At 30.7% G+C, this 70,354-nt stretch overlaps 10 protein-coding genes and 1 long non-coding RNA gene across 14 annotated transcripts in view; 6 read left to right on the top strand and 5 right to left on the bottom strand.

The window, feature by feature from the left end:
* The window catches only part of LOC119611802, a 4,428-nt gene extending 2,811 nt beyond the window's left edge, over positions 1-1,617 (top strand). Inside the window, exon 2 of the long non-coding RNA XR_005232098.1 lies at positions 129-1,617. This is a non-coding gene — a long non-coding RNA (uncharacterized LOC119611802). The remainder of the gene's footprint in view (positions 1-128) is intronic.
* A 1,541-nt stretch (positions 1,618-3,158) lies between these two features.
* LOC119611801 (alpha-methylacyl-CoA racemase) lies at positions 3,159-4,757 on the bottom strand. The gene is made up of 2 exons (XM_037967498.1): positions 4,447-4,757; positions 3,159-4,380 (listed from the first exon to the last, which is right to left on the bottom strand). Exons 1-2 carry the CDS (start codon positions 4,552-4,554, stop codon positions 3,334-3,336), a joined length of 1,155 nt encoding a protein of 384 aa, XP_037823426.1. The 5' UTR covers positions 4,555-4,757; the 3' UTR covers positions 3,159-3,333.
* A 348-nt stretch (positions 4,758-5,105) lies between these two features.
* Positions 5,106-7,113, bottom strand: LOC119611803 (2-oxoglutarate and iron-dependent oxygenase JMJD4 homolog). The gene is made up of 2 exons (XM_037967499.1): positions 6,258-7,113; positions 5,106-6,201 (listed from the first exon to the last, which is right to left on the bottom strand). The coding sequence occupies exons 1-2, from the start codon at positions 6,911-6,913 to the stop codon at positions 5,430-5,432; spliced, it is 1,428 nt and encodes a 475-aa protein (XP_037823427.1). The 5' UTR covers positions 6,914-7,113; the 3' UTR covers positions 5,106-5,429.
* Positions 7,114-13,231: 6,118 nt separating this feature from the next.
* On the top strand, positions 13,232-19,361 carry LOC119611796 (serine protease inhibitor 28Dc). The gene is made up of 2 exons (XM_037967490.1): positions 13,232-14,195; positions 17,731-19,361. Exons 1-2 carry the CDS (start codon positions 13,546-13,548, stop codon positions 18,992-18,994), a joined length of 1,914 nt encoding a protein of 637 aa, XP_037823418.1. The 5' UTR covers positions 13,232-13,545; the 3' UTR covers positions 18,995-19,361.
* A 1,879-nt stretch (positions 19,362-21,240) lies between these two features.
* Positions 21,241-23,463, top strand: LOC119611794 (glucosidase 2 subunit beta). The gene is made up of 2 exons (XM_037967488.1): positions 21,241-22,494; positions 22,548-23,463. The coding sequence occupies exons 1-2, from the start codon at positions 21,465-21,467 to the stop codon at positions 23,183-23,185; spliced, it is 1,668 nt and encodes a 555-aa protein (XP_037823416.1). The 5' UTR covers positions 21,241-21,464; the 3' UTR covers positions 23,186-23,463.
* A 45-nt stretch (positions 23,464-23,508) lies between these two features.
* LOC119611795 (ragulator complex protein LAMTOR3 homolog) lies at positions 23,509-24,439 on the bottom strand. The gene is made up of 3 exons (XM_037967489.1): positions 24,268-24,439; positions 24,016-24,208; positions 23,509-23,806 (listed from the first exon to the last, which is right to left on the bottom strand). The coding sequence occupies exons 1-3, from the start codon at positions 24,309-24,311 to the stop codon at positions 23,666-23,668; spliced, it is 378 nt and encodes a 125-aa protein (XP_037823417.1). The 5' UTR covers positions 24,312-24,439; the 3' UTR covers positions 23,509-23,665.
* Positions 24,440-24,930: 491 nt separating this feature from the next.
* Positions 24,931-27,733, bottom strand: LOC119611799 (syntaxin-5). Its single transcript, XM_037967495.1, has 2 exons — positions 26,477-27,733; positions 24,931-25,979 (listed from the first exon to the last, which is right to left on the bottom strand). Exons 1-2 carry the CDS (start codon positions 27,234-27,236, stop codon positions 25,231-25,233), a joined length of 1,509 nt encoding a protein of 502 aa, XP_037823423.1. The 5' UTR covers positions 27,237-27,733; the 3' UTR covers positions 24,931-25,230.
* A 322-nt stretch (positions 27,734-28,055) lies between these two features.
* Positions 28,056-29,282, top strand: LOC119611804 (transmembrane protein 147). The gene is made up of 4 exons (XM_037967500.1): positions 28,056-28,346; positions 28,418-28,559; positions 28,666-28,887; positions 28,957-29,282. The coding sequence occupies exons 1-4, from the start codon at positions 28,270-28,272 to the stop codon at positions 29,203-29,205; spliced, it is 690 nt and encodes a 229-aa protein (XP_037823428.1). The 5' UTR covers positions 28,056-28,269; the 3' UTR covers positions 29,206-29,282.
* A 717-nt stretch (positions 29,283-29,999) lies between these two features.
* On the bottom strand, positions 30,000-36,038 carry LOC119611797. 4 transcript variants are annotated; one of them, XM_037967491.1, is made up of 13 exons: positions 35,886-36,010; positions 35,679-35,830; positions 35,438-35,619; positions 35,041-35,116; positions 34,844-34,988; positions 31,857-32,025; positions 31,756-31,799; positions 31,617-31,665; positions 31,480-31,558; positions 31,053-31,421; positions 30,576-30,933; positions 30,355-30,511; positions 30,000-30,287 (listed from the first exon to the last, which is right to left on the bottom strand). In XM_037967491.1, the coding sequence occupies exons 2-13, from the start codon at positions 35,822-35,824 to the stop codon at positions 30,187-30,189; spliced, it is 1,875 nt and encodes a 624-aa protein (XP_037823419.1). In that variant the 5' UTR covers positions 35,825-35,830; positions 35,886-36,010; the 3' UTR covers positions 30,000-30,186. The 4 variants fall into 4 exon arrangements, with proteins under 4 accessions (XP_037823419.1, XP_037823422.1, XP_037823421.1 ...); XM_037967492.1 differs by having other exon boundaries at positions 30,035-30,287; positions 35,679-35,827; positions 35,886-36,038; XM_037967494.1 differs by lacking the exon at positions 35,886-36,010 and having other exon boundaries at positions 30,034-30,287; positions 35,041-35,238; positions 35,679-35,820.
* Positions 36,039-36,990: 952 nt separating this feature from the next.
* On the top strand, positions 36,991-38,921 carry LOC119611805 (glia maturation factor beta). The gene is made up of 3 exons (XM_037967502.1): positions 36,991-37,197; positions 37,523-37,616; positions 38,494-38,921. The coding sequence occupies exons 1-3, from the start codon at positions 37,195-37,197 to the stop codon at positions 38,811-38,813; spliced, it is 417 nt and encodes a 138-aa protein (XP_037823430.1). The 5' UTR covers positions 36,991-37,194; the 3' UTR covers positions 38,814-38,921.
* Positions 38,922-40,814: 1,893 nt separating this feature from the next.
* LOC119611792 (E3 ubiquitin-protein ligase Su(dx)) lies at positions 40,815-52,509 on the top strand. Its single transcript, XM_037967486.1, has 6 exons — positions 40,815-41,302; positions 45,663-45,929; positions 46,007-46,149; positions 49,062-51,220; positions 51,298-51,496; positions 51,560-52,509. Exons 2-6 carry the CDS (start codon positions 45,755-45,757, stop codon positions 51,827-51,829), a joined length of 2,946 nt encoding a protein of 981 aa, XP_037823414.1. The 5' UTR covers positions 40,815-41,302; positions 45,663-45,754; the 3' UTR covers positions 51,830-52,509.
* The last annotated feature ends 17,845 nt before the right edge of the window (positions 52,510-70,354 follow it).

Raw genomic sequence — 70,354 nt, forward strand, 5'->3', positions numbered from 1 at the left:
GGTGAAGGGTATAATTAAGTTCTCAAACTTCAGAGTTGCAAAATAAGTAACATTTTATTATTATTACCTTGACACAACTTAAAAAAACTATTTGCAAAAATGACTTATTAAACTTTTACATTTTGCAGGTGTCTGAAAGAATGTTGTATTCATTTTTCATTAATGTGAGTGTGACGAATGTGATTTTGATGAATTTGAAACTCATTATAAAAAAAAAACTATTCTTTCTTAAAATTAAAAGTTGAATGAATGAAGGGGCTGAATGATGATGATAATGGTAATATATTGGTGATTGGTTTCATTCATCTAAAACTTTAAAACACAAAAATTAAAAAAAAAATAAATAAAAACAAAAATGATGTACCTATACACTTATGCAAAACTGAACGTGTGAGAGATTGTGCAAATTATAATTTAATTTTCAATTAAAATTAAGTATAAATGATGATAATGATATTGATGAGTAATGATGCTTGTTAAAAAATCATAAGTGCGGGTGCTGATCATTCCATGTGTGTAGTATTACTAAAAAGAATTTAAAAAAAAAACGTATGAGTATTTTATGAATCTTCTAAAACATAACTGATAATAATATGAATGATTTTATGAATCTTCTTATTAATATTAATATAGTATATAATACGAATCTATAGTATGTTTGTATGTGTGTGTTATGTATGTGTGCGTACGTATGTATGTGTGTTAACATGACAGCAGACATAACAAATACAATAAAAATACGAAAGACTTAAATAATTGCAAAACAAAAAAAATAATAATTAAAATTACAACTTAACGGACCAAAACAATGGTTAAAAACTTGACATTTAAATGACTGAATATAAAATTACAAAACAAAAAACAACAATAGCAACGAATTAACTAACTAACTACCAATAAATAATAAAGGACTAACTTAAACATAAAAAAACAACAATTTTATATAAAGAAATTGTTTACATATTTCATTTTGCATTTGACAGCGTCTTCAACTAAAAATTCTTAAAGTCTATTTCAAATTTTAGATAAATAAACTAACTTTCCTTCAGTTTATCATTAGTAGTTAGAATATTAGAAAAAAATCATAGTTCGTATGAATTCGCGTGTATTTTGTTTTCATTGTAGCTCAACTACATAGTTTTGTATGACTCTGTGTGTGTTTTTAGTTGTGATTGTTTTATCATAATTAATTTTTAATCTAACAAAAAAAGACAGTGTTTAAATCTTAAAAAATATATATAAATTTCTATATTCCTTAATTAACCATTGGATTCATTAAATTTCTAACTTTAACTCTATCTCTCTCCCTGTCTAACACTCTCCCTCCCACATATCTTTCTCTTGTAGTAGTTGTATTAAAATTAGTAAAAGTAAATATTCAATTTTTTATTATATCTATAAAATTACAAACAAATAAAAACTCATCCTGTTTTTTCAGTACTTGTTAAAGTGATTTAATTTTCAGAAACTTAAACTAATATTAAAAAGAAAAATAAACATTTATTAAATTTAAGATAAAAAAAAAACATTGTAATTTGTATGACTGATAGTTTGTACGTTTAAAATTTATGTGTGTGAAAATAAAGATTCTTATTGTTTTCTTTCGACGCAAAAAAATCAAATGTGTTTTATTTTTAAAGAAAAATATAAAACGTTCCCAATTATACATATTATTTATTCGATTTCAATGTTGTTGCTTAATATACATACATACATAGTCTGAAATCGATTCCAAAAGAAAGAATTGTGAAAGAATCCGAGTCTCCCTATAGAAGCCAGTCGAAGAAATTACTAATTCCCCTGATATAAGCTTGTAGACTCCGAGTGCCGAGTTTTGCAATTTTCACCAGTTTGTCATGGGATCTATTTTTCAGCCATTTCAACCTGAGATTTTATATTCTAGGACAGTCAAATTATGCGCACAATCGTCTATAGTTTCTCTGCATTGTCGCATATCGCGCAATAGTCCGGTAAATTAATGTCACACTTACTGACAAAGGCCCTAATTGAGCAATGTCTCGTTAAGATCCCAGTCAGAATTCCTAGACTACGCATATTCAGTCCTATAAGTGTCTTGGTAGGCCTCACATCAAGTGTTAGCCATAACGCCCCTGATAATTTGCAATCCATTTTACTATTCCAGGACTTGTTAATGATGTCACGGATTCTCTTTAAAATCAACCTATAATAGTGACAGAAGGGTGGTTTCGCTTTTCTTTCCTTATCGTCTATGAGAAAGTTCAAACCTAATCTAGCAAGTTCGCAATTTCATTACCATACACATTGCAGTGCTCCGGTACCCAAAACAGTCTTATAGTAAAAAGTCTAATAATGACACTAAGAGCATTTCTACAATCTACAACTAGGCGCAAATGTACCGCTACAAGAGCAGCTTGACTATCGACATAAATTGGCCCAACCGAGCCTTCGTTTTCAATATCGCTAGGATCTCTGCTTGGAAGACACTACATTCTTTAGGGAGTCTGAAGGACCTTTCTATATCGTAATGGAAGCTACCATGATCAAGTAGCACTGCTTCGTACAGAATTGGTGTGTTATTGTCGCGCCAATGCCAGAAGAAGCACATCTTTGAGCATCTTTCATTTCCCTAGAGACTTTTCCAGGGACAATTTTCCAGAAGAGATTTACGTCAAAAGCGTCAATTCCAGTACTTCCTTGCGAGTTCATATTGCAAAAGTAAGTGCCTGTCCGTTGTTACCAATAAAAAGTTTGTTATCTATTATAAAGTCCATTAAGGCGAGGCCGTATTTGTTTGTATTCGTGCATCTCCGTAGGTGGTGTTGAGCATTTGCATATTAAGAAATCTACATTGATTTGTTCCGAATAATTTGTCAATTGTCAAATAATTTCGGGTGGAGGTTCAGAAACATCATGAGCAAAGTACTATAAAGACACCATCAGTCTCCTACTACCACTACACATTGAACACGGCATTCAAAATATATTAAAGATTCTGGATAAATCAAAAGTTTTTATTTCCTCTCCATTATTTCTAGATCGTTTTGCTGAGCATATGTCTCGAACATTTTTGTAAATTTGGAGTGGGGCGTCTTAAGAAAATGAATTCCAAAAAACCTACAAACATCCCAGAAGGGTACGTATAACGAATGAAACTAGCGAGAATAATACCAAATATATGCGTTTTTTATATATGCATTTATGTATATGTATGTATATTTGTAAGAATAAACATCCTAATCTAAATTATTGCCTTGTTATAAAGATTAGTATTTCTCATTAATCGTATCAAAAATTTATTTAATTACATTTTTTTTAATCAAAAGTTATATCTTTTTCCCTTAAATAATAAATTCACAACTTCGCTGTTGCATTTGGTAAAATTAAAACTTTGTCTCTTAATAGTTTTTCCAATGCAGCTGGACTTAGTTTTAAATCTCCCAAAACATTAGCCGCTTCTTCTATAGCTTCCGGTGATTTGCTTGAACGCATACTCAATTTACCCGGAGTACGACTAAGACGTGGTGCCGGTTGTGGTGCTATAGTATTATCCTCTAATTTAACAAAAGAATTACGCTCATTGTTATGATCATGTTGCATAACGTCATGCCAGTCTAAAATCGGATACACACAAGCATCTATATCTTCAAATATGGCTGCCCATTCGGATTGAGTCTTTTGTAGAAATGCTGCGGTGATGGCAGCCTTTGCTGCTTCTTTTTCACTGTCTTGCGTAGCAAACTGTGAAAGTTCGGGTAGACCTAAGTGTTGTTTAAAAAGTTCGAAAAATTGTGGCTCTAACGCTCCCACCGACATATATTTGCCATCTTTTGTTTCGTAGGTGTCATAGTAGAAAGCGCCACCATCTAGCCAATTATTGCCACGTTCTCCACCCTCCCATATGGGCGGTATATTACGCGACATATACAACCAACTGGCTACATAGGCAGCACCATCCACCATAGCAGAATCGACAATCTGACCACGTCCAGAACGATGACGTTCGAGCAAAGCTAAACAAATGCCAAAAGCACACATTAAACCGCCACCAGCAAAATCGGCTAAAATGTTAACTGGTGGCAAAGGTTTTTCACCCCTGCGACCCAACATAGATAAAACACCCGATATGGCAGCATAATTAATATCATGACCAGCACGCAATGCCAAACGGCCGTTTTGACCAAAACCCGTTAAACGGGCGTAAATAAGTCGTGGATTATCTTTACATAAAAGTTCAGGTCCTAAGTTCATTTTTTCCATAACACCAGGACGAAAAGGTTCAATTAGTACATCCTGTTTTTTACACAATTCTCTAGCCAATGTCTGTCCCTGTGGCTTTTTAAGATCTATAGCAAGTACATGTTTGCCACGATTCAAGCAATTGAATTGATTGTCCAATACCTGTTTTCAAAAAAAAAGAGTAATTTTGGTTTCAAAAGAAATACTGCATAAAGCATTTTTACTTACCCTATCTATAACTGTGACCTTTGCACCAAAATCAGCTAAAATTTTCCCACAAAATGGTGCTGGTGCCAAACCAGCAAATTCCAAAACTTTTATCCCCTTCAAAGGCATGTTATGTTGGATAAAGTATTTCTTTTTTTCGCCTAATTAATATGCTGTGTAGTATTCTCTACGGCAGAATACATCGCTTTTTAGGTTTTTTAAACTTTGATTTTTAATTATTGATAAGTTTCATTTTATTCCAAAGCTCATAGTCTCTTTTTTATTTATTTTTGTAATCTCTATACAATTTTTAGCTTAACGAATGGCGTAGCAAAATAAAACAAACATGTAAATAAACACCAGTAATTTAGAGGAGAGAGAGAGATAAAAGCAAGTGTTGCCAATTAGAAATCATAATAATGACCGTTTCGAGTTTAAGAACCGTTAAAAAAACAAGTTGTATTTATTATAACGGTACCTTTTAGGTACATTTTTTAAAAATGTCTAGTTGAAAACATAAAAATTAGAAATGTTGAACTAAATCTATAAATTTGTTTTTATTTGGGGAATTAACCTTTAAATAAACAAATATAGCAATTGCTTTTGAGTTGAGATTTGAATTTAGACTTATGCCAAACAAATTGTGGACTTGGGGTAAAGAATAGAACAAAAACATTTCGTTGGTATAAAAATATTTCAATTTTTATTAATATTATATTATTTTTACCTTATTTTTAACTTAAAAATTTAACCCAAAGCTAAAAGCATAATAAAATAAGTGGACTTATGCAGTACTTGTTATAATTGCACATTTAAGGCAAAACTAATCAAAATAACAACAAATTATATTTAGATTTTGACTATTATTCGGCATAGAAATAATTTTTGTATAATTGCCACACAAAATTATTTAATTAAACTTTTAGCAATGAGTTCAATTTCCTCCCAAATAAATTAATTATTAAAAAAGGAAAATATAAAATCAGCTTAAGTCTAAGCATTCCCTATGATGATGACGATGATGTTGATATTTTTTCGTTCAGACTTAATGATAATGCCGTTGTTGATAATAATTCCCTTAAATGTATACATTTACGATATAAAACAGTACGATCTTCACATACAATTGAATCCTGTAACATTAATTCAATCACTTGTAAAATACGCTCTAGATCATGACGAACATGATATTCGTTGGGTATAAATTGATCAAAAAATATAAGAGGGGTAGATGTTGTTAAATCGAATGAACACAGTCCTTGAGATGGCGGTGATAGAATTGCGGAGGCAGTATTGTTATTGAATTGTCTTAAACGTCTGTTTGCTATACATTCCAATAGTTGTAAAAAATCGAGGTAGTTAAGACCGAAACTAGCACGCAGCATTGTTTGACAATGTTCCATAAAATTGTCCATTTGTCGACAATCGTCAATTTCCTTAATAACCTTTTCCATTTGATTGTTGAGGTTGTACCAAATACGCTGAAGATTACAGGCATTGAACCAATTATGATTTACGGATATGGTATCGGTTATATTCCATACTTGATGATACCAGCCACTAGGTACAAATATAGATTCGTTTTCCTTTTGCATTATAGTAAAATATTTGATATATTTTTTATCCAACATTTCTTCGTTAATGCAAAATGGTAAATTGCCCAAATTATCGCCGAGTTTTATTTCTTCTCCGGGCGGCAGGAGAAGCCATTTCTTAATGCCCATTATATTAGTAGACCAGCTAAATGAGCCAAAAACATCCGAATGAAAGGGTGTCCTAAAAAATTAAATTGAATTAAAATCATATTCGTTATGCTTTAATTGCCCAATTACCAGGTATCTTTTGGTCCCATATAAACAAAACGATAATCATCACTTTTTGTCGCCACCAAATGTTCATTTAACCAATCGGAGGCAAAATATTTAGGAACTTTATAAAAATCATAGTCAGCATTTTGAGCCTTCAAATGCCAATCCTTGAGGTAGAGTAAATCTCCGGTGGTTATAGTTTTATTATCATTATTACTTAAATCTGTCGTCGTTGTTCCAGCAGCCAACAAATCTTCTTGCTTTTTCTGCCAGTAGCGTAGAAAATCATAAAATAACATTTCACACTTGGCATGGCTATTATAGTATTCCATATTGCAATTAGCCACGGGTACTTGACAATTGCCTATTTTTTCCCTGAGGTAGTCATAATTAATAGTTTTGCCGTTTACTCTAGTCTTTACAAATGTATTATCGGTATTTTCAGTTAGTGTTAAGTCTTGTGTTTGGGGTTTAATCCAATTAAGCCGACATTCCCATTGTGTCGATACATCTCTTAATATTACCGGATAATTTCTTTCCATATATTGCCAATAGAAATCATTGTAAGATAATTCTGTTATGCTTAAACGTGTAATTTCATTATTATTTGAATTGGTTATTGTAAAGCAATTTGCTGTTGGTGGCTTTAACTCGAGCACTTCCAAATCCCTATTGGCCATAACACACAAACTCACCCACCCTCACTCTATACACAACAAGTTAACTTTTCAGCCAAAAAAATATTTTCTATTTTCTTATCATTTGTTTGCCAAATATGTAGATTTTAAAATTACATAAATAAATTAATGCAAAATTAAGAAAAGAAAAAATAACTAAATCGAACAACACAATCTAAGCAAAATTTTTTGTGTAAACAAAGGATCTTATTGGATACACTGAACGTACTCTTACTTGTATTAAACGTACTCTTTATTTATAAAACAGCTGTTGCATTTTTTAAGAACTGGGTATTTCAAATATATTTTTATAGGTTGAGTTGAATGAAAATAGACCGTTAAAATTACTTAAAAAACTATGACGAACTAAGATTTCCAAAAGGATATCGTGTATCCCAAGGTGTATTATTCAGTTCTAGCTTAGGTCTAATTCAGTATATAATTTTATATAATTTATTATATTTTAGTTAAGAAAAAATATGAAATATTTTATTAAATTTTTTTACCAAAAAATTCCTCCAAAATAAACTATTCGGCAGACTTTAAAGTGGCGGATATATTGTAGAATTTATACTTGTAATTTCAACGAAAATGCATGGTTAACTTTACCATAAGTAAAGATTTTAAATGAATGTCAAATTACATACCTATCTAGTCAGTTCCAGTTCAGTTTAAGTTCAGTTCTAGTTCAATACTAGTACAGTTGTAGTTCAGTTCTACATAGTTTAATCAATTCTAGTTCAGTTCTAATTCAGTTCTAGTTCAGTGCTAGTTCAATCAGTTTTAGTTCAGTTTAAGTTTCATTCTAGTTCTTCATTGCTTTGTGCAACACTGTTGCAACTTCATTTACGAATTTATAAATGTAAAGATTGATAAACTTATAAACACTCAATAAATAAATCGATCGACTGATAATATCTGCCAATAGATAGTATCGTCATATGAAATCCAAAAGGCCCTAAGTTACAAAAAGATCAAAATCGACTTTTTGATTGATTATGATACACCGTATCAAAATACATGTTCCTGCTAAATTTTACACTCCTACAATTAAAATCAACGTCCCTATCAAAGAAATTCTAAAAGATATTGTTCTAAAATTACCTTAAAATTCATAAAAATTTTAAAATTCTTTTGAATTTTTAACTTCGAAATTGTAAAATGTTGTAAGTTGGCATTAAATAAAACAAAAATGACACCTTTAGCGAATCCTTGCGATTTAGAGATTTTTTCAAAGAAAAATTCCTATTTTCGAAAATCTTTACGAAAACAAAGAAGCCTTATGCCTTCCATGTTTCGGCTTATTTGACCAAAAAAAACCGATTGAAATTTAGTTAAAAATGTTGAACCTTACTATTTTTATAGCCTCCACCACCATCAGTGGTGATAGAGGGTATATATAACTTTGTCATTCCGTGTGTAACACCAAGAAATATTCATCTGAGACCCAACAAAGTATATATATTCTGGGTCCTTATGAAATTCTGAGTCGATTTAGTTATGTCCGTCTGTTCGTCCGTCTGTCTGTCTGTGTAAAACACGCTCACGTTAAAACGAAGCAATATAATTTAACCAAATTCACCCAAAATATTCATTATTATCCGGTACAGTTTGGTATTGAAAATGAGCTAAATCGGTTCACATCGGGAAAAGTTATGAATCAAAATTTAAAACAACCTCGAAAAAATAAGCATTTTTTACATATTCTAATGTAATTTTCATTCGTTACATTCGTTTCTATACAAGATCTTGATCCCTGCAGAAAATTGCCAGAATCGGTCCACAATTTCATATACCTCCCATACAAAAGTACATATTTTTCCGATCGGTCCATAATTGGTCATAGCTCCCATACAAGGTCCCCTCCCGAAAATCACTTAAACGCGCATAACTCATTACTAAATATAAAGTTTGGCAGAAGTATTGCTCATATATAGAGAAATATTACTGTGAAATTGTTTTCCTATCGGTCCATAATTGATCATAGCTGCTATACAAGGTGCCTTTCAGAAAACACTTAAAGGCACATAACTCATTACCAAATAGTGATACCCATAAAATATTTGGCATTAATACTATTTTTGTACACATAAATGTTATTTCAAAATTTTTTCACGATTAGTCCAACCTTGGTCATAGCTTCCATACAAGGTTCCCTCCCGAAAATCACTTAAACGCACATAATTCATTACCAAATATTGATATCCATACATTTAGCAAAATTATTGTTCTTATATACATAAATTACACTATAAAATTGTTTTACGATCGGTCCATATTTGGTCATAGCTCTCATACTAGGTCCCCTTCAGAAAATCACTAAAATGCACAATATTCATTACCAAATAATGATATAGATACAGAATTTTGAAATTTTGTCTTTATATACATAATTCGTCATAGCTCCCATATAAGGTCCTTTTACGAAAATGTCTTAAACGCACATTACTCATTACCAAATAAAGCTATTGATACAAAATTTGCCACAAACATTAGTTTTGTATACAAAAATTCTATTTCAAGATTTTTCACGATCGGCTCACAACATGGGTGCGGTCGGTCCCATACAAGGTTCCCTTCCGAAAATCACTTAAACACACATTACTTATTACTAAATTACGATATAGATATAAAATTTTACTGAAATATAGCTTTTATGTACAGAAATTTAGCTTAAAAATTTTTTTACGATCGGACTATAATTGGTCATATCTAGGTCCAGCCCCTGAAAGCACTTTAACCGTATTTAACTACTTGCATTATCAATTAGTGTAGATTATATATATGTATTTTGAAAATCCTTTAATTTTTCACACACATGCATACATGCAAATTACTAAATATCGCTAAGCGCTATAAAAATTTAAAGAAAATTGCGTTTGTAATGTTCAATAAATCTTGGAATTGTAATAGATTTAAGCTGTTTAAATCTTGGGATTTTTCTATTTAAGACATGAGATAACTTATTTCTACAAATATTTGACCAATTAGAAAAGTCTTAATATAAAAGTAGCTGGTGGAGGGTATTTAAGATTCGGCTCAGCCGAATTTAGCAATGTAACTTACGCCCTTTTGGTTTTCAGAAAAAACTAATTCTCAAGCGCGTAAGTTTCATATCTCCGTAAGTAAAACGAAAACCGCAAATTTTTCTTCAAGAGAAAATGTTGAACATTTTTGTTTTATTTATCATTTTAGAAGGTTTTTTGCTTCTCCTGAAAAATTTGTTCAATATAACTTAGGGCTGTTTGGATTTCATATGACGGTATGTACTATTGAACTATAAAATAAATTGGTTTTACCCACAGAATAAGGAACCGGTTTAATTATTTTTAAATCTATTTTTAAAATATGTCACTAAAGAACATTGTACGTATGAATAAAGACAACAAAAACACCAGCAGATAATTTAAAATTATAATCACGTGTGAAAAAATATCATAGAAGAACAAAAACAACCAACTCTTTGTTGAACCGAAGTCAAAGCTTGGAAATATTACATACATACATAAAAATACTCGTAATATTTATATTTATGTAGGTACTATGTGTGTATATTGGAAAAGCCAAACTTTGTAGCAGATAAACAAAATACTGAATAATTAAGTGCTGAGTACATGATACATCATAATGAAATGTAATTCAAAAACTTTTTTGCAAAAATAATACAAATAAAACCGTTTTTAAAAAAAATTATTGATAAACACTTTGACGTCATGGTCAGGCATATTCATTATCACATCGAGTCCTATATGAACGTAATAATTTTGTTTAGTTTTGAGTATATGATACATACATACATATGTACATATATATTTTTTGTAAAGGGAATAACTTTTTGTTATTAAACATAACTGTTAGGGGCTATTTTTTCGTTTTGATTTCAAATAAGGGGATTTATTTTTTGATTATCGATGATATTGAAAACAATAATGGAGTATGAGTAAAGAAGAGATTTTTTGCATGTAAACTGGTTCAATAGTGTTGCCATCATTTTAGTTAAGAAAAAAATATAAAATATTTTATTTAATTTTTTTACAAAAAAAATTATGTGCATTATTGGTTAATATACAGCTGTGTTCAAAAAAATAGGAGTGAGACTTAAAAATAATTTGCAGCTTAATTAAAAAAAAAATTTACAGAAATCCAACATTTTTTCACGATATTTGTTTGTTAAGTCTTTAAAATATAAAACGAATGAAATTTTTTATATAGGTTCATTAGTTTTTTTGGTATTCACTTTTTTCGAAATCCATATCAGATTTCGGCTGCTCAAAAAAATAGGAGTACCGTATATTATATAACCTAAGTTAGATTAATTTCCATTATTCGTAGTAAATATTAAAAATATAATATACAAGTGTTATATTTAGATGATTTTAAGTAATTTTAAGCTCAGTTCACAATTATTTCATTTAAAATCCTGAAAGAAAATGTCAGAATTGACAAAAATAAAATCTGTTCAAATATCTTGAAAATTATGAAAATATCGCGAAAAAAAATATGAAAAATCTCATGCTAATTTCATTAAAAGATTTTTTGAATACTTTAGGAAGTCAAATGTTTTAAAATTTCTTATAAAAAATAAAAATTTTAATCAAATATGAAAAGCGCTTATCATTTTTTTAAAATTAATCGGATTAGAGCGTCCCAAATTAGTGAAACTAAGCCAAATTGTAGTTATTAAACATCGTGATCAATATTCAGTTAGTTCAGATCAATTTTTAAACAAATCTTTTTTGAAAAAATTTAATTTCAGACCATAAAGCATATAGTAAAACCCATAAAGTTTACTAAGTAACGCATTTAGAGGTGGTTTCATACATGGATGAATTTTTAATGCATGAACACGACAACAAATTACATTTTTTAATCTAAATGAATTCAGAAAATATATTGGAAATCCATTAATCGAAAAATATTAAGCTCTAACCAACTTTCAAAGAAGTCGTATAATAGGAATGATTCACGATGGGTCTTGACAAAAAGGGTATGGTCGTAAAAATTGTAAAATGGTATCGTAGACCAAATGTTGCAGGTAAACATATTACCCCAAGATATGTTCTCATATTCCCAATAAACAAATTTGATAAAATGGCGGTGTTGTGGTATGAAAACATTATTGATTCCATATTGGTGGGAGGTCGTTCCATAGGAAGTAGGCCATTACATGGTTGTCGACATACTGATTCTAAAACAAAACGTTAAAAGACTTTGCATATAACGTCTTTTAAGGTTTTCTGAATAAATAACTGCATATTTGTGGATAATCGGCCACGACATGTGTCATCAAGCCTCTCAAAACCGTTGTAGGAAAGACATTATGATCCGGAGGCTCATATACCCAAATTCTAAATAAAATCTTGACAAAAATGACTGATGCTGTACTGCCACACATTAATTAATAATATTTTAGATGAAATTCCCTTGGTTTTTGTTTTTATTTTAAAAATATTTGAACTTAAATCGAATACTCCTATTATTTTGAACAACAGATTTTGTATATAAATTTAAAAATATATATATATTTTTTTAATAAATTTCTTAAATATTTAAAATAACGATTATAAAAATTAGAGAACAAGTTATATAAATAAAATATAAAAATATTTAATTAAAAATCTAAATCTTTCACTAAAAGGTTTATATTTAAAATTTTTGAAATTTTCACTCCTATTATTTTGAAAGCAACTGTATGTATGAGTAAAATCCCAAAAAAAAAAAATCCGGTAGACTTTAGCGTGGCGGATATATTGTAAAATTTATGCCTGTAATTTCAACGAAAATGAACGAATTAATAAATTAAGGTCAAATTTCATACTTGTCTGGAAAAGTTATGATCATACGTTAAAAAAAATACCTAATTTCGAGTTATGACCATGATTCTTGAAAGTATTCTTGAAGAATTTATACGGGGCTTGGAGTCAAGTATCGATCTTCATAAAAATTTTAATGAGATTGAGTTTTAAATTTAGCAACACTTCCTCTCCAGATAATCAGACTAATTAAATACCGATTTTTAAAATCCTATCAGAGGGTTCTATTGCAAAATGCCACTAAAAATCCTTAAAGTTGCTTTAACAAATCCACTACATTCTGATAAAATATTTTCCTCTGGCAATCCAAACAAAATAGATATAAACTTGTATTGCAACTTGCAAATTACCCATGTAGAGACTAAATAATAAAACTCTGAGTTAATACAAATTCAAAGAATATGCTCAATTTGTAATCTTTGTTCAAGTATTTTAAAGATCTAGTATTAGTAACGGTTCTCATTCATAAAAAGCTTAGCAAAAACACTGACTTTAAATACACAAAGCTAGAATTGAAATACGATCAGTTGGGTGAATCGTTTGATGAGTTTCGGTTCGATTGTGCGAGTTAATAAGCGTAGAGAAAATGTATTGAATCGGCAACCGGTGAAACAACAATAAAAACAAGAGCATCGCCAAAAACAAATAAAATAAATAATTATACTACTAAAAAAAATATAAACAGAACTAGTCAAAACAAGTCCAAATTTTATTTTAGTAGTTTATAAACATTGTGCGAGTTGGAGCTGTGCATACGGGTTTAATTAAGTACAAGTTTAATTCCTTGTATTTTAGCTTATTCGTGAAATTTAAAAAAAAGTGATGAGAATTTTTATTAATTTAACACTGGCATTTTTGGCCGTTGTTATACACACATCATGGGCCGGCGATATCAAGACAACAGAAAATTTACTCAGGGATATGCTACAAAATAATAATCAAGGTTGGAAATTCCCAACAGCAGCGGGCGTGAGTCATCTAAATCCTTCTTCATGGAAATCACGCTCTTCAAAACAAGTCGATGAGAGGATTTCTGATATTATTGCCGAGAATGTTTTACATTTTGGCCATAATTTAGGTTTGGAATTAGCTGCTTTAGATCCTTACGCTGAGAGAAGTGAAATATTCTCACCTCTTAGTATAATGGCGGCATTATCTATGTTAACATTGGGGGCTAAGGGCAGAAGTTATCAGGAATTGAAACAGTTGCTTGGCCTTGATTCTGATAGTGAACTTATTGAAAATCCCAGCAAATACCATGAAGAATTCGGTTTAATGTTAAATGACTTGCAGCATATAAATGTGAATGCAGGCGGTCTTAATAAACGATCAAACGCCAATTGGCGTTTTACTACATTAAAAACGGCACCGATACGTTCGACAAGTCGTACAAAAACTCCAGTGGAACATATTATCAATGTGGCCAATGGTTTATTTGTGCAAAGTGGTTATACGTTAAATCCAGATTATAGGTAAGTAGTGAGAGAACAGTTTTTGGCTTATGTTTAAACTTAGAATCTAACTAAATCTTTGTTTTTGGTTCTTTCAAAAATTTGTGGATGGATAATTTGTTTAACATTTTTTTCTGGTTCGCCTTCATTGGCCGAAAGAATACCTTAAATCTGAAATTGAATTATCTTTCAATGAGTCATCAATTCTACAAACGCATTACCTGGAAATTAAGTCCGAAAATTAAGTTATAAATCTTTCGAAGTTGAACTACGTCTTTGATGATTTAACTCATTTGGAAGGCTAAATTCGTTCAGGAATTGAATTAAAAAATTTTTTAATTATTCCTAAGAAATTTAAAATTTTCTCTAAATTATAAAATTTTAAATAAAAAATCTATTACAGATTAAATTTGTAGAATTTTGAACTATTTAATTTGGAATAGACGGAATTAATATGTCAAATTATCATTCGGTTGGAATTAATAAAGTTAAATTATAGAACAGAGAGTTAAACTTTTAAATTAAAAACCAGATATTGATTATAAATAAATATTATTGTCGAATTCCTGTTATATGTACATATACAGTGAATCAATTAAGTAATTTGCCTATGTAAAATTTTATAAATTTTAAAAAAAAACTTTATCTGAACAATTATTTTTAGCAAAATAAAGCAATTTGTTTGTTGTATTTTTTTAAAGAATATCTTATATTTTAATTTTCTACCATAAAAAGTAAAATCCTGATATTAATTAACGAGATTTTTGATAAAATCTGAATGTATTGTTAATTTTTAAGGTCAATAAAGTATTTTGCTTTTTTAGGTTTTTTGTTAATTTTTTAATATTTCATATTTTTATTACTCCTATATATTAGAATAACATTTTTTAGATATTTTAGTAGTGGAACGACTAAGTTTGTACATTTCTTAGCCGATTTATTATCCTATATACCTATAAGAATTTTTCAATATTTGACTTAACATGAAATCTATCGTTTCTTTGATTAAATTTCGAAAATAATAAGTAATTTTGAATTGGATACATGATATATTAGGAAATCAATGGATTTGGATCTAGAAAAAAAATATTAGTGGGGTATAAATCTATAGATTATAACAAAAAAAATCTGGGTTTTTGGTCATTTTGTATTGATAAACAAAAACTACATTACGGAAACCCCATCTATTTGGGGAGTACTGTGTGAATTTTATTTAGAATTGTATAATATTGATTCTTATTCAATAAAGCTAACACTAAGTACTACCCTAGCCACTCAAAGTATGGGGATATCACCGTATACCACTATAGAACTATTACATGCTAGAATTTTGATATTCTACCTCATATTTTGAATGCATTATTTTATGAATAACATACAGTAGGCGTAGCTGGATTTGGATAGTTATTCTTGATTTGGGTTCTAACTATATATAAGTGTATGTATTAGCTGAAAAATATTGCTTTTGTGGATCTTAGGTGATGAGAACCGCCTCTATTTGTAAATACCTAAATTAAGTATTTTTCCCGTACCACACGATAGTTCACTTTATATTGTTTCCAAGCAACCTAAGGTCTGTTTAGAGGTCTAAATTTAAACATAGTGTTCTTTTAAGTTCGTATACGGACTTTGGAGAAGATAAATGAGGACTTCAATGGTTTTTGCTTGGATACAAGTCGCTCTCCTTTGGCAGTTAAAGATTTTGAAAGACAACTCAGTGCGTTTTTTTTTATAATTCTTTTTGTTAATTCATCAATTTCTATATTTTATATTTTTTAATGATTGATTAAACATTTCATAATTGAATTCCATTGATTTATACTTGTTCTAAAAATCTAAACTAATTTTTTATATTTGAATTGCCTCATTATTTCCTTTTAAACATTTTTAACGCAATAAGGATATGATTTTTGAAAATTACGATTGAAAAATACTTAACACGTGTCCTTCTAACAATAAAACAATAAATTTCAAAAAGCAATTAAAAAATAATTTTAAAAACCCAACGAAATTAACTGGAAATTTCAATATGCAAAATACTTTATTGACGTGCAAATTCTGATGAAAAATAATAAAATGCAACAACAAATGCACCAACATTTTCATTTTAATATTTTTTTCTTTTTCCCATTCTACACAATATCTATTTTCAATTGGAAAACATAAATTTACTTTTTACCTGTTTTTTTTTAATTTTATTTATGAACAAAAAACAAAATTCTCTTAAAAAAAGGTAGGCAAAAAACTTAGTTGATTCACTGTATGTATGCATGTATGTATGTAGATCCATTTGAGGGACATTTTGTTTCTTCTTGACTGAATATTACGAAATTTTTGTAATTATCAGATAAAAAGTTTTGAAAAATTAGATCTCATTAAGTCCTCTTCTATAGAGTAATGGAGTAAAAATTATAAAAACCACTTTTGAAACAACCTGCCGAGTTTTTAAAAAACAATAAAAAAATTTCATAAATAAATTAATTAATATTGTTTTTATATGTCACTCTAAAAATAATTAAAATAATCATTTGTCTGTCATGTTATCAAAAAATATATTTGTAAACAAAAAACCTAACGGAAATTCATTGTTAATTCACATTTAAATGAAGATTTTAAAATTATGTTTAAATTTTTTAGCACGAAATTCAAGTTTTGTTAATCATTATTATATTTATATTATGTTTGTTTTAGCATAAAAAGTTTATAATAAATAAAAAACTTTCACAAGTTTTTATACAAATATAAATATTAACGCTGATAATTGAATCGGTGAGAAAATAAAATACGTACATATGTTATACTACACCAGAAATACATAAAAAGAAAGGAGGCGCAGAAAGGAGAATGGGGAGGAGAGTTATTAGGGAGAGAGGATAGAGGGACAAGTAGAGGGGGGGGAGGGGGACAAAAGAGGAGAAGGGGGGAGGAGCGGGAGAGAAAAAGAAGAAATCAAGCCGAGCGAGAGAGCGAGCGAGCAAGGCGAGCAGCGAGCCGAGCGAGCGCGCAGCAGCAGCGCGAGCGAGGAGCTAGCAGCGAGCGAGGAGCGAGCGAGCGAGCGAGCGAGCGAGCGAGCGAGCGAGCGAGCGAGCGAGCGAGGAGCGAGCGAGCGAGCGAGCGAGCGAGCGAGCGAGCGAGCGAGAGCGAGCGAGCGAGCGAGCGAGCGAGCGAGGAGCGAGCGAGCGAGCGAGGAGCGAGCGAGGCGAGCGAGGGAGCGAGCGAGCGAGCGAGCGAGCGAGCGAGCGAGAGAGCGAGCGAGCGAGCGAGGAGCGAGCGAGCGAGCGAGCGAGCGAGCGAGGAGGGAGCGATCGAGCTAGCGAGCTAGCGAGCGAGCGAGCGAGCGAGCGAGCGAGCGATCGATCGAGCTAGCGAGGGAGCGAGCGAGCGAGCGATCTATCTATCTATCTATCTATCATCTATCTATCTATCTAGCTATCTATCGATCTCATTAGCTATCTATCTATATATCTATCATCTATACTATCTATCTATCTATCTATCTATCTATCTATCTATTTTATATCTTACACTTACATACATACATATTTTATTTTTTTAGGCAAGTACTCAAGTCCATTTATGAAACGGAATTACAACAATTGGATTTCCAGGCGAAAAACCGAGAATCTCGTGATCATATTAACGCCTGGGTCGATAAAGCTACTTTTGGAAAGATACCTAAAGTTATTGATGGCGACATAGATAAATCCACAAACATCATTCTAGCCTCTGTTTTGTACTTTAAAGCATTTTGGGAGACTTCGTTCTTTCCCAGATCCACAATCGAAGATAATTTCTATCCAGATGGTGCAAACAATCCACCCATTAAAGTACAAATGATGCCGACTGGAGGTATATTTCCATTTTATAATGCCAAAGAATATGATTGTCGGATTATAGGTCTTCCATATAAGGGCAATGAAACTACCATGTATGTAATTCAACCAAATAATTCCAGTCGTCAAAAATTACGCGAATTGCAAAACATTTTAAATGCTCATAAAATAAATGCCATGATCGATAATATGGAACGCAAGACTACGGTTATGGTATTTCCAAAAATGCATTTTACCCGCAGTATGAACATGAAAGAAATACTGAAAAAAATGGATGTACGTGATATATTCATAAATGGTTATAGCGACTTGTCATTGATTGGTGGAAAATCAAGTTATGTAACACCAAATTTTGTACCAGCTCCAGCTTCAACATATGCCCCTGTACCAGCTACTGCACAGGTACCTGTACAGGCTCCATCGAACGCTTTTGCTCCGATAAGATCTACTGTGTCTTTTGAATCCATTGATCGTAAAATGCCATTTTATCCTAAGGGCCATATATTAGATAGATATGCTGAACCGGCCTTAGTATTCTCCTCCAGATTTGGTGAAACTAAAGAATCTGGTAATAACACTATGTTGTCAACACATAATAAAACCATGGACTCAATGCAAATGTCCTCCACAACCGAAAAGCCTTCAACTACTGTTGGTACTAAATCAGCAAATAATAAACGAGGAAAACGTCAAGTTTCTACGAATAATGTGGATCCTGTAGTTGAAGCACTACATAATATAGAAGCGAATCGCTTAATAACCGATACATATCCCTCTTCTGATCTTTTCGTAGATGATATAATACATAAAGTTGTTTTTTCTGTTGATGAACAGGGCACTGAAGCAGCGGCTGCCACTCTTACCTATTTACATCGTTCAGGTACCGATGTTGTTTTCCGTGGTGACACACCATTCCTAATACTCATTCGTCATGATCCCACAAAATTACCTCTATTTTATGGTATAATTAATAAACCGGAATTGTAAATGGGTAATATAACGAATGTGCGGTAAAACACACATTTAGAAGACTTGATGATTGATTTTTTAATTTGTGATGCAGAGATGCAATTTGTATTTTTGTTGTATCTATTGTTGATGACTATATTAGTAACATTTATTATATTAATTTAAGTGTAAGTAATATATATACAAACATATTGCTTTTTTATATTACAAATATATATTGTGTAACTACTTTTTTTTTAAATAAATTTAAGTATTTTTCAATTGAATTTTTTTTAACTAAAAATATAATTAACATGTATTAAAAACAACAACAATTTGTGTATTTTAATAATTATTAAAGAACAATAACTGGATGTTCAGTTAATAACTGGCCAAACTGAATGCTATAAAACGAAATTTTTATAAAACCAAAGATAATTAAAAAACGAGATTTTAAATTTTTTATAACGAATATTTAAACATTTTATAAGTTTATCTAAACCTTTTTATTAAAAATATTTGAATAAGAATCTAATTTAGGAATCATTTGCATCAATATTGTTTTAAATTTATTTTGAACTCTTATCTCTCTTATCAAAGATCTATGTTTCCCGATATACATACATATTTTGAAGTTTTTATGTCAAGGATTTAGATGTAATTAATTCACTGGTAACTACTGATTACAATTATCCAATGACAGTTTAGTTAGTTCGTTAGTTAGTTAGCTAGTTAGTTAGTTAGTTAGTTAGTTAGTTAGTTAGTTTGTTAGTAAGTTAGTTAGTTAGTTAGTTAGTTAGTTAGTTAGGTAGTTAGTTAGTTAGTTAGTTAGTTAGTTAGTTAGTTAGTTAGTTAGTTAGTTAGTTAGTTAGTTAGTTAGTTAGTTAGTTAGTTAGTTAGTTAGTTAGTTAGTAGTTAGTTAGTTAGTTAGTTAGTTAGTTAGTTAGTTAGTTAGTTAGTTAGTTAGTTAGTTAGTTAGTTAGTTAGTTAGTTAGTTAGTTAGTTAGTTAGTTAGTTAGTTAGTTAGTTAGTTAGTTAGTTAGTTAGTTAGTTAGTTAGTTAGTTAGTTAGTTAGTTAGTTAGTTAGTTAGTTAGTTAGTTAGTTAGTTAGTTAGTTAGTTAGTTAGTTAGTTAGTTAGTTAGTTAGTTAGTTAGTTAGTTAGTTAGTTAGTTAGTAGTTAGTTAGTTAGTTAGTTAGTTAGTTAGTTAGTTAGTTAGTTAGTTAGTTAGTTAGTTAGTTAGTAGTTAGTTAGTTAGTTAGTTAGGTTAGTTAGTTAGTTAGTTAGTTAGTTAGTTAGTTAGTTAGTTAGTTAGTTAGTTAGTTAGTTAGTTAGTTAGTTAGTTAGTTAGTTAGTTAGTTAGTTAGTTAGTTAGTTAGTTAGTTAGTTAGTTAGTTAGTTAGTTAGTTAGTTAGTTAGTTAGTTAGTTAGTTAGTTAGTTAGTTAGTAGTTAGTTAGTTAGTTAGTTAGTTAGTTAGTTAGTTAGTTAGTTAGTTAGTTAGTTAGTTAGTTAGTTAGTTAGTTAGTTAGTTAGTTAGTTAGTTAGTTAGTTAGTTAGTTAGTTAGTTAGTTAGTTAGTTAGTTAGTTAGTTAGTTAGTTAGTTAGTTAGTTAGTTAGTTAGTTAGTTAGTTAGTTAGTTAGTTAGTTAGTTAGTTAGTTAGTTAGTTAGTTAGTTAGTTAGTTAGTTAGTTAGTAGTTAGTTAGTTAGTTAGTTAGTTAAGTTAGTTAGTTAGTTAGTTAGTTAGTTAGTTAGTTAGTTAGTAGTTAGTTAGTTAGTTAGTTAGTTTGGCAATTAGTTATTTCTACCATTACAAACTCACAAATCTAGTTAAATAAGAGTTTACAAGCAAATAAAATCAGTGATTGATATTTGTAAAAACGAATATAATAAATTTATTACATATAATATTTAATTTCGTATTCTATATAATCTTCAACCGTCTAAATATTTGTAGGTCTTCCTGAGTTCGTTATAAACGAGATTGACTGTATGAAGATTGTATTTTTTTAAGAAATTTCTAGATGCCCGACATATTTCTGCAAATTAAATGAAAACAGGAATATTTAACACCCTGTTGTATACAACAGCTGATTGTAGGAATTGCCAACTGTGAAAGTGTGTATATTAATAAAGTGACAATAGAATTTTTGGTACAAAAATTATCAACAACAACCACAGGCAATTGTTGTTGTTATACATCAACCTAGCTGTCAAATTTAGTCTGTTGTTTTTGTTAAAAGCTAACTCGATGTCATAATTTGCCTGTTGTTTTTGTAACTTTTACGATTTATAAAACATCAACTGAGCGTATTGGAATTGCCAACACTAAACGCCGGTCTTTCATTGTCATATTAGCAATAATTTTCTTTATCTCTCCTTCGTTGTAAATCGTTTTTCAATAAAAAGTTTTAATAATAAATAACACTTAAAGTAAATTATTAGATAAAACCACGTCAGTGCGTGTGTATTTTCATCGAAGCCCACCGCTATTGTAAACAAAACTTTAAAATGTTGCCTAGCAAAAAAATGAAATTTGCACAAGTACTGTGCACTCTTCTGTTCACTTTCTTCACAACAACAAGTATATGGACTATTACATTAGCTGACGTACCACGTCCCCGTGGTGTGTCTTTGTCAAAAGCCACACTGTACAAACCGCGTTCGGATGATAGTTGGCTCTGTTTGGACGGCACTAAGACATTAAAGTTTGTGCAAATAAATGATGATTACTGTGATTGTGAAGATGGCAGCGATGAACCAGGAACATCGGCTTGTGCCGAGGGTACATTCCATTGTGCAAATAAAGGTCATCGTCCTCAAGATGTTCCTAGTTCCCGGGTAAATGATGGCATATGTGACTGTTGTGATGGCAGTGATGAGTATATGGCCGAGGGCATGTGTGCCAATACTTGCATAGAGTTGGGTAAAGTTGAACAAGAGCAACGAAAGTCCCAGGCAGAAATGTATAAAAAGGGTGCAGCTAAACGTTCCGAAATGGTAGCGCGTGGTAAGCAGCTTAAAGCTGAAAGGGAAAAGCGTCGTGCTGAGTTAGATGCACGTCGTCAAGAACAGGAATCTCTAAAGGCTGAAAAAGAGCAATTAAAGAAACAGGCAGAAGCTGCTGAAACGGAAGCTATTAATTTCTTTAAAGAACAACAAAAAGAAAGAGATGCAGGCGCAGCTGAAGCTGCCAGTAATGAACCCACACCTGATGATTCTTTACGCAACGAAGCTACTGCCAATTTTATGCGTTACGATTCGAATAAGGATGGTTTTGTTGAAATTGCAGAACTTCAACGAGACTTGCAATTGGATCGTGATCGTAATGGTGTTGTAGATATAGAGGAAGCCAAATACTTTTTAGATGAACGTGAGCGTATTGATTTGGAAAATTTCATTGCTTTATCCTGGCCACGTATTAAAACTATGCAGATGATAGCCCAAGGTCTATTCACTCCTCCAGAAGGCGAAGAACATAACGACGAAGTGGCTGAATTACTTAATGAAGAACAACGTGGTGATCAAAAACCAGAAGAAGGTATGTATTTTTAAAATCGAAAACAATAGAAATATTATCCTTATTATTTTTAGACAACGAACAAACTGGTCAAGATGCGCCTCAGTTTGAAGGAGACGATGAAGAGGAAGAAGAAGTTTATGAAGATGACGACACAGGCGCCGGATCCGTAGAAGCTGAAAGGAGTCCTGAAGTCGAATACGATCCCGAAACTCAGCGTTTTATTAATATGGCCAATGAGGCGCGTAATGCTTTGTCTGAGGTTGAACGTGCTGTACGAGAGATTGAACATGAAATTAAGGAAATCGATGATCAAAATGCCAAAGACTATGGACCAAACGATGAATATGCCACACTCGAAGGTGAATGTTACAACTTTGAAGAACGCGAATATGTTTATAAACTTTGCCCATTCGAAAGAGCTTCCCAGCAACCTCGCAGTGGTGGCTCGGAAATAACCCTAGGTCGTTGGGATCAATGGTTGCACGAAGGCGAAAGTAAATATGCTAAACAAAAGTATGCCCATGGCGCTTCATGCTGGAATGGACCACAGCGTTCTGTTGTCGTACAATTGAAATGTGCTCTCGAGTCGAGAATAACTGGTGTTAGTGAACCTAATCGCTGTGAATACTATTTCGATTTCGAAACACCAGCTGCCTGCGATGAAGAAGCATTTGCTGCAGCAGAACAGCGTTTCAAAGATGAATTGTAAGAGAAGAACTGAGGCCTCAAGACCTTAAGACAAAATGCAGTTACAGTAACAAAAAGAATTTAAAATGAATCATGAAGTTTATCAGATAAACATTATCCTGTGTACTACTCACATTCTGTATTTTGTTTACAATTATACTACATTTTTTCGGATTCTTATGTATTTCTTTCATCATTTGTATGTAATATGTCGTCGTCTTTAATTAAAAGTAGTTACAATTTAATTTAATTTGTAATCATTCCTTTTTTGAAATTTACTTGTAAAGTTTTAATAAAAAATTTAAAAAAAATTCTTTGTGTTATTTTTTAAGTAAAAATGTTTTTTATTTAATATATAATTTTGTTCTTATTTAAGCATCTTATACATAGTAACATATATATAATTTACAAAAAAAAAATTTGGAAAATGTTGTTTCTTATATTTATTGAGAAGTGAAGAAAGTTTATACCAAGGAGAAAGAAAATGTATGGAAATTTTCATTTATGTAGCTTCACTAACAGCAAGTCTCATGTCTTCTAAATAGGCATCCAATTGATGTTCTAATGCTAAAATATGGCCGGTATTGCAGTTTTCGGATCCAACAAATGTTAAAATCAACGGTAATTTATTCATTTGAACCACCTGAAATGTGTAATAAAAACGTATTAATATAATTAAGACTTCACTAAAAACTTGACTTTTATAGAAAACTCGACTTGTGACGCAAAAGAAAACATTGGAATCTTTCTGAGTAACTTGTAATTATTATAAAACTGAAATATTTCATTTCAACATACAATTTTAGAACATATTTTTTTAACATCTCCTAAAACTTCAAAGAACCCACTCACCTGATAGTTGGAATACATTGATATAATTGTTTTATTACGTCCCAGTCCCAATTTCCCAGCTTGATCGCTAGCTGTGGTAAATGTTGATATAAATGGGGGTGTTAAAGTAAAATCGACATTTTTATCTTGACTAACCCGCATAACGGGTGCACCATCTCGATCCGTAATTTGTATAATATACAATCCATTGATTCTAATAAGAAAATAAATAGAAATTCAAGTTAATGAAACCTATCTTAATAGTTTACTTACTTTTTTAAAAGATTTTTAAAGTATTTTTCAATATCTTCAGTCATTTTCTTTATAAGTTGTTGTTAATTTTGTGGTAAAATGTTAATTTGTTTGCGGAAAATTAACAAAATTATAAAAAGAAAACAATTCACTCCCAAAAAATGATAATAAAAAACAGCTGTTTAGATAAAAGTCAAATGCCAGATTGTTTTAGGAATTGATCAAGTTGCCAGACTAAAATTAGCAATAAAGAGTTTTTCAATAAGAGTGAGTTTAAGGCGTATATTAACATGTAAGGCGAACTGATGTTTTCTTATATATGGAGTAAAGAAGGCAAATTGATTAAAAGTGGTGTCGAAATTCAGAATAAATACGGCGTAATAATTATATATCTATATATAAAAAGTTTGTGAGCCTACTGTTCATTCCCTTAATATATTTAAGGCAAGACTAAGTCGAATCTTTACAAGAAGAAGCCAGTGGTGAATTCAATTTAAAAAAGTATAAATTATAACAGTGTGTATTTACGAAATAGTTAAATTTCAATAAATCTTCGGCTTCAATAAAAGAAAAAATGTTTAATAATTAAATTTTATTATTAAAACTCATTTTACTTTGCTAATTTAAAATTAACAAGTTTTTTCTGTTTATTTATTATATATTTTAATTTAATCATTTACAATATTTTCGTTAAACATTACATTTTATTATTATAGTTATTAAAACTTTTATTCGTTCATTCTATATCAGTGATCGATTTAATTATGATGGTTTATATACTAAAGATTCATCATATACATATAAAATATTGGTTTTTATTTGTGGTAATTTACTTTGTTGAAAAATATTGTAGGCAACAAGAGAAGGACCCATTTTCTTTATTATAAATTAGATCCATAAAATATCGTTTTCTATATATGTATGTAGTTAGTGTTAGTATTTTGAAAAGCCATAACGATAAAAAAAAAGAAATTGCTAAATTTACTATGTCATAAAAACAATAAAAAATATAAAGAAGAATATTAAAACACCAAAGATCTTAATCATTAGCCAACGATTTTTCGATACTGATTGGAAGTATTTCAAAATTTCCCCATGGGCCGCCTCAATATTTAATTCTGCATCTTGTATATTTGTATCGATACGTTCAACAATTTCTTCTTGCTCTTTGACCATGTGAGCCAACTGTTGAAATATTCCACCCAATTCCACAATGGTCGATTCAATATTCTGCATTGTTTCGGCTCGCTGTTGTACATAATTGTCGGATTCATCGTATAAGGCGATCTGTTGTTGGGTTTGTATTCTGGCTGGTGGCCCTAGCAGTGGTTGTGTATCACTTGCTGCAGACATATCAATGCTAACAGCTTGATTCTCTTCGCTTAACAGAAGTGAACCCTGTTTGGCTGTGGACGATGATACGGAATTTACTGATAGCTGACCTTGAGCGAATTGATCACGTCTATTTTTCTGATGCTTTAGATTTTCCGTACGCACTTCAAGGATCTGTTTGAAGTCGGTACTCATGCTGGCCAATTTCGATTGTAGGGCTAAAACCATGTTGGAGGAATGTGATACCAAATGCTTGCCATTGTTAGTCCGTCGTTGATCTTTAGAAATTTCCTGTAGACGTGCAATTTGCTGATTCAACGCGTTTAAATCGCCTTTAATGATGTAGGTAAGTTCTTGGATCTCTTGGGGTCGATCATCAAACAAACTCTTCTTTTTGGCCACTAAGTAAAAAAAATTAATTTGATTTATTAAACTTTAATTAAACCATCTATCTATCTATCTATCTATCTATCTATCTATCTATCTATCTATCTATCTATCTATCTATCTATCATCTATCTATCTATCTATCTATCTATCTATCTATCTATCTATCTATCTATCTATCTATCTATCTATCTATCTATCTATCTATCTATCTATCTATCTATCTATCTATCTATCTATCTATCTATCTATCTATCTATCTATCTATCTATCTATCTATCTATCTATCTATATATCTATCTACCTATCTATCTATCTATCTATCTATCTATCTATCTATCTATCTATCTATCTATCTATCTATCTATCTATCTATCTATCTATCTATCTATCTATCTATCTATCTATCTATCTATCTATCTATCTATCTATCTATCTATCTATCTATCTATCTATCTATCTATCTATCTATCTATCTATCTATCTATCTATGTACTTTTCTTATACTCACACAAAGTTAATTTCTCCAATTTGGCATAGGTACTAGCAATATTTTTGCCAATCATCTTTGCCACCATCATAAAGTCCGAATAGCTTTGTATTTGCTTAGCCTTGCGTGGATCTCGAATATTAACAGCTCTCGATATGTTACGAGATTGCAGCGATCTTATCGCATTATTAAATTCTCCAGTACGATCTCTAGCCGCCATGACTACAACACTTTCTTTATCAAACAATTCCTCTAAATCGTCGTCGAGTTCTTGTATGGGATGAGCTTTGCCCGTAGTAAAATTATTATTAACGTATGAACCGGTTGTTGTTTCTGTCGAGTCTTGATAGTTGCCAGTTACAACAGCGGCTGCTGCACTTAAGGGTTGCTGTATAAAAGTGCGCAAAGCTTGACCCGAAGTGGCCTGTATACGATTGGACAGTGAACGTAAATTCCACTGACGTTGTGCTTTACCGTACTTGTCGTCGTCTGCGTCCTCTATAGGCACTTGATTATTTGGATAGCCAAAACTATCTCCTATATTTATGGAAGATTGTTGTGGTTGCTGCTGCTGATAAGCAGCGGAATTTAGTAAGGGTGTTGCTGCTGTTGTCGAACCACCAACGCCACCACCGTTTGTTGTTACAAATAGAGGATTTTGTGGATAGTTATTATTGAAGTTGTTTTGATAGTGCTGCTGTTGTTGTGTTGGTATTAGAGGATAGCCCTCTTCCTGTGTTCCCGTAGTATCGTGTTGATGTAGACGTCGTCGTGTTTGCATCTCATAATCTACAACTGCCCAATGATGCAGTATACCCCAGCTTCATATATCTGCTTTCAAACACAGCAAACACCAAAAAAAAAAAAAACACTTTGTGTACAAGTTGAACCTTGTCTTTCTTCTTTATTGCTAATAATTAACAACAAAAATATTCGTCATGCAATTATTTTTTCCCAAGTAAATATTTTAATAATGTTCACCCTGTATTTTACGTTGTTTTTTTCTATTTTTTCTTGTCTCTTTGTACTACTCCCATGGATTTCGTTACAAAGTTTTTTTTATTAGTTTTGTAGCATAATTTTTAAATTTATTACACAATTAACTGTATTTTATGGTAGTTTGTAATGTAAATTTGTATAAATCATACAATTTATTTATTAAATTAACTATATATTGCTGGTATTTGACAAAATATTGCGAAAATTCCGTAGCGAAGAGAAATAAAAACCAATACACTAATGAATTGATACGTGGTATAACAGCTGTCAATTTGGAGAATTGTGACAAATGTAAATTTAAGTGATGCTAACTTTGCAAAACAATATAAGAAGCAAATAAGTTGAAGAAAATATATTTTAGGAATATAATTTTTTTGCAATGTTATTAAAGAATAATGTGCAAAACTAATATATATTTTAGCAAGAAATTCTACATTCAAAATTATTTGTTCACTTCAAAATTGTAACAATATATCTACCGTTTATTTTGGAGAAATTTACGGTATATATATTTAATATTTTTAATGTGGCTACCCTCCTCTATTTAGAGTCTTTTGACATTTCGTATTTCTATTTTTATTTCAAGATGTCAAATCACATATGAAAAAAATTTGACATTTATTTAAACCTCATAGAAATATTTTCACAAATTATCACTCGCAGAGTCATCCCATTCAAATTCATAATTTTTTCAGCGGCCTGCATAAATTTCATTGAAACAGAAGATTCATTTCTTTCACCAAAAATTTTAACGACGTGCCAATTAATGAACAACTAATTTAATTAATTAAACAAATATCAAAAATCCTTAAACAATGACTTTATATCATTTTGGTAATTGCTTAGCACTGGTATATGTGCCATATTACATGACCTATAAATACTCCGGTCTGTAAGTATCAAAGAAACATAATTCCCACTCAATTGAAAAAATACATATAAAATTGTTCTTTTGCAATACAGTTCCGAATATGGAGCCTTTTGGAAGTGTATACAAGCAGGCGGTATATATGTGTTTACACAATTGTGTAAAATGTTGGTACTGGCCACGTTTTTCGATTCGGATTCTTTAAGTAGTACAACGGGAGATTTTAATTTTTTGGCTGTAAGTATGTCAGTTAAAGTGTTTAACAGAGGGAGGGGAAGGGGAGATTATTATTTTTATCTAAAGCTTATCTATTGGTTTAATTTGTTTAAATAATCTGTTTTAGGAATTCTTACGCTGTAGTGTTGATATAGCCGATTTATTAGGTTTTGCTTTGATATTATCGCGTATACCCGGAAAGGGACACAGCAAGTTAATAACCGCCGGCTTAGGTTGGGCTGCTGCCGAAGTGCTCCTATCGAGGGGTATTATGCTGTGGGTTGGTGCTCGTGGCACTGAATTCAGTTGGATTTATATACAAAAATGTTTAGAGTCAAATGTTTTACTGGTAAGTGTTAAAATAGGTACATACCTTTTTTAATTTATGTCTTTTACAAATTTTACAATTATTTAACAGATTCAACATATAACTACCGCCACTTTGATTTGGTTATTCACCCGTCATGATCTGAATAAGGCCTTGAAACCCTTGGTTACTGTTTTATTAGTAATCACGATATTCAAGGGTGTCTGGCTTGAGGGTCTTCTCAGTGTATTGACTTTTGGTCCCTGGTCTACAATTGCTGTTAAGGCTTTGGTCTCCACTCTGATTGGTTTCGTTACTTTACACGTTTATTCAGGTTTAGCTCAAAAGATTGGTATTTAAGTTTCTATATTCCATAAATATTTAAATTTTATTATTTGTTTAGTTAATTGAAATAAAGCAATCCATTTTTCCATTTATTACTTATAAAAACAAAAAAGAAATGCAAAATATAGTTCGTAAATTAAAATGTTATTAGAAAATATGTAAAAAACAAAACTAAACGGAGAAGCAAAATTTTAAAGTAATAAAAAAAGACAAGTTCCAAAAATAATTTGTAATAATTTTTTTATATAAATTTTATTGCTTGTTACAGCTCACTTTATTGACCAAATAGTCTTGTTTTAATTTTTTTGCAATCAGCTCGTACGGATTATGGATTCTGTTTTCTTCATGTTTTTATTTGATGTTGGAAAATGTATCTGTTAATAATCGCGAGCAGCTTTTACTGCGCCAACTGATAAGTTCTAGTTCAGTTATAGATCAGTTCTTGTTCAGTTCCAGTTAAGTTCTAGTACAATCATAGTTCAATTCTAGTTCTAGTTCAGATTTAGTTTTGTTCTAGTACAGTACCAAATCAGTTCTAGTTCAGGTTTATTTCAGACCAAGTTTAATTCTAGTTCAGTTTTAGTTTATTATTAATTCAGTTCTAATTCAATTCTGGTTCAGTTTTACTTTAGTTCTAGTTCAATTCTTCTTTTAGTTCTAGTTCAGTTCCACTTCAGTTATAATTGATTTCTACTTATGTTTTAGTTCAGTTTTAGTTGAATTTTATTTGAGTTCAGGTTCAATTTTAGATCAGCTCTTGTTAAGTACTAGTGAAGTTTCAGTAAAAATCGATTAATAAGTGTAATTCAGATATAGAAAATATATTTCAATTTATAAGCTAGTTTACATAAGAATATGTATGTATGAAACTATCCTATTTAAATATGAATTTAACAATATCTTAAATTATATAGAAAACAAAAACTTAACAATTTTAATCCCTTGACAATGGACTAAAAAACAATGAAAACTAGTGCCCTATATATATAACACATTCTATATTATATTAGTTTTTATAGATTTACCCATTAAAATACTTTTTAAGGCAATAGTTTCAGGAAAATTTGTGAGAAAAACAAACTGGTTCTTGGATAAATCTGAGAATTGCAAAATAACAGAAATAGTGGAAGACAAAGTAGAAAACTATTTTTAAACTATACTTACTTAAGAGTGAGTAAAAACCCAAAGCTCTGTCAAAACGATTTTCAGCTAGTTTAAACAGTGTTTTTGCGGCAATTTCATTAGTTTGATTAAAACGCCACAAGTTTAATAAATTCAGCATAACACCATAAGGGCGCCACATATGTTGGTTGATAAAAGCCTTAAAAGATTAAAGGAAAAACTTTAAGCAACTTATTTTTTTTAGCAGAACATGTAAAACATACCGGTGGTTCCTTGTTATAATTATTTTCTAGCTTTTGTATTTCTTGATTTATGTTGTAAATATCGTTATTGTTGTCATCTATTACTGCATCTGTATTTAAATTTTCACTAAGATTATTTGATTCAGCTGCTGGTTGTTCGACAGACATTTTTTTAATTTTTAATTTATTTAAAGGAGTAGATTTATTTGATTTTTCTGGTGCATCTTTGAAACATAACCATTTAGGATATATTTCTGAAACCCATTTTTCGTTAAAGTCCGTGGTAAAGATTTCACGCAGTAAATTTATATATTCTCTTTCAAATTGTTCACGTGATAGATTAATCTTTTGTTTTAAGGTTAAAGATAACTTTAGAGATCTGAAAAATAGTGGAGACAGATGTTGCAACAGTTCAACTATTTGAATGTATAATGTTATTCAAAATCAGCTACATAATTATTCATGCTTCAGAGATTTATTATCCTTTAAAAAACTTACCTTCTATTAAATCTAGTTAATAGTTCTAAAGCTGTTTTAAAGTTTTTAGTTTTATATGATTTCGAGATTTTCTTTCTAGCCAATTTTGCTGAAAATGTGTTGTTATCTTTCATTTCCTCTATAAATTCTGATGTATCAATTTTAGTACATTCATCAATAATTAAACGCATTTTCTTCTTTTTAATTCCGCAGCGTTTAGAAATTTCTTTATTCTTAACAATCACTTCAGCTGCTATTGTAATTCCATCAGCGTCGATAAATTCATTGTTTTCAACAAAAATATGTTGTGGAACATTTCCTGAAGTATCGATATTTTCCAAATATTTGTTTCTATCAACTGTCTCAGCAAACTCTGTTGGTGTAAATGATCTAAAATAGAAAAAGTATTTTATTTGAAGATTGTTATAAGAAAAACTAAAAAAATTACCTTTTTAAAGGAGATGTTTTTACTGAATTTTTAGTTATTATAATATTCCCGTTGGGTATTAACGGTCCTTTAGTATAATCTAAAAATATATATTATTTTTATAGTAAAGCATCAGACTTTGTTTTTTTATAAATTACCATTACTATAACGATTCTGTTTGATGGGTATTTCCTGTTCACAACTTGACTAATAATATAAATATAAAAATAAATTATATTAATATTTAAAATGTTAAATATTAAAAAAATACTATGATTATCTAATGCCAATATTTACCTTACGTTTTGTTGGTGTTTTCTTAAGATTAAGACTAGAATTATCTGCAAAAATTATAATTAACATGAAAATAATTGTTTGAATAATAATAAACCACTAACCATTAAACAAATTTAGAAATTCTGCAATTTCTTCGTGTGTAGCCTCACCAAAGCCACTATCTTCATCTACTGCCTCGTTTAGGGAGTGAGTTGTAGTAGCACTAATTTCCCGTATAGTTATCTCACGAATTTGCAATTGTGTAATTGAACGTGAAACAGTTTCAGAAGACTTGATGAAAAAATAAAATGCTTATTTAATATCTAAAGTAAAACATATGATATATACAAAGGTATCCAAATAAAGAACAGATCTGGTTCAGATCAATTTAAGTTCAAGTTCAGTTCTAAACCATTTTCAATTATATATCAGAACTTTCCAATTGAATTTCAGAAATTTCTAGTTATATTTCAGAAACTTCTAATTATATTTCAGAAAATTCTAATTATATATCAGAAATTTCTAATTATATTTCAGAAATATCCAATTGTATTTCAGAACTTTCCATTTGTATTTCAGAATTTTCCATTATTATTTCAGAAAATTTAAATTTAACTTAAATATTAATTATTTCAGAACTTTCCATTTGTGTTTCAGAATTATCCATTTCTATTTCAGAAATTTTTAATAGAATTTTCATGTAAAATTTCTGAAATTCAAATGGAAAATTCTGAAATACAAATGGAAAGTTCTGAAATACAATTGAAAATTTTTAAAATACAGTTGGAATAAATATTTAAGTTAAATTTAAAATTTCTGAAATAATAATGGAAAATTCTGAAATACAAATGAAAAGTTCTGATATATAATTGGAAATTTTCGAAATATAATTAGAAATTTCTAAAATATAACTAGAAAGATTTGAAATATAATTAGAAAATTCTAAAATATATTTCTGAAATATAATTAGAATTTTCTGAAAAATAAAATATTTTTCTTAAATATAATTAGAAATTTCCGAAAAATAACTAGAAATGTCTGAAACATAATTAGAAGTTTCTGAAATGTAATTTGAAATTCCAATTGAATTTCAGAAATTTCTAATTATATTTCACAAATTTCTAATCATTTTTCACAAATTTCTAATTATATTTCAGAACTTTATAGTTATATTTCAGAAATTTCTAATTATATATCAGAAATTCCTAATCATATTTCATAAATTTTTAATTCTATTTCAGAAATTTCCATTTTTCATTTTTATTTCAGAAAATTTAAATTTAACTTAAATATTAATTCCAATTGTATTTAAGTAATTTCCAATTGTATTTCAGAAATTGCTATTTGAGTTTCAGAATTTTCCATTTCTATTTCAGAAATTTTTAATAAAGTATTCATGTAAAGTTTCTGAAATTCAAATGGAAAATTCTGAAATACGAATAGAAATTTCTGAAATGCAATTGAAAATTACGTAAATACAATAGGAATTAATTTTTAAAGGCCCAAATAGACTACACAAGCCGCTTGACAAACATACCAATATTTTACGTTTGTGCAAGCCTGTTGTGTAGTGTATGAGGGTGTTTCGTGTTTGTACAAATGCTTGCTGTTCGTTTGTACAAAAATTAAAAAAAATTGATTTCTACACAAACATATTGAATTTTTGTCAAACCGTTTGTATTGTTTATATTCATTAACAACAAAATTTTCACAAAATTTCCATTTCTAAGAAAAATTGACATCTGTATCTTTGCAAGTCCACAAACATTGCTCGTACAAACACCGATTTTTTCACGTTTTTGTGGGCATTCAAAGATACAGATGTCAATTTTTCTTAGAAATGTAATTTTTTTGAAAAATTTGTTATTATTGAATATAAAACATACAAATGGTTTGACAAAAATTCAATATGTTTGTGTAAAAATCAAAATTTTTTAATTTTTGTACAAAAAAACAGAAAGAATTTGTACAAACACGAAACACCCTCATACACTACACAACAGGCTTGCACAAACGTAAAATATTGGTATGTTTGTCAAGCCGCTTGTGTAGTCTATTTGGGCCTTAAGTTAAATTTAAATTTTCTGAAATAAAAATGGAAAATTGGATATTTCTGAAATATAATTAGAAATTTCTGATATATAATTATACATTTTTTGAAATATAACTAGAAAGTTCTGAAATATAATTAGAAATTACTGAAATAAAAAATGTATCTTTGAAATATAATAATTTTTTGAAATATAAAATGTATTTTTGAAACATAATTAGAAATTTTTGAAATATAATTAGAAATTTCTAGTTATATTTCAGAAATTTCTAGAATTGGAAATAAAAATGGAAAATTCTTAAATACAAATGGAAAGTTCTGAAATACAATTGGAAATTTCTGAAATATAATTAGAAATTTCTGATATATGATTAAAAATTTCTGAAATATAATTAGAAATTTCTGATACGTAATTAGAAATTTCTGAAATATAACTAGAAAGTTCTGAAATATAATTAGAAATTTCTGAAATATAACTGTTGTATTTCAATTACAGTTTTAGTTCTAGTTCAGTTCTAGTACAGTTCTAATTCAGCTCTAGTTCAGTTCTGGTTCAGTTCTAATTCGGTTAAAGTTCAGTTCTAGTTCAATTCTAGTTCAGTTCTAGTTCAGTTCTAGTTCAGTTCTAGTTCGGTTCTAGTTCAGTTCTAGTTCAGTTCTAGTTCAGTTCTAGTTCAGTTCTAGTTCGGTTCTAGTTCAGTTCTAGTTCAGTTCTAGTTCAGTTCTAGTTCAGTTCTAGTTCAGTTCTAGTTCAGTTCTAGTTCAGTTCTAGTTCAGTTCTAGTTCAGTTCTATTTCAGTTCTAGTTCAGTTCTAGTTCAATTCTAGTTCAGTTCTAGTTCAATTCTAGATCAGTTCTAGTTCAGTTCTAGTTCAGTTCTAGTTCAGTTCTAGTTCAGTTCTAGTTCAGTTCTAGTTCAGTTCTAGTTCAATTCTAGTTCAGTTCTAGTTCTAGTTCAGTTCTAGTTCAGTTCTAGTTCAGTTCTAGTTCAGTGCAGTTCAGTTGAACTTCTGTTCCACTTCAATTCTAATGAAGTTCTAGTTTCTAATATTAATTTACCTGTTCTAATGATTTTTGTATTGGTTCTTTTGTTAATCTTTCTAAATCTTCTAGGAGTTCAGAATAGTTTGTAGAAATAAATGACTTATTAGTTGATTCTCTTATTGTTAGGCGACGTTTTTTAATACATTTTTGAGACTTTAAGCTATAAATGATATTTTATATTTTAGTGAGAAAACAAATTAATTTGTTACTACCTTGACTTTCTTTTAGTGGCTTCTAAATGTTTGACATCATAATTACAGCTACGTGAAAGTAAATCTTGAGATAATCCTTGATAAAATGGAATGTTATGTTTACAAAAAATAATAGCAAATAATAAAGGATTTTCATAATGTTTAATATTTAAAATAAGTTTTTTTGTTGTGGGTGACCAAAAAACCATTAAGAAACAGCTGCTGTTACAATTACAATTTTAACTGATTGTTGATGTATGTATCTCTTATTGAGGATTTAAGAAAGATGTTAAAAAATTAATTTGTACATTACAGCTGCTTTATGCTTCTTTGAAACATATTGAGCGCAAAATACATAGAAACAGTATAAAACTCCATTAGAAACAAAAAAGGATTTTTAAACATAACCTCAACTTACGGAAAAGTGTATTGACCTGTTGTTGGTAAATTTTTAAGGTACCATACCATATATTAGTGAAAGTACGAAAGGGTATAGTATTAGGTTTTTCAACAGCACAAAGATTATCAGCATCTTCTAGATCCTGGGACAACTCCTGATTCGAATCTCTGTTTGCGCTTAGGACCGAGCACAGTTTTTCACTAAAATATATTTTTTTATATTTATTATATTCTTTTTGGTTTATTTTAGATACAATTACCATGTTTTAACAATATTTACACTTTCTACGTCATAACTTCGTAAAGATTTTGCCAAACTTTGAGAGCTTGAAACTCCGGCCTGCCAACTGGGGCCAAATATATCGTAATTATGTTGTGGTATTACCAAAGATTGACTAAAAGACATTACCTACTAGGGATATATTATATATTTACTAAATTTTAAAATACTTATTTTAATTTATTACCTTTTTTATAGTAAAATGAATTTTAAATAAAAATTTACGTTGTTTTTTAACACAACTGCAGATTGTTGACAATTAAGCGTTTTTTATATTATACATAGCGATTTTGAAATCAGTTAAGAGGGAAAGAAGTATTTGAATTGATGGCTATTCAAAGTGCGCAAATCGTAATTTAAATTTTGCCAAAGAAAAATAAATAACTAATAAAACACACCTAAATCTATTTGAACTGGTGCTAAAACACTATATAGCAAAAATATTTAATAAATAAAAATTAACAAACAAAATATTTAACATGGTTGTATACCAGTGTTGCCAGAAGATGAATTTCGAAATATACTAAAACTTAGAAAACTAAGTGCTAAAATGTTCTACAGAAGAAAAAAAAAAAGTGCTAATATTTTTTAATATAACAAAACAATTATAAATTTCTGGTACTACATCTTCATCGTTATCTTCATTTTGGTATTTTTCAAATGATCTTATTTCGTTTGGAATATAATTAGTTATACATTCATGAACAACATTTTATTTTGCAAAAGATTTTTAATACTAAATTTCCATACATAATTTGATTTATAAAACTTGTACAAAATTAAAATTTGTTTATGATTAAGGCCACTTAATAGCACACCTTTCGAATTTCAATTCATTTCAAATTTGTATTATTGAACATAAAAATTCAGCTTTAGTACGATTTCGAATTTTATTTTTAATTATAGACATTGAAATAAAAAGCCTTTCAACTTCGGCATTAGAAAAAAGTGAAACGAGTAATGACAATACAATAATAGACAATTCTTTAAATGTATTTTCACCCATAAAATATTCAAAATTATATACTTGAATTTCAAAAGACATTGTATCCGTTTTTTCATTATAATGTTGTTTTGTAATATCTAACCACTGATTTTCAATAATATGCTAATATGCTATTAACTTTCTAAAGAGCAATTAGCATAATTTTAAAAAACCGCAATGCATTTTCACGATGCAAAATGCTAAATCTAGCACTGAAAGTGCTAAATGGCAACACTGTTGTATACTTTTGAATGTAAACATTTACTAGGTTGTATTTTTAGGGATTTAAGTTTAAAATCTTAACGGCGTTTAACAAAATTTAAACGACTTGGATGTTCTGAATTTAGTATGAAATTTTAATTGTTGGTGCGGGAGGGTTTTCTTTTGTGCTTTTTGCATTTTTCGTGTTTTTAATACAATATTTATAAAAGGTTTGAAATCAAAATCGGAAAACCTTTCATTTAATAATATACCTATATACGGTTAAATATTAATAAAAGATTTATTTAAAATGGTAAGTAAATATATATTTAAACATAATTTATGCACATATTTTGCTTCTGTATCCATGAATCAGTTTTGTAGTTTTTTGTTAAAATGACTAATTTTATGTTTTCATTTAATTGATAAGGTGTGTTATTGTTTTGTATCTACAACAAACAAAAAAATCTCTATTTCCTTTTGTCTTCTTTATTCTTTATATGTGGACTTTTTTTGATAAAAGCCGATATTGAAAATAGTTATTATTATTGTTGTTTTTTATTCATTTTGCTTCTGTATATTTTCCGGTTTCTTTTTGTTTTTTTTTTTTTGTATATATTAAATTCTATCTTTTACAGGGTGATAGTAAGATTTGTGATATAAGTGACGATGTGAGAGATGAATTGAAAAAATTTCGTTTTCGCAAAACTACTACAAATTCAGCTTTAATATGTAAGTAAAATAATATTTTAATAAAATTTAATTTAAATTAACAGAAAAAGAATTTCTGCTGTCACACATAAAAAATAATATCTAATGTTTTTTGTTATGGAAACTCTCTGCAGAGATTACTAATAACTTGTTCACTACTTGATTCCAACTAGCAATAAACTAGAACAAAAAGAACTGAACTAGAACTGAACTAGTACTGAACTAGAACTGAACTAGAACTGAACTAGAACTGAACTAGAACTGAACTAGAACTGAACTAGAACTGAACTAGAACTGAACTAGAACTGAACTAGAACTGAACTAGAACTGAACTAGAACTGAACCAGAACTGAACCAGAACTGAACTAGAACTGAACTAGAACTGAACTAGAACTGAACTAGAACTGAACTAGAACTGAACTAGAACTGAACTAGAACTGAACTAGAACTGAACTAGAACTGAACTAGAACTGAACTAGAACTGAACTAGAACTGAACTAGAACTGAACTAGAACTAAACTAGAACTAAACTAGAACTGAACTAGAACTGAACTAGAACTGAACTAGAACTGAACTAGAACTGAACTAGAACTGAACTAGAACTGAACTAGAACTGAACTAGAACTGAACTAGAACTGAACTAGAACTGAACTAGAACTGAACTAGAACTGAACTAGAACTGAACTAGAACTGAACTAGAACTGAACTAGAACTGAACTAGAACTGAACTAGAACTGAACTAGAACTGAACTAGAACTGAACTAGAACTGAACTAGAACCTAATCAAGAACTGACTTAAATTTTGGAATTTAGTGAGATCTAGTTTAAACAATTTAATTTTTTTGTTATCTATCTTTTTCTTGCCAAACTAATTAACATATGTATCTATTTTTAACAGTAAAAGTTGATCGTGAAAAGCAATTAGTCGTACTCGACGATATGCTAGATGATATTTCTCTTGAAGAACTGCAAGAACAACTGCCAGGTCATCAGCCGCGTTATGTGATTTACACCTATAAAATGATACATGATGATTCGCGCATATCATATCCAATGTGTTTCATATTCTATACGCCACGTGACAGTCAAATTGAATTGCAAATGATGTATGCCTGCACTAAAAGTGCTCTACAAAGAGAAGTAGATCTAACGAGAGTGTATGAAATACGAGAATTAGATGAATTAACCGAGGAATGGTTAAAGGAGAAACTCAAGTAAAACATATAGTACAAGATTTATTGAAAAGAAGTAAAAAAAAAAAAACAAAAAGACAGCCAATAAAGCAATATTTTAAAATTAACAACAATTTATTATATATAAATAAAATGACCTCCATATACCAACGATTATATACCAAATTATAATTTTTCGTAAAATTATTTATACAATGTATATGACAATTTTTTTTTTTATTGTTGTTAACATTTAAGTTTAACTACTTTAATGTAACTATAAAAGAAAGCAAATTTAAGGAATTTTTTTATTACTTCACCTTCTAAAACTATATGGCGTTTATTTTACTCATTTTATATTCATTATATTCACTTAATATTTTCTTTTAAATTATTTGCTATAATTTGGTTCTCTCTAATGAAAAATTTTGTAAACAAAAGACTTTTTTATAAATTTCTATTTATGTAATTTGAAATATTTTTAAAATTTTTCTTAATTTGTAACGACAGAAGCTGGGCTTGCCAAATTTTTAATATTAATAAGTTTTTTTTTTAATATTACAAAATTTACAAATAATTATAAAGAAATATGTATTGAAAAAGTAAATATTTGCACTTTTATATAATTTAAATGAAATAAATAAAATATTGATATATAAAAATAATAATAAAATTATTGTCCAAAGGTAAATTTTTTGTAAAGTTTATGTCGAAATCATTTATTAAATTTTCTAAATTATATAAATTATTAACCAATTGTCGTTAAAGATAGTTTATTTGATCCTAAAAAAATGTTTCCTAATTTATAGATTGAGTTATAACTATACAGCAAATAATCCTTGACTTACAGAAATGAAATTAATTTCCAAAATGTATACAAAGATGTATACATTACATTACTCAGTTAAACGAGGCTTAACTTGCTATTAGATTAAACTCGGAACAAATTTAGACGGACTTTAACTTTAACTGTAATATTGATGAAAATCTTTCTCACGTATACACTAGGTTTAATTGGCCAATAGCACTCAGTTAAACAAGAAGATAAACGAGTACGTAACAACGAGAAATACGTGAAACTACGAACTAACTAACGAACACCTAACTAACGAACAACGAACAACAACGAACGAACGAAGACGAACGAACGAACGAACGAACGAACAACTAAACGAACTAACTAACACGAACGAACGAACTAACGAACGAACCAGAACGACGAACAAAACTAACGAAAACGAACTAACTACAACAACTAACTAACAACGGAAAACTAACGAAGAACTAACTAACGAACTAACTAACTAACACTAACGTAACTAACTAACTACTGAACGAAGAACTAACTAACTACTAACTAACTAACTAACTAACTAAAAAACTAACTAACTAACTAACTAACTAACTAACTAATAACTAAACTAACTAACTAACTAACTAACTAACTAACTAACTAACTAACTAACTAACTAACTAACTAACTAACTAACTAACTAACTAACTACTAACTAACTAACTAACTAACTAACTAACTAACTAACTACTAACTAACTAACTAACTAACTAACTAACTAACTAACTAACTAACTACTAACTAACTAACTAACTAACTAACTAAGTAACTAACTAACTAACTACTCACTAACGAATTATCCTTTTTCCAAAAAATTGCTATTATAAAAACCCTAATTTTAAAAAATAGGCTGTTGAGCAAATCTGTCAGTTGCAGTAATAGGTAGTTGATCAAATCGGTCTCGTACCTTATGCAAATCTACATATTCATATACAAATGTAAATTCAAAATAGAAATACTTATATTAAGTTCTTTCTATAGAATTTTCAGATTCTCATATCATTTATCCTATATTTAGTTTAGTTTTCTTTTAAATATTTCAAAATGTAACGACTACCGTAAACAATTGTCTGGCAACACTTTTTCATGCTTATCTTTTTGCATTCTTTATCTAAATTAATGCTGCCGTTCAAATTTCACAATGTTCCATGCCATAACGTTTCATATCTCTTGCAAGTACTTTGTTACGCCAACGAACTAATCGACAAAACGTAATTTACAAAAATTGAATAGTATTGACGGAAAAAAATTTTAGTGAAAATATTTTCATAAAAAAATCACATTAATACACAAAAATAATTAACAAAACTATTGTTAATGTAAAGAGGAATATATATTTTAACTAATTAATATGAAGTAAAACATAATAAGCTTGAAAAAACAGCAAAAAGCAAGAAAATTCCGATAACAATTTCCAGTGTAATAACTGGTAGAAGAAAAAAGTGCAAGACAAGTACAAGAAAAAAAAAAAAAGAAAAGGAGATAAGAGCAAAGAGTGCAAAGTGTAGTTAACGAAATGGAAATAAATTTTTAGAAATTCCAAGAAACCTTTTGTTATAACTCCTGTTTACTTTTTGGGTTTATTTATTTGATTGTTTCGGTTTGTATCATTAAAAAAAATTTTGTGTTGCAAATGCAACGTAATCAATATTGACGCTAAAAAAGCTCAACAAATCAATTTTGTAAGTTCTATTATAAATTTTATATTAATTTTGAATCTATATTGTATGTGTAGTTATTTCATTTATAATTATTTCTTGGAGGACGACCTTTGCCTCAATCTGTTTTATTTTCATTCTATTTTGTTCTGTTTTCGTTTATTTTAATGTGCATTAATATTTCTTTTTGTTGGTTTCCTTGTATCGCTTACGTGTTGACAGAGTCTTAAAGCAATGAATTCTTAAGTTTGTGTTAACTACAAAAATGGTTAATCTGATTAAGACCAAGTTCTTTATAGAAACAATTTTGATCTTATTCAGATTAACACCTTATCTATAGAAAAATGTTTACTCTGATTCAGAGAAACAATTCCTAAATAGAACAACAACAATAATATATAAAAAGTTGCTCCGATTTCGATTATCAAATTGTCAATCGAAAATAGTTACCCTGATACAGAGAAGCTGTTGCTATATAAAAAAATAAGCTCTAATTCAGAACAAACATTTCTCTATATATGTATGAAACGTTGCTCCGAGCAACAACTTTTCTATAAAAAGAAGTTGCTATGTATAATGTCTCAACGGTACGTGGTGTGGTCCATAATGGATCCTAGAAATTTTAAATTATGTTTTTGGAATATGATTTAGCTGCTTAAACACAATGAAAGACATGATTTCTTTTACCATCTACAACAATTGTGACCTTGAATGTCAGGAGGCCACTGCTGTTATTGTTCATTTTCTTCAAGTAATGTTTACATTTTCTTTCACTATCATTGTTTATTTGTGAGCTTCATTATCAGTGATAAAGATAAAACATTTTGTGATTTATTAAAAATTTTATTATTACTTTCATAGCCGTCCGGGTTGTGCACATTTTTCAGCTGCTAGTATTTAATATGTTATTTCTTATTTATTAAAATTATTATTCTTTATTCGACTTCTTTAGTTTATTTTTTGTAAATTATTCCCTTTGCATTAACGATAATAATAAAAAAACATTTGTTTATACGGGGGGTTTTTTGTTGAATTTTTCATTTTCATATGTATAGTCGTATGATCAGCCAACAATTTGTATCGCATTGAAATGATGAGTAATACGTTACTAAAAAAATAATAAAAATATAATGAAAATATACTCTATGTAGATATAAATTACTAAAGATTTTTGTAAATCATGCAACAGTAGTGGTGAACTAATTCTGTACAAATCTCAACTTCATATAAACAGTTTTTAATACATTATACCCTACACCACTATATTACACATTTGCTTCTACATTCCTCTTATAAAATTTGTCACAAAATTACAATTTTAAACATAATTTTCCAATCAATTTTTCTATTTATTATTACATAAATCTATATGTTATCCAAGGACAAACACTTTCCAATAGATTTTATGCATATTTATAAATGTACTCTTAATTTTTGTACATTAATAACTTTTACAAATTTCAAGTATCGGTTAATTTAATAATCCAAGACCATTCGCAACTGAACTAGAACTGAACTAGAACTGAACTAGAACTGAACTAGAACTGAACTAGAACTGAACTAGAACTGAACTAGAACTGAACTAGAACTGAACTAGAACTGAACTAGAACTGAACTAGAACTGAACTAGAACTGAACTAGAACTGAACTAGAACTAGAAACTGAACTAGAACTGAACTAGAACTGAACTAGAACTGAACTAGAACTGAACTAGAACTGAACTAGAACTGAACTAGAACTGAACTAGAACTGAACTAGAACTGAACTAGAACTAGAACTAGAACTGAACTAGAACTGAACTAGAACTGAACTAGAACTGAACTAGAACTGAACTAGAACTGAACTAGAACTGAACTGAACTAGAACTGAACTAGAACTGAACTAGAACTGAACTAGAACTGAACTAGAACTGAACTAGAACTGAACTAGAACTGAACTAGAACTGAACTAGAACTGAACTAGAACTGAACTAGAACTGAACTAGAACTGAACTAGAACTGAACTAGAACTGAACTAGAACTGAACTAGAACTGAACTAGAACTGAACTAGAACTGAACTAGAACTGAACTAGAACTGAACTAGAACTGAACTAGAACTGAACTAGAACTGAACTAGAACTGAACTAGAACTGAACTAGAACTGAACTAACTGAACTGAACTGAACTAGAACTGAACTAGAACTGAACTAGAACTGAACTAGAACTGAACTAGAACTGAACTAGAACTGAACTAGAACTGAACTAGAACTGAACTAGAACTGAACTAGAACTGAACTAGAACTGAACTAGAACTGAACTAGAACTGAACTAGAACTGAACTAGAACTGAACTAGAACTGAACTAGAACTGAACTAGAACTGAACTAGAACTGAACTAGAACTGAACTAGAACTGAACTAGAACTGAACTAGAACTACTAGAACTGAACTAGAACTGAACTAGAACTAGAACTGAACTAGAACTGAACTAGAACTGAACTAGAACTGAACTAGAACTGAACTAGAACTGAAACTAGAACTGAACTAGAACTGAACTAGAACTGAACTAGAACTGAACTAGAACTGAACTAGAACTGAACTAGAACTGAACTAGAACTGAACTAGAACTGAACTAGAACTGAACTAGAACTGAACTAGAACTGAACTAGAACTGAACTAGAACTGAACTAGAACTGAACTAGAACTGAACTAGAACTGAACTAGAACTGAACTAGAACTGAACTAGAACTGAACTAGAACTGAACTAGAACTGAACTAGAACTGAACTAGAACTGAACTAGAACTGAACTAGAACTGAACTAGAACTGAACTAGAACTGAACTAGAACTGAACTAGAACTGAACTAGAACTGAACTAGAACTGAACTAGAACTGAACTAGAACTGAACTAGAACTGAACTAGAACTGAACTAGAACTGAACTAGAACTGAACTAGAACTGAACTAGAACTGAACTAGAACTGAACTAGAACTGAACTAGAACTAGAACTGAACTAGAACTGAACTAGAACTGAACTAGAACTGAACTAGAACTGAACTAGAACTGAACTAGAACTGAACTAGAACTGAACTAGAACTGAACTAGAACTGAACTAGAACTGAACTAGAACTGAACTAGAACTGAACTAGAACTGAACTAGAACTGAACTAGAACTGAACTAGAACTGAACTAGAACTGAACTAGAACTGAATTAGAACTGAACTAGAACTGAACTAGAACTGAACTAGAACTGAACTAGAACTGAACTAGAACTGAACTAGAACTGAACTAGAACTGAACTAGAACTGAACTAGAACTGAACTAGAACTGAACTAGAACTGAACTAGAACTGAACTAGAACTGAACTAGAACTGAACTAGAACTGAACTAGAACTGAACTAGAACTGAACTAGAACTGAACTAGAACTGAACTAGAACTGAACTAGAACTGAACTAGAACTGAACTAGAACTGAACTAGACACTGAACTAGAACTGAACTAGAACTGAACTAGAACTGAAACTAGAACTGAACTAGAACTGAACTAGAACTGAACTAGACTGACCTAGACTGAACTAGAACTGAACTAGAACTGAACTAGAACTGAAGTCTAGAACTGAACTAGACACTGAACTAGAACTGAACTAGAACTGAACTAGAACTGAACTAGAACGGAACTAGGAACTGAACTAGAACTGAACTAGAACTGAACTAGAACTGAACTAGAACTGAACTAGAACTGTAAACTAGAAACTGAAACTAGAACTGAACTAGAACTGAACTAGAACGGAACTGAAACTGAACTAGAAACTGAACTAGAACTGAACTAGAACTGAACTAGAACTGAACTAGAACTGAACTAGAACTGAACTAGAACTGAACTGAAACTGAACAGAAGAACTAGAACTAGAACTAGAACTGAACTAGAACTGAACTAGAACTGAACTAGAACTGAACTAGAACTGAACTAGAACTGAACTAGAACTGAACTAGAACTGAACTAGAACTGAACTAGAACTGAACTAGAACTGAACTAGAACTGAACCAGAACTGAACTAGAACAGAAGCAGAAAACTTTAAAAGTTATATCCCTAATACACAAATAAGTATGATAATGCGATTAAAACAGTAAAAAAGCGTTACTATTAGAATCTTATCTTTCATTTAACTTAGCTGTATTATATACTATAACGTAACTACATATGTACATACGTCTTTACCGACATATTTTTTTTTGGCAGCAATCTTATCTTAAATTGTTTATAAACTGTATTAGAGTGAGAAGTAAAATATTCATAGATTTTAATACAGCCTATATACAAAACTTTAAAGCTACTCGCAAAAACGTTTAAACTTTTTGTTAAATAATTCATAAAACTATTTTAATTGCTTTGCTATTATTATTACAGCTTTCTATATTACTAACAAAGTTATTGTACACAACGAATCAATAACAATTTATTGGCGAACATAGACGTGTTTTAACCTTTTAACACTACCGATGGCCACCGGCAATGCATTAGCAGCGGCATCCGGAGGACTTGTAGCTGCATCAGTTGCTTCTTCGGGTGATTATAATAATACAGGGCCTTCGACCTCTTTAAGCAATGGCAGCACCTCCTTGGCCGCCTCAACACATCAAGGCAATCAAGGTTATCATCAATTGAGTGTAACAAGTAAGTACAACGTTTTTATATTCTCTATAATTAGATTTATTTGGTTTGATTGCAAACATTTGATTTTATTCCCACAGTTGAAGAAGCGTCACTACGTAATAGTGGTTTTTTAAAACCCAATCCATATGTTGAGTTGCTAATCGATAATAAAAGTAAACGTAAAACTGATTTTGTTAAAAATACCTATTTGCCGAAATGGAATGAAGAGTTTACAGTATTGGTAAGTTAATTGTACTTTTAGTATTTCAAATAATATTTTTATTATAATTTGTAAAATCATACTACATTGCATTTTGCTTATTAAGAATTTTAATATAATTTGTTTCAATTAATTTATTATAATTTAAAAATATATACTACTGTTTTTATTGTTGTTTTTTTTTTATTTAATCAACTTCTTGGCATTTTTCTCTTCTTGTCAATTTACTAATTGTTTGTTTTTCATATTTTACCTTTATTTTGGTAACAATTTGCTGGACAATGTTTTTTGACTTCAATGCCGTCAATCTATTTTGACGGGATTTTCATGTTAATTTTATTTATTTGCATTAATAATCATTTTTTTTTGTTGACACATCAAGAACCAAAGCTTTTTGTTAGCTTTGTGTCTTTTATTGTTTATTTTTGTTAATATAAACCATTTTCATATAATTTTGTTCATGTTTTCATTGATAGATAGGAAATTGATAATGTAGTTTTGTTGTTATTGCCGTTGTTTGTGAAACATTTTAGTAACATCATTATTATTATTATTAGTGTTAATTGATAATGATGGCTGCATTAACAGCATTTGTATGTATATGTTTCTAGTTTTTATACCCACCATCAAAAAAGATGGGGGGTGTATTGATTTTGTCATTCCGTTTGTAACACATCGAAATATTGGTCATAGACCCATAAAAGTATATATATTCCGGGTCCTTATTAAATTCTAAGACGATCTAGCCATGTCCGTCCGTCTGTCTGTTGAAATCACGATAGGGACCACACGAGAGGAGCTAGACAGTTGAAATTTTGCATAAATATTCTCTATTGTTAAGGTTTGTTTGGTATTGTAAATGGGCAATATCGGTCCACTTTTTCGGATAGCCCCCATACAAGTGGACCTCCAAAAAACAGCTTTAACGGGCATAACTGCTTTAGAAGTACAAGTTTAGCGATGAAATTCGACATAAAAAAGTTTCATATGAGCCAAAATCTTTCTACCAAATTTTTTGAGGATCGGCCCATAAATTACCCCCCATATAAGGTCCCCTTCTGAAAATTACTTTAACACTCATTACTGGTCCCAAAATGCAAGTAAGCGATGAAATTCGGTATAAGTATGTTTCTTACGAACCAAAATCTCTCTACCAATTTTTTTAGGATCGGCCCATAAATGACCCTACCCCCCATATAAGGTCACCTTTAGAAAATGACTTTAACACTCATTACTAGCCTAAAAATTCGAGTATAGCGATGAAATTCAGTATAAGTAAGTTTCTTACGAACCAAAACCCTATCCCCCATATAAGGTCCCCTTCTGAAAATGACTTTAACGCTCATTACTGGCTAAAAAATACGAATATAGCAATAAAATTTTACACAATAAAGTTCCTCGCGAGCCAAAATCTTTTTAATAACTTTTATGTGGATAGGTCCATAATTGGCCCTACTCCCCTTATTGGGTCCACTTCAGGAAATAGCTTAAACGCTTACTACTGTCTTAAAAATACGAGTAAAACGATGAAATGCTACACACGTAAGTTTCTTACGAGCCAAAACCTCTGTACCATTTTTTTTGGATCGGCTCATAAATGACCCTTCCACTCTGCAAATAACTACAATGCTCATTACTGTCTTAAAAATATAAATGTGACGAAAATTGACGCACATAAGTTTAATCTCTCCACCAAATTTAGGGAGGATCGGTATATAATTTACCCTACCGCCCATATAAGGTCCCCTTCAGAAAATTACTTAAACGATCATTACTGGCTTAAAAATATGAGTTATGAAATACGGTTATGAAATTCGCTCCGAATTTCATGCGGAATGTGTCGGTAATACACAAAAGGTTCCCTTCAGGAAAGAGTTTTGGCTAATAAACTACGAGTGTTCCTTATTTAAAATACGAGTATAGCCCTGAATGTACAAAATTTTATGAGTATCGGTTCATAATTGACGCCCACGGTTTAAGAATTGAAATAAAATATATATATTTTTTTTTAAATTAATATTTTGTTAGTTCAAAAGAGCTCGGGCCATAATTGACTTAAGCCATATTCCAAATATCACGCTGATGTTTATAGGGGAGCATTCCTTTTACGGCATACGGTTTGATGGTGGGTATATGAGATTCGGCACAGCCGAATATAACACTCTTACTTGTTTTTCTTTAGGCTTGGTCATTTACATTTTTGGCTTGTAAGCATTTTCTTCATCGAGTAATTTAAATGTAAGCACATTAAAAATACAAATTTTTGTAAAATAAATATGTTGTAATTTGATATTTTAAGTATCATACATATTAGTTTATTAGTTTTTTGTTAGTTTCATTTAAAATCAATTTGTTTTTGGCCTTGTTTATGATATTTACATTTCCAATCGTTGTTAAATTAAATTAGCTTCTTTATATATTTTGAATACAGCCGCGGTTAGAGGAAAACAGAATATATTTGAAACAGTAGATGTTCTTTTATATATTGAATAGTTTCTTTTATGGTGAGAGTAGATGTAAGGTAGTGGGTTCTATATTCCTTACTTCAGAGAAATGAAATTTAAAACTATAAAATACAAGATTTTGACTGGCGCATCGTGTTGAAAAAACGATACGAAAAATACAGTTATTCCGCTATCGGACCGGTTAAAAGCTTCATGTTAAAAATGTTGGTGGAAAAATCTTATAATGCGATATACGAAAGAAATTATCGTTCAATATTCAGGAACTCAGTTTGTTGAACGTAGTTTTAGATTAACATTGCTCCCAATATATTGATCTCTTTTTATCCATGTACTAACAAATCTATTATTTTACTTTTACTACAATTTGCATTTTTTTGTTTTGGCTTACATTCATCTCCATTAAAACAATGAAAAAAAAAAAATCCAAATAAAACATCAAGAGAATTGAAAACAATTTATTTCTTTTAGATAACGCCCCATTCAGTTTTACACTTCAAGGTATTGGATCATTCTAGTTTTCGCAAGGATGCCATGCTCGGTGAGCGAACAATTAGTTTGGCTCACATTTTGCAGCATTATAATGGACGTTGTGAATTCCTAGAAGTGAGTATGGATCTCTTGGTCACCTCTAAATCGGATAATCGTCAAACGAAAAGTGGTGAACTGGTGGCCATATTGAATGGTCTAAAATTGGATATGACCAATGTGATGATACAAAATGGTAATGGTTCATTAATGCCGAATGCTGGAGGTGATGGTGGCGGAAGTGCAGCGACAGCATCAGGTGCAGCAGCTGCTCCCGGGCGTAGTTGTATGATTTATGGCGGTGTTAGAACACGTGTGCGTATGCGTTCGACGGGTAGTGTTAGTGAAAGTGGTGGCGTGGGTCCCGGCCGATCTCCTGTAGCCATGCAAAATGGTAATTTAGAACGTAGCAGTAGTTCGGGTGCAATGATACCACAAACTGGTGCTGTACGTAGAGCACCAGCACCTCCTAGTGGTACTTGGGATCCTCAAACGGCTGCGGCTATGGCTGCACAGCAACAGCAGCAGCAACAACAACAACAACAGCAGCAGCAAATGCAAATGGTACATAATCAACGGGTTAATGGACCCTCGGCAACGACTGCTGCCACAAATGGACGACCCATGTCGCAATTATATGCAAATGGTGCAGTACCTGGGCAACAGACACCAGCTCAAACCATGATGGAAGGAGCCGTAGGCGGTATGTTACCCGTTGGGGCTAATGATCAACAGTCCCTCATGGGCAATGGTTTGCCGGTATCAAATGTAACGGATCAACAATTACAGGCTGCACAGGCTGACGATGAACCACTGCCTGCTGGTTGGGAAATACGATTCGATCAGTATGGTCGCCGTTACTATGTTGATCACAACACTCGTTCGACATATTGGGAGAAACCCACACCACTACCACCCGGTTGGGAAATACGCAAAGATCCACGAGGAAGAGTGTACTATGTTGATCACAATACACGCACCACCACTTGGCAAAGACCGAACAGTGAACGTCTAATGCACTTCCAGCACTGGCAGGGACAGCGCGCCCATGTGGTAGCACAAGGTAATCAAAGATTCCTCTATGGCCAACAACAGCAACAGCCTACAGCCGTTACAGCTGCAGCCACACAAGACGATGAAGACAGCTTGGGTCCCCTGCCAGATGGCTGGGAGAAAAAAGTACAATCGGACAATCGTGTTTACTTTGTAAATCACAAAAATCGTACAACACAATGGGAAGATCCACGTACTCAGGGACAAGAAGTTAGTTTGATCAATGAAGGACCTCTGCCACCAGGTTGGGAGATACGCTACACCGCGACGGGCGAAAGATTCTTTGTGGATCACAATGCTCGACGTACAACCTTTGAAGATCCTCGTCCGGGTGCACCCAAGGGTGCTAAAGGGGTATACGGTGTACCACGGGCTTATGAGCGCAGTTTCCGCTGGAAACTTTCACAGTTTCGTTACCTCTGCCAGAGCAATGCTCTGCCCTCACACATCAAAATCACTGTTACTCGCCAGACCCTTTTCGAAGATTCCTATCATCAGATAATGCGTTTGCCAGCCTACGAGTTGCGTCGTCGTCTCTACATCATATTCCGCGGTGAGGAAGGTCTCGATTATGGCGGTGTATCGCGTGAATGGTTTTTCCTACTCTCACACGAGGTACTCAATCCCATGTATTGCCTTTTCGAGTATGCCAACAAAAATAACTATAGTCTACAAATCAATCCCGCCTCTTACGTTAATCCCGATCATTTGCAATATTTTAAATTTATCGGACGCTTTATAGCCATGGCTCTATATCATGGACGTTTCATCTACTCCGGCTTCACGATGCCATTCTACAAGCGCATGTTAAATAAAAAACTAACCATTAAAGACATTGAAACGATCGATCCAGAATTTTATAATTCCTTAATATGGGTGCGTGACAATAATATCGACGAGTGCGGTTTGGAACTGTGGTTTAGTGTGGACTTTGAGGTGTTGGGACAAATCATCCACCATGAATTGAAGGAAAATGGTGAAAAGGAGAAAGTGACAGAAGAAAATAAAGAAGAGTATATAACGTTAATGACCGAATGGAGAATGACACGGTAAGTGTATAGGAGGAGGGGAGTTATGTTTATAAAGTTTGTTAATTTTTTTATGTGATTTTAATTTAAAATATTAGTGGTATTGAACAACAAACAAAAACCTTTTTAGAAGGTTTCAATGAAGTAGTACCACTCGAATGGTTAAAATATTTTGATGAACGTGAATTGGAGTTAATACTATGCGGCATGCAAGATGTGGATGTTGACGATTGGCAACGTAACACCATCTATCGACACTACAATCGTAATTCTAAACAAGTGGTTTGGTTTTGGCAGGTTAGTAGGATTGAAAAAGTATACGTTGCAAAAAATAAACTTATTTAAATTAATCACCTTTAGTTTGTACGTGATACGGATAATGAAAAACGGGCTCGACTTTTGCAATTTGTCACTGGTACTTGTCGTGTGCCCGTGGGCGGCTTTGCCGAACTAATGGGCTCGAATGGGCCACAACGTTTCTGCATTGAAAAGGTGGGCAAGGAAACCTGGTTGCCACGCTCACACACCTGCTTCAATCGTTTGGATTTGCCACCTTATAAGAGTTATGATCAGCTAGTGGAGAAATTAACATTTGCCATCGAAGAGACTGAAGGCTTTTGCCAGGAATAGTTTGAAAACATTGTGGTATATTAAAGTTATAGTAAATTAATTTTTGCACTTGAAGTGATTAATAACATTGTAGTGGGAAACCAACAAGAAGAAGTTGCGGTAAGGAAAGTAATAAAAAAACTTAAAAACTTAATAAACATTTTAAACTTCTTAATTTTGTTCAAAACAAATTCAATTACATTTAGTTTAATTCGTTTTAATGACATTTTTGTGCAAATATTTAAATAAACATGTTGTAACTGTTATAATTCTTAAATTTATGTTTACAAGGGTGGTCCCAAAAATAGAAATTGCTAATTGTTTCCGACGAAAATCCAGCTAAACAAATATTGACCTCAGTTCAAAAATTTTGAGGAATGTTATTTTAAAAAAGAAACAAGCTTTCATTTCACTCGGAACATTTCCATAAAAACGGGTCCACCCTAAAGTTTATAAATTCTTATTAATATGTAAATGATTATGTATTTAAAACCCCATAAATTTAATTAGAAAATAAAATATTGCAAAATATTTTATTTTCTAAACGTTTAAGAAAAACAAAAATTATTGCAATTTATAAAAAAAATGGAAACGTATCATTATTTAAACACACACTTATACTTAATCTAAAATTTACTATTTAAAGACATTTTTGTTACACACATTTCTATTGCTATAGCTTTAAACAAAAAAAAAAAAAACTAACAAATCTATATAACAAAAAATTCTTAACTATTTTTTTAAATTATTATTTTCTTTGTACATGTATAATTTTTATTGTAAATATTTTATTATTTTGTTTCTTTAATCAGTTTTCTAATTTCCATTTCTTGATTGTATTCACAATCAGAAAACATGTCCATTAAATAAACAAAATAAATCTAAAACTTAAATTTAGTAAGAAAACCTAAAAAAAGAGCATAAAACTTAATGTAAAAGAAAAAAAGATATCGTGAATGGAAATTGAATACACCGTCATTAAAAAAATATATATTTAAATAATAAAAATAAAATTAGTTTATATTGTTGTTAATTAATTAAACGTATTATTATATAAAAAAGAAAACAAATATTTAGTGAAAAAAATAACTATGTTTTAAAGTATTTTATCAAAATGGAAAATAAAAAACCATAGAAAAAAAAGAAATGCAAAAACAAAAGAAATCAATCACAAGGGTATATAAAACCAATTATAAATAAATGATTTATAAATTAGAATGTCTAACATAATGGTGTTTTTTTATTATTGTTCTATTTAAATATGTAGTTTAGGTTAGGTTTGAAAGAGTTATGTACCATACCATTATAACAACGACACTCGGAGAACGTTGATTTTATTCAGTAGAACAAAAAAGGAGGAAATAAATAATGAAGACAGAAGAAGAGAGAGCGGGGAATGGAACGAAACAAAGAACTATGAGGGACACAATCTTGTTTCTGAAAAGACAATAGATTCAGATGTTGCAGTTGTAGAAGTGTGATAGCAATTCCGAATCGTTGCTTTAGTCGAAAACCTGCTTATTCTTCAGCAGAACAAAAAAAGGAGAAACAAATACTTTGGAGCGAAGCAGAGAATTAAGAGGGACATAACCTAGTTTCTGAAAAGACAATAGATTCAGATGTCGAAGTGGCAGAAATATGATAAGAGTTCCGAATCCTTGCAATAATCGCAAACCTGCTTATTTTTCTGATAAAATCTAATAGATTGCTCCCAGCAATACTCCTCAGTTCGTCGTGAAACCTATTTCCTAGCCATTTTCTCTGACTTGTTTTTAAATATATTCGCATTTACTGGAAAAAGCTCTAATTAAACAATAACTCGTTAAAATTCTAATTGGAATCTTTAGACTACATCTGTTCAAACCAAAAGGAGTGAGCCTCTTCTTAAATAGTGGCCAAAAAGGAGGTTAAACTGTGATCACCTAAATTTTCAAATTAAAATCGATTATTATATGAAAAACATAATACCGGTTCCATTTCCTTAAATAGGTTCCCAATCGTAAAAACGCAGCTAAGCTGTGTTTTATTTTTTTTCTCATCAAAATTTTTTTATGTGAAAAAACTAAAATCAACCTTAGTCGGCCCAATCGTTTCTATTTCTCAGCAAAAATCGGTTTTTCTGTGATCGATTTTATGTGTGAGTAGGATTCTATTTACGGTCAAAGCTACAAAACTATCAGGGGTGTCCTTTGCCGCAATTGTATAGACAGTTGCGACTCCTAAAGAAAATCTTATTGGAAAGTAATAATCGGGGACAATAACAGTGCTGACGCATTAGCGAAATAAGGAAATTTCTAACAAAAAACGGAAATTCCCAACACGCTATGAGAAGTAAGCATTAACAGAAGATGGAAGAACGAATCTACCTATATTACTTTACCATTAGTATAACATGTTGAGGGGTTGAAAGAAAGAGTATATCAACTTATATCCTAACCTATAAATAACGAAATATTTTCAAAATCCATTACAAGCAAAAAAGGTTATGTATTTAATTTATTAATACGAGTAAAATTGTTTCCCTTTAATCCAACATGAAGGCAAAATATAATGAATGTCTTGTTGTATAAAGTGTTCAACCAGCAACTATGCAACTATTTGCATCTATACATTTGCAAGTAAAAGGCATGCAATGAAAGAAGAAGGACCAATAATCAAACAAGTTAGAGTGCTATATTCGGCTGAGCCGAATCTTAAATACCCTCCACCAGATACTAATAGATTTTTAAATGATTAAATATTTGTAGAAATAAGTTTTCTTATGTCTTAAATAGAAAAGTCCCAAGATTTAAACAGTTTAAATCATTACAATTCCAAGATTTATTGAACATTACAAACGCCTTTTATATTTTTATAGCTCCCTAAGATATGTTTTAGCGATATTTAGTAATTTGCATGTATGCATGTGTGTGAAAGATTTAAGGATTTTCAAATTACATATATATAATTTTGTTCTACACAAATTGATAATGCGTTTAAGTGATTTTCTGAAGTGAACCTTGTATGGGACCGACCGCACCCCTGTTATGAACCGATCGTGAAAAAATCTTGAAATAGAATTTTTGTATACAAAACTAATATTTGTGCCAAATTTTGTATCAATTGCTTTATTTGGTAATGAGTAATGTGCGTTTAAGAGATTTTCGTAAAAGGACCTTGTATGGGAGCTATGAACAATTATGTATATAAAGACAAAATTTCAAAATTCTGTATCTAAATCATTATTTGGTAATGAATATTGCGCATTTAAGTGATTTTCTGGAGGGGACCTAGTATGAGAGCTATGTCCAAATATGGACCGATCGTAAAACAATTTTATAGTTTAATTTATGTGTATAAGAGCAATATTTTTGCTAAATATATGGATATCAATATTTGGTAATGAGTTATGAGCGTTTAAGTGATTGTCGGGAGGTGACCTTGTATGGGAGCTATGTCCAATTAGGGACCGATCCAGACAATTTTTTCTCTTAATGAATTTTATTGACATAAGATTTTAATTTGCAAAATTTTGTGAAGATATCGACATTTTGTCGGAAGATATTAACAAAAAACCCATTTTCCGGGAATATGAACTTTTGTATGGGAGGTATATGAAATTGTTGACCGATTCGGGCAATTTTCAGCACGGCTCAAGGTCTTGTGTAGAAACGAATTTATGGTGATTTTCATGAATTTATCTTGCATAGTTTTCGAGAAAATTACACCAGAATGTGTAAAAAAATGCTTATTTTTTTCGAGGTTGTTTTAAATTTTGATTCATAACTTTTCCCGGTGTGAACCGATTTTGCTCATTTTCAATACCAAACTGCTTAGGACAACAATGAATATTTTCGGTGAATTTGGTTTACTTTCTTTGCTTAGTTTTAACGTGAGCGTGTTGTAGGCAGACAGACGGACAGACAGACGGACAGACAGACGGACATAGCTAAATCGACTTAGATTTTGATAAGGACCCAGAATATATATACTTTGTTGGGTCTCAGATGAATATTTCTTGGTGTTACACACGGAATGACAAAGTCATATATACCCTCTATCACCACTGATGGGGTATAAAAAGGGAACTACATTTATAGACGATGACAACAATATCCTATGGTGGCCCAAATACGCAATATAGTGTACTATAAATCATGTTTTCTAATGTGCACAAGCCATACATAAACACACACATTAATGCATATTAATACGAGGGTTGTATGCAAGATGCCTACTTAGTATTTCGTTTCAATAGAAATTTTTTCAAAAACTATGAAAATTCAAAAATTTCGTATTTATCAAGGGGTTAGATTAACTTCCTTGTCCTTGACTAAATTCTTAAAGTGTTTGGTTTCAATTCAAATAATTACTAAATTTCTCTTCCAACTTTTAAATCTGCTCTCTTAGCAATTCCTATGTACATATAAGGCAATTTGAAAACAACATTCGACAATAACCAGCATTTTTTTTAATTTAGCATAAAGGATTCGAAAACTTGTACACAACAACTGAAACAACAATTCCACTAATAAACATTTCTATAGTTAATGGAAATGTCAACGCGAAATTGTGCAGTGCAATGCAAAACAACACTTGTTAACAGGACAAGAGGATATAGAAAAAAATCTTTCCACTGCTACCACTAGAAACAAAAGTCCAAAATGCTTAGAGATTCAAAGATTCAACACAAAGGGAAACAGGGCAATTTAATTTCTAATGAAAAGTATTCTAAGAGTGTTTAATACATATTTTTGTTTATTTCGAGAGGTTTTGTGCGTGTTTGTGCAAGTGTCCGCTGTTAAATAGTGTCCCAAATATAAAATTCCGTAATTTTACTGAAGTTGCGAATAGTGGCCGTCTCTGACTTTATATTTATAGAAATACATTCTGCAAAAATTTAGCTCGAAGTTTTAGTAAAATCGAATAATGTTAACCCATAAACTGTGAAGGTCAAACTTAAGCTATGCAATATTGGCAAAACCATAGTGAAATATTATTTTGTTTTCCACCGATTTTTTTTGATGACATCGAAGAACGTTAGAAAATAGTGGTTAATAGAAACAAATAAGAAAGTATATACGGGCGTGACCGACCATATGATATCCTACATCAGTTATGAATATAAAATGTGATTTATTTTTCATTATAATTCATTGTTCTGAATTTCATTGTGCTGAATTTCATCGCAATATTTGTGTTTATATGTTTTTGGACATTCAAGTAATTTTTTGAAGGGGACTTTGTATGGGAGCTAGGGTCAAATGAGGCCCGATCTTTATGAAATTTGGCATAGTCATCAAGGCTTGTATAAAACTTAGTTGTGCCGCTTTTTATCGATATTCAGGCATATTTAATATAATTATGAGCTCAGAAGCCCTTTTCGGGGGGTTCTGTTGTATGGGGACTAGGTGAAATAATGGACCGATTTTAACGAAAACGACTCAGAAAACGATTCTAAGCCGATTGGTATACTTTAAGGTGGGCATGTTACAAACATCAGCACAGCCCCAATATACCCTCCCCACTAAAGTGGTGTAGGGTATAAAAAGCTGATATCAGATTCGGTTTCGGTTTTTCTTCTTACACACTAGTATTCATTGCAGACAATTCTCTATTCCATTCATTTACTCTCTACCATCATAAAATTTATTTTCTTGTAATGTTTGTTAACAACTTCCGGTTTCCGTTACAAATTGAAAACTAAATTTCAATCACAAAATTATACCGTGTACAACTACTATATTAATATACATATGTATTTATGTAAGTGTAGTATTTTGTATACAAAGTACAAGTACAACTTGCAACAAACAACAACAAGTATAAGAACAATAAGGTAATAAGTCGACTGAACAAAAGCTTCTTACAGTTTCAGAACATTCTTTTTTTTTTGTTTAAATGTCAAAAGTTTTTATTGGTGTACATAAGGGTGTGTGTAAAGGAGTGAAAACCAATAAAAGAATTCATATACTTACATATTTATACAAACTAAAAGAATAATATTAAAAACAAAAACAAATAGATACATGTAAGGAAGTACAGTCGGTCAAGTTCGACTGGATTGTAACTTAGAGATCTATAACTATTGAGGATTAATCACCAAAAAGATTACAATAGACTTACTGCATCCAGTTTTCATCGGCACCCTCTTTGTAAAAGCTCTTTTTTTGGGTGGTTATCGTGGTACTTCACTACATCCAAACTACAGCAACCTCAATTGCATAGTGTGGTTTTCGTCGAAAGAGGTCTGCATTACCTTGGCCTCTATGCATGTTTCCAGCGGAATTGAAACTGAAGTCGCGATTTTTTGTAACATATTCCATTGTATTCTGTATCTTTATGGTTTAGGAGATATAGCCGTTTTTAGCCCTAAAGATTCGAATAATACAGACATTAGCACAAGCTCACTAAACACTTTAAACTCTTACTGCTGTAAGGTATTGAAAAACGTAAGAGTTTTTTAACGGAAATGCAATGTCATGCATGATTTTACCATTTTAAGTTTTTGCATACATTTCACATTTGATTTAAAGAAATTCACATTGAAGTGTAACCCTGAATGTTTAAATGTGTGGAATGAATGAACTATAGTCCCACATTTTTGTGCAGTATTTTATTAGTATAAGTGAGCAAATGGAGGGTCATAATCCGGCAGATTTATAATGTCTAAGTATTTACTTTTTTAATGAAGCGAGGATATCAATTGTCTCTTTATATGTAGTAGTCGATATAAGTAGTCGATTTAAAAATCTTATCGATACTTTATCTAAGAAAGTTGAATTTTAAACAACAATTGAACCGATTGTAGCATTGAATATAGTAAATCAAAGTTTTTTAAAGAATTTTTTATTTTAAACCAGTTATCCTTAAAACTAATACATAGTATTAGTTATTTATATTCGTTTTCCTAGTTTAATGTCTACACACTGTCGTTAGACGATTTTGTGTTTGTTATACAATATTTATTGGATTCTGTTGACAGGTCCTACATGCCTGACGGCTTTATTTTATAAGAAAAAATAAGGCTAAGGAATAAAGGGTTTTAAAAAAGAGGTGTTTTTATTTTAATTTAAGTAGCGATAATTTTTTGTGATTCTTTAGATTTATATTATATAGCGATGTTGATGATAAATAAGTCGCTTGAATATTTCGAGAATTGAGCCTCGATCTGTGATCTCAGAACGATCAATTAATAGACATAGAATCAATTAATAGACAGGAGAGACATACAAACTGTACAGTACTAGTATATGTTTCCACAAAAGAAACTCGATCAATGATCATTCATATTCTTTAATTGAAAAATCGATCGTGATCTTCAATCAGCCAAATTTTTCACAAAAAATAGATCTAAAATCCATAATATCTTTGCAAACTAGATTTTTAAGAAGACCCTAGCATCGATCTGTAATCACTCGATCACAAATAGATCAGTTAATAAACTGAAAGTTAATAAAAGGAAAGAAATACAATCTGTAAAGTACTCTTGTTTGTTTCACCAAAAGTTTATCCTTGAAGTGAAAAGAGTAGTCCTCAAAAGAATCACGATCAGTGATCATTCATACTAAAATTATATTTTTCAAGCATAATCTGCTATCAGCGAAATCTCACTAAAAATTTGTCTAAAAATACTTTTAAGAAGATATGAGCATCGATCTGTGATCATTCGATCTCAGATCGATTAATTTATAGGCTTTTAATTAACGAAAGAAAAACAATCTGTACAGTACTCTTATTCGTTTTCCAAAAAATTATGGTTTACGTTAAAAAGTTAGTTTTTCAAAAAACTTCGAACAGTGATCTTTCATATGTCTATGATCACCAAAATGCCTCTCCAAAAGTAGATTTTTAATCAAAAATTATTATAGAAAACATATAATTAGAAAATGAATCACAATCTGTGATCACTTACATATGTGATCATAGTACTTTAAAGCTTTAACATTTCCTATAGGAAACTGCCTTTGTAAGAATTTTTTCTTTATATATTTTTTCGAAACTTCGCAGACTATAACCAAAAAGAGAGAAATGAACACTAGAAAGAAATAAAATTGCAAGTAGAAGAAAAGTAATGAAGCTGGTTATATGACAGAAACGTGTTGTGGTTACAAATTGCATACAAAAAACATACTAAGATGGGTATATGTTACATATTGCATACACTAAACTAAGTATATGTAAAACTGATATTTCAAACTGATAGTTTCAATAATGCAATTTAATACTAATAATACTATAGCATAGAAAATAATACCAATATTGTATATAACACTGAACAAATATGTTCATAACATTTGCTTAAATCTGCTTATTGGTAAAATATTTTGTTATGTGGCTTAGGATTTTGTAACAAAATATTTCGCAATGATTATGTGTATGTATACCATTACATTATGAACATAAACATAAGCTTATTAGGTTTATTAAGGAGTTATTAGGGGATTGTTATACTCTCATACCTAAAATTTTTTTACTGTTAACCCTTTTATTTACTCTCGTGTATAAGCCTGATTAAAATTCGTGTTGCCTGATATACTTAATAAATTATCCTACGGAAAAAATCACATTTTGTTTATTTAATAACAAATTTTTTCACTTTTTTACATTTTTCATAGATAATTAAAACACAATTTGGAAACAAAAAATTAATATAAATTTAAAACCACAATTAAAATATATGAATGGTTTTCTGCTGCTCTACCCAGGCCAACAGAGGAAAACCACTAAAATACACAATAATAATAATATTACACATACATATACGCAATCACATGCACATAAGTAAACACAAATACATATAAACCGATTTGTATATTGTATAGTAACAGGAAATAAACACAATATACGAAATACACTCAAAAGAATATATGTATATCGACCTTTGATGTGCTCAACTGTTTTCCAATTGATTTTTTAGTCAAATAGTTGGCAATTTTGTTGACACTTGATCGATGAGTATACTTCATTAAGACTGGTATAGAATTGTTGGACTTCTCTTGATCAATATTGGAGGTATTCTGCAACAAAATTCTTTTGAATAAATTACATTGATTTAAAAATGGTTTATTTTCGACATTATTTGATAGCTTTGCAATTATTGAGGACATCGTAACGATAGACAGGCGCTGATGAAATGTTTTGTGTTAAAAAAAATCTCAGTTTGTTACTTATACGAAGAGTCCTACTTTGGTGACCTTTGGACATGTAACATGAGATTCAAATTCAAAACCTAAACTCATACATACTTTCATTCTACTCATTTTAGAATTTGTTTCCAAATGAAAAACCTTCTGAGAAATATTGCCATATGTGGCGTATGAGTAATATTTGAGTTTAATCCATATTTATATATTACGTATACAACACGTTTATATTTTAGTTATTGTAAATTTGTATTACAATGCACAGTAGGGTCTCCCTGAACAAAACTAGGCATTAACAAAGCTACAATGTTTTGGTATAAATTATGGGTATCGATGGATAGAAGAAGTCCTCTAGATTCGAAGTAAAAAAGAAAAACTTGCACTTAATGCATTTTTTTTTGCAAAATTTTCAAAATTTCATTTACAACATATTTTTATTACATTTATATATATCATAATTACCAAATTTAATGCATTTTCTGGAAGATTTTTGAATTTTTTAGAGAAAGTTCTATTTACAGTTATATAGGGTTAGGGAATTATGCGAAGAGCAGTTTTATTTCCTATATTTTGTCTCTAAAAATCGCTAACATGATAATATGTGGTTTACATACCGATGTACTAGGCTTTAAAAACATAGCTTTTTAGGCATACTAAATTTTTATTAAAAAAAAACATTTCTAAATATTTACTTTATGCCAAGTTTACTTAAAGGAGACCCCAATGTGCAATGTGTGTAATTTTTTAAGTCATTGAAATGTAACCATATATGAAAACCACTATGTGATAAAAGAACTGTGTCTCCCAGGTTTGCCCAAAGTCATGCACTTTTTAATGGGCTCCCAAAGTTTTGGAATGAGTTATATTAAAATAAAGCCCAAAAACAGCAACATTAAATTAGTATTCTTACCGCAATATGTTGTTATTAAATTAATTCGAGGGTTAAAAATTGTGATTCAAAAAAAAAAAAAAAAAAAAAAAATACGGGCACACCCTTTCAGTGGTTTCGTAATAACAACAAATAAAACTTTATAAAAGAATTGGGACGAATACGGTAGAATCCCGAAAGTTTTATTCCACGAAATGCTCTTCGATAGAGGGTACTTTCTATAGTAAATTTTTCAGTTTATATTGGGAAAAATGCACTTTGCCATTACATTCTTCAAATTTATTTTATGCAACAAACTATATTTTTGACTGCTAATAGCTATGGTAAAGCCAAATGGAAAATATCAATTTAATGAGTTGAATGTCCGTAATTTGTAAGACAAAAACAACATTTACCAATTTGTAAGTTTGAAATTTGAATTTAATGACGCCAGATCATTAATTTCGACTACTGTGCTTCGGTGTCGTTTTTGCAAAAAAGTAATCAATTTCTTTCTTGATTTACTCTCTGAACCAAGAAAGAACAAAAATTTTGAACATATAAATAAAATCATAACAAGTAAGAAAGTATAGTCGGGCGTGACCGACCATATGATACGCTACACCAGTTATGAATATTAAATGTGATTTATTTTTCATAATAAAGCATTTATCTTCTATTACCTTGTTCCGAAACATTTAAGCAATTTATGGATGAAAAACTAATTTTCTGAAAGAAGCTTTATATGGGGGCTAGGGGCAAATATGGACCAAGCCTGATAACATTTTGTGAATATATTTATATTTACATAATATTTTATTGTGCTTAATTTCATCGCTATATTTGTGTTTATAAGTTAATTTTGGGCATTCAAGTAATTTTCTGAAGGGGACTTTGTATGGGAGCTAGGGTCAAATGAGGCCCGATCTCTATGAAATTTGGCAAGGTCATCAAGGCTTGTATAAAACTTAGTTGTGCCGCTTTTTATCAATATACAGGAATATTTAACATAATTATGAGCTCAGAAGCCCTTTTCGGGAGGTTCTATTGTATGGGGGCTAGGTGAAATAATAGACCGATTTTTTCAATAGGCTTCGCCCTTGGGCCGAAAAAGGAGTGTGTGCCAAATTTCATTCAATTATCTTGAAAATTGCGACCTGTACCTTGCGCACAAGGTTTACATGGACAGCCAGCCAGCCAGACGGACGGACAGACGGACATAGCTTAATCGACTCAGAAAACGATTCTAAGCCGATTGGTATACTTTAAGGTGGGTATAGGACGATTTTTGTATGTTACAAACATCAGCACAAACCCAATATACCCTCCCCACTAAAGTGGTGTAGGGTATAAAAACTTCATCTTCATTTATCCATTTCAAGTGTAAAGTTTTATATTGTTAAATTGCACTGCTTTTGTTAACAACACCCTTGCGTATACGTTATTGATAATTACAAATATTAAGTATACGCCTAATTTGGAGAAGCACTTGTAAAAAAATCTATTTTTTTTAAGTTTTTTTGCGATTTTGATGTTGAAGATGATGTATTCTTTTGATTTTATATGTTGTTTAAGACAAGAGCTACAATTTTGTCTCAGAGAATAAATCAAAATTCAGAACGGTTTGCAAGATATGAGCCTGAGAAACTGATTACTATTTTACTATTTTTTTTCCGTTGCACTGTGTTATTATTAAATATTTGTAGTATGCAACTAATTAATAATTTATAGCTAAATTGAATAACAAAGAAGTTTTTTCTTTTATTTGGTAAATTATGAACCCATCCGCGATAAGATTATGTAATCCAAATACAAAATATAAATTCGACAATACAACATAAATATATACATACATAATTGAAAAACCATGTTTTGAACCTATATATTTATTTCCCTTTTATTAAAAAAAAAAAACACCTTGGCGAATGAGCAATATTTGATTAATATACAATATTCATATATTACTTATACAACACGATTACATTTTGAATGTTGTCACTTTATGTTACTGGTAAATAGTCGTAAAAGAATAAGAACAATTAACAGCTGAAAAAAATACGAAGTTTAATAATAAATACAACAAAAGGCCCCACAAGGGGAAGAATGTTAAAAATCACATTAACACAGTGGCCAAAACATTACGCAAACAAAAGCACGCATTTAAAGAGTATTTAAAAACGTATACACTAAAGTAAAAATAAACAGTATCCATATTCACATACACATACACTAGCTTAATAATACTAGTATTAAGAGCAAAAATAGAAACACAATTACTACATTATATGTATGTATATGTGTGAACGGGATATTTAAAAAACTTGCTACTTCCGCTTAAATCCCCAAAAGTACCTCGATTTGAACCGACAAACGTCCATTGTTATATGGAAACAAGAATACGCGTTGTTGTTCATCATGGTTTATTTCTACATATTTTCATTATTATGAGAAACATTTTCATTTTGCAAAATAAAATGCAGACATTTAAACAATACAACAAAAAAGCACGAAAAAAAAATAAGTGTGAAATAAAATGCCACCAACTACAACCACATGTTGTTACATATGAGGTTAACCATACATTATAAACAACAAAAACAAAAGTAGGGTTAAACAAATATACCAGAAGTTTGCCCTTTGTTTTCTATACTAACACACACTTCTACTTTCATCTATTTCTCATTGGCGTATGTATGAGTTTGTTTCTTGTTTTGGTATGCTTGAATGAGTTTTGATGTTAGTACAGGTAGGCAGGTTAAAACAAAAATAATGAGAACAAAAACAACAATATAACAAACCGATAAAATGTTTGTAATTAACAAACAATAATGTAAACACTCTCACACATAGACGCACACACTTACATACAGTAGCGGTTGGAAATTCAAGTTTTGGATTAACCAGTACAATCTGAATACCTCATAAAACCTGTTTGTTTGATATTTCGAAGTGGAAGACCGAATACAAGACAGGTGATGAATTGCTTAAAATTCGAGTGAAAACTATTGCAATGCCACGTTTTACAGAGGGATGGTCATAGAATTAGGGGAAATAAAAGTATAATATCTAAACAGTTAGTCTGTAAAAAGGACGAGTTCGAGCAAAAGTTATAAGTTATCTATCTGAATGATGGTCATAGAATTAGGGGAAATAAAAATATAATATCTAAACAGTTAGTCTGTAAAAAGGACGAGTTCGAGCAAAAGTTATAAGTTATGTAAGTAGGTCCATATTGATTCATTTGTGATATCTTAAAAGAAAATGGATCAGCGTATTAAAGCACGTTGACCAAGTTACACTGGAACCAGTTTGTCATCAAAGGAGTATATCATTCTAGATATTCATCCAGCATAAATCATTTAAATTGTGGTGGAAAGTGGTTGATTGGAGCGATGAATCTGTGTCCGCCCAGGATCTTACATTGACCAAGTAATTATGCATCGTCTTCGAAGTCGTTACTTTTTATATTCAAACCTTTGAAGCCCAAAAGGCCAGTAATCATTATGATTTTGTTCCGTTGTAGTGCTCTTGGAAGATATAATAAGGCTTGTTATTGTATATGGTTGTAAGTTGGTCACAAGATCCTTGCATTTTTTGTATGTTGCCACAATTGACCACGTGGTTTGTGCAAGCTCTTTGAGCCGGTAAAAGTGTCAGTGTGTTCTCTAAACAGTGAAGTATAACTTTTAAATATCAACTCCGTATATTAGGTAGAAACATACCAATTTAGCCTGCATCACACTGATCGGGGAGTTTGAACGAAACTCGAGTACTGATTACATCTTATTTGGATCGTATTGGATCAACACGAAGAAGCTTTTGTCAAGAGATAGTTTGGGCATGTAGTAGTAAATGTTGTTCGGGATTTCTCCCAGACTGTTGAGTATGGTAGAGTGGTCTGACTGAGTAATATGCGAATAATCTTAGTCTAGTCTTAGCATTAGTCTTGGGCTATTATAACAATGGGTAAACTAACTAAGAGTCTTAGATGAAGGAAGTCGGTAATCATTTTTGTAAATGTACGAAGGATTTTCTTCAGTGGGTATCTTTCCTTCCGCAGAGCCGTCATCTATGAAACTTTAAAGTTGCTTAGGTTTCATACAATACTGTTTATTTATGTACAAATTTACAGAAACCCCATAAATAGATTGTGATCAGTTAATTTGTTTGCAATAATTTTATGTTAGAAATTAGACTTCAGAAAAATTATCAACGAGAACTTTGAAAATTACTTATCAATGACATCTAACTAAATTAGTCCAAAAACATAAACTTTTGTATAACAGCTCAAATTTATTTAATCCCAGACCTTAAAGGTTGTATTCGAAACACCTTTCAGCAAACATAGCCATATAACTATAACACATACCAATACATAAGCACATACACTTTTCACCAGCAACAAATACATAACGTTTGCATTATTTTAACCAGCGATCTAACTAAACCAAACAGGCAACCCAGCCATCCAAGCAGCCATTTATCACAGTTTATTGTTTTGTTTAGTTGAGAGGGCGAGAAAGCCAGTGGTGAAAAGCTAAATATTTTAAACTTTTTCTTTAAAGTGTTTGAGTGTGAAGATTTGCTTTTATAACATTAATGTGTCTACAGTGAAACTTTAATGAATCGGTAAAATATTTTCTAGCTTATCAAAGGAGAGTAAAATTAAAAGACAAACATACGGTTATATGAAATTAATATGATTATCTTAATAAAATAAATTACTTACATAAATATGCACTCATAAACTTAACGTTTTTTATTACCTTAAACAAAATTTATTCCATCACACATCGAAATATCAGTCGTAAGCTCATAAAGTATTCTGGTTCTATCCGTTTGTTGGTCATTCATAACTGGTGTAGAGTATCACATGGTCGAGCATGGAAGACTATAAATTCATACTCGCTTTTTATTTATTTTTTTAACAAAGTGATGAATATTAATTTTTTATCACAACAAATATTTTTTCTGTAAAAGTTATGTAAACAAACACTTTGATTAAAAAACAAGTAAGAAATTATAGTCGGGCGTGGCCGACCATATGATACCCTACACCAATTGCGAATATTAAATGTGATTCATTTCAATAATGAAGCATTTCTGTTGAATCTTATATAGGTTCCAAATAATGTCTGTTCATGTACGGTTGTAAGCTGACTAGGAAAAATAAAAGTCCGATTTCAATCATTTTCAACAGCCTTCGTCATTGGATCCAGAGAAGAGTATGTGACAAATTTTAACCGATTATATTGAAAATTGCGAGCTGTAGTGTGCACAAAACGTTTGTAGGGTTACAAAGACTGACATACATAGCTTAATCGAATCAGAAAGTGATTCTGAACCGACTGATATACTTAAGGACAAATATTTTTGAGTGTTACAAACATCAGTATATTAGACGTAGTTAAAAGATAAACGGCCGAAATCGAAAGGTCCGGATGTATGGGGGCTAGGGCAGAAATTGAGCCGATCCTTATAAAATGTATTATTGGGAATTATCTATATATAAACATATATAAAAATGAATGTGTGTTTGTTTGTATGTTCGTGTATTTATATGTTTGCATGTTTGAACGTTATAGAATACTAAACGGCTAAACCGATTTTCTTCAAATTTTCACAGCGTATTCCTGTATGTCTGGCAATAGGCTACTTTTTATTTGCGATCATGACGAAAATTGACAGTGTTATTTATAATTATATCAAACTTAGTTGTGCAAATTTTTGGGAAGATATAAGTATATTTGTCGTAGTTATGAGCTAAGAGGCCCAAATCGGTAGGTCCGGTTGTATGGGGGCTAGGGAAAAAATTGGTCCGTTCCTTAAAAAATTTAATGTCGACATTTATGTTTATATAAAATCTATTTGTGCCAAATTTCATTGTGATACTAGTGTTTATAAGTGAATTGTGGACATTGAAGTCATTTTCTGAGGGGGATTTTGTATGGGGGATAGGGTCAAATAATGCCCGATCATTATAAAGGTCGACAGTGTTATTTATAATTATATCAAACTTAGTTGTGCCGATTTTTGGAGAGATAGTAGTATATTTGACAAAGTTATGAGGAGGCCCAAATCGGAAGGTCCGGTTATATGGGGGCTAGGGCAAAACTTGGGCCGATCCCTATAAACTTTATTGTTGGGAATTATGTTTATAGAAAACTCATTTGTGCCAAGTTTCATCGTAAAACTAGTGTTTATAAGTTAATTGTGGACATTCAAGTCATTTTCTAGGGGGGACTTTCTATGGGGGCTAGGGTCAAATAATGCCCTAACAGACAGACAGACAGACGGACGGACATAGCTTAATCGACTCAGGAAGTGATTCTGAGCCGATTGGTATACTTTAAGGGGGGTTTAGCACCAATATTTTTGGGTGTTACAAACATCAGCACAAACGCATAATACCCTCCACACCATAGTGGTGTAGGGTATAAAAATGTTTAAATAAAGTTAAGGGCAAAAAAAGTAAAACATATTGTTCGCGAATCCGGCGGAAATGAAATGAGAACACGAAAAACAAGAAAAAACTCATTGACATATTTTACACTTATTGGTTGTGGATTTTTTTGTTAGTGGCCATTCTCTTGAACACAAAAACCAAATTGTTTGTTTTAACCAACAAATACCAACGACGAGAACATCATCATTATTGTTGTTGAATTCGTTTGCTACTGTTTTTGTTTAAGTTTAATGATCATTATTATTACAATTATCCTGCTGTGTCTAAAGAACTCCTACAACTACTCTTGTGGGTTCGCATGGCTGTCATTGTTGCAACATATGTATGTTTTTATGCACCTTTTGATTTTTATTTAATATTTTTCTTAAATAGGTGAAAAGTTTAAAATTATCAGAAATGCATTTGTTAGATATTGTAGTTAATATACCTTGATTACAAGAAAAACAATCTGGCAGCTCTATAAGCTGTCATAGGATTAAGCGATAAAAACAAAGAATAGAATATAAGAATATGAACTAAATAAAAAGGCCACTTGAATTCGGCAGCTTGAACAAAACGTGTGCTTATTTTTAAATGGTGTAAATACACAGCAGCATTAATAGTTGTTTTAATTACAGAGATTCTGCAATTATATGGAAAGCGATAATATTGGCTTGATGAAAGCTTTTTAATAATAATTATAATTAATAAATAATATTTGTATAACTACTTATAATAACAAGTTAGAATGCTATTTTCGGCTGAGCCGAATCTGAAATACCCTCCAACAGCTACTTTTATATTAATACTTTTTTAATTGGTCAAATATTTGTAGAAATAAGCTCTCTCGTGTTTTTTAATAGAAAACCCCAAGATTTAAATAGCTTAAATCTTGCTATAAATGCAAGATTTATTGAACATTACAAACACCATTTTCTTTAATATTTTTATTGCTCCCTAAAATAGGCTTTAACGACAATTAATAATTTGTATGTGTGTGTGAAAGGTTTAAGGAAATACAAATATATTGTTGTATGCAAAGTGTTTATACTAAACTAATTTTATTAAAGATAACGCAACTAGTTAAATACTGTTAAAGTGATTTTCGAGAAGTGACCTAGTATGGGAGATATGACCAATTGTAAATTAATAAATTTTAAAGTTACATTTCTGAGTACAAAAGTAATATTTGTGCCAATTTTTGCGTTTAAGTATTTTTTTTGAAAGAGACTTTGTATGGGAGCTACGACCAACTATGGACCGATCCGGCAAAAAACATCTTCAGCAAAATTTCTGTATATAAAAGTAACATTTTTGCCAAAATTTGAATGGATACCATTATTTGGTAATGAGTTATGTGCGTATAAGTGCTTTCCTGGAGCGGACCTTGTATGGGAGCTATGACCAAATATGAACCGATTGTGAAAAAAATTTAAAATAACATTTTTGAGTACAAAAGTAAAATTTTTGCCAAAATTTTTATGGATATCATTATTTGGTAATGTGCGCTTCAGTGTTTTTCTGAAGTCTTGTATGGATATCTTAATTTAGTAATGAGTTATGTGCGTTGAAGTGATTTTCGGGAGCGGTCCTTGTATGGGAGCTAGGACCAATTATGGACCGGTCCAGAAAATTTTTCTTCTGTATGAATTCTTCTGACATAAACCTTTAACGTGCAATTTTGTGAAGATATCGACATTCTAACAAAAGTTATTAACAATAAACTCATTTTCCGGGAATATAAACATTTGTATGGGAGGTACATGAAATTGTGGTCCGATTCCGCCAATTTCCAACAGGGATCAAGCTCTTATGTAGAAAAGAACGTATGATGATTTTCATGGAATTTAATTGAATAGTTTTCGAGAAAATTACATCAGAATGTGTAAAAAATGCTTATTTTTTTCGAGGTTGTTTTAAATTTTGATTCATAACTTTTCCAAATGTGAACCGATTTTGTTCATTTTTAATAACAAACAACTTAGGCAAATGAAGAACATTTTGGGTGAATTTGGTAAAATTCTATTGGTTTGTTTTATCGTGAGCGTGTTTTGCACCGATAGACGGACAGACGGACATAGCCAGATCGACTCAGAATTTGAGAAGGA

The sequence above is a fragment of the Lucilia sericata genome, unplaced genomic scaffold, assembly GCF_015586225.1.
Source record: "Lucilia sericata isolate MDLA Ls3-8-SP2 unplaced genomic scaffold, ASM1558622v1 Contig001534F_arrow, whole genome shotgun sequence".
Taxonomy (NCBI): domain Eukaryota; kingdom Metazoa; phylum Arthropoda; class Insecta; order Diptera; family Calliphoridae; genus Lucilia; species Lucilia sericata.

Coding starts and splice junctions, on each gene's coding strand:
- LOC119611801 (XM_037967498.1), bottom strand. CDS start 4,554: ATGCCTTTGAAGGGGATAAAAGTTTTGGAATTTGCTGGTTTGGCACCA. Junction 4,381..4,446: donor AGGTCACAGTTATAGATAGG/GTAAGTAAAAAT, acceptor TTTTGAAAACAG/GTATTGGACAATCAATTCAA.
- LOC119611803 (XM_037967499.1), bottom strand. CDS start 6,913: ATGGCCAATAGGGATTTGGAAGTGCTCGAGTTAAAGCCACCAACAGCA. Junction 6,202..6,257: donor ATGGGACCAAAAGATACCTG/GTAATTGGGCAA, acceptor TTAATTTTTTAG/GACACCCTTTCATTCGGATG.
- LOC119611796 (XM_037967490.1), top strand. CDS start 13,546: ATGAGAATTTTTATTAATTTAACACTGGCATTTTTGGCCGTTGTTATA. Junction 14,196..17,730: donor ACGTTAAATCCAGATTATAG/GTAAGTAGTGAG, acceptor TTATTTTTTTAG/GCAAGTACTCAAGTCCATTT.
- LOC119611794 (XM_037967488.1), top strand. CDS start 21,465: ATGTTGCCTAGCAAAAAAATGAAATTTGCACAAGTACTGTGCACTCTT. Junction 22,495..22,547: donor TGATCAAAAACCAGAAGAAG/GTATGTATTTTT, acceptor TATTATTTTTAG/ACAACGAACAAACTGGTCAA.
- LOC119611795 (XM_037967489.1), bottom strand. CDS start 24,311: ATGACTGAAGATATTGAAAAATACTTTAAAAATCTTTTAAAAAA. Junction 24,209..24,267: donor TTTAAAAATCTTTTAAAAAA/GTAAGTAAACTA, acceptor TTTTCTTATTAG/AATCAATGGATTGTATATTA. Junction 23,807..24,015: donor CAATGTATTCCAACTATCAG/GTGAGTGGGTTC, acceptor TACACATTTCAG/GTGGTTCAAATGAATAAATT.
- LOC119611799 (XM_037967495.1), bottom strand. CDS start 27,236: ATGCAAACACGACGACGTCTACATCAACACGATACTACGGGAACACAG. Junction 25,980..26,476: donor ATTGGAGAAATTAACTTTGT/GTGAGTATAAGA, acceptor TTTTTTACTTAG/TGGCCAAAAAGAAGAGTTTG.
- LOC119611804 (XM_037967500.1), top strand. CDS start 28,270: ATGACTTTATATCATTTTGGTAATTGCTTAGCACTGGTATATGTGCCA. Junction 28,347..28,417: donor ACCTATAAATACTCCGGTCT/GTAAGTATCAAA, acceptor TTTGCAATACAG/TTCCGAATATGGAGCCTTTT. Junction 28,888..28,956: donor TAGAGTCAAATGTTTTACTG/GTAAGTGTTAAA, acceptor ATTATTTAACAG/ATTCAACATATAACTACCGC.
- LOC119611797 (XM_037967491.1), bottom strand. CDS start 35,824: ATGTCTTTTAGTCAATCTTTGGTAATACCACAACATAATTACGATATA. Junction 31,666..31,755: donor AAACACCAACAAAACGTAAG/GTAAATATTGGC, acceptor TTATATTATTAG/TCAAGTTGTGAACAGGAAAT. Junction 30,512..30,575: donor ATTATAACAAGGAACCACCG/GTATGTTTTACA, acceptor TAATCTTTTAAG/GCTTTTATCAACCAACATAT.
- LOC119611805 (XM_037967502.1), top strand. Junction 37,617..38,493: donor TACAAATTCAGCTTTAATAT/GTAAGTAAAATA, acceptor TATTTTTAACAG/TAAAAGTTGATCGTGAAAAG.
- LOC119611792 (XM_037967486.1), top strand. CDS start 45,755: ATGGCCACCGGCAATGCATTAGCAGCGGCATCCGGAGGACTTGTAGCT. Junction 51,221..51,297: donor ACCGAATGGAGAATGACACG/GTAAGTGTATAG, acceptor TTAAAATATTAG/TGGTATTGAACAACAAACAA. Junction 51,497..51,559: donor AAGTGGTTTGGTTTTGGCAG/GTTAGTAGGATT, acceptor AATCACCTTTAG/TTTGTACGTGATACGGATAA.